The sequence below is a fragment of the Rattus norvegicus genome, chromosome 9 (assembly GCF_021556685.1).
Source record: "Rattus norvegicus strain SHRSP/BbbUtx chromosome 9, alternate assembly SHRSP_T2T, whole genome shotgun sequence".
In the NCBI taxonomy this organism is placed as follows: domain Eukaryota; kingdom Metazoa; phylum Chordata; class Mammalia; order Rodentia; family Muridae; genus Rattus; species Rattus norvegicus.
The window spans coordinates 65170595-65242683 of NC_141542.1; the positions used below are offsets into that span (position 1 = coordinate 65170595).

Consider the following 72089-nt stretch of genomic DNA (forward strand, 5'->3'; position numbering starts at 1 on the left):
TGTCACCCAGATTAAAATGCTGACTTATGATATATGTGTTTTATATATTGATTTCTGATCAATACATTAAAACATTTGCAACATGGTCAGCTGTGTGCTGACAGCTGCTAATTCACACACACACACACACACACACACACACACACACACACACACATATTATAGCCACAAGTAGGTCTGAAAAGGACACTGAAGTTTGTTCTAATATTTGGGGGATATATTCATTTTATGTGACCTTGGAGATAGATTTCCTGAAGTTTTCTTCCATTTGCCCAAGTGACTGTCTTACTAGGCTGAGGCTAAATCCATGAAAGCATAGTTCAACCTGTCTTGCATGCAAACTCTCTCCCTGACTGTGACTGAACCACTTTGTGCTGAAAGTGATGACATGAGTTTGGGGAGTACATAATGTTCTCCAGGAATTGGGAGCCAGTAATTAGCAAGCAGAAAAAGCTTAAATATCAGAATCACAAAGTAATGTGATCTATTCTGTTGAAGAGACCTATAGAGGCAAAGTTACATTTGAAGTAAACATTAAAAATAGAGCATTGTTGGGCTAGAGAGAGGGCCTAGTCAGTAAAATGCTTGCCATGCAAGCATGAAGACCTGAGTTCAGATCCCCAACATGCACACTAAAAAGGAGGGGTGGGGGGAGGATAGCAATGATGATGAGGGACCCTAAGGGCTTTTCCAGTCCCAGATCCTCCTTACAGCTCCCCCCTCACACCTGGGGTCAAGGCTAGGCCAAGTTCCATTCTCCACCGACAGGAACATTCTTGAGTAAAAAATTCTCATAATGTACCTGACCCCCTGGAAAGTCCCAGGTAGAGTTCAAATGCATGTCATGCTTGCTAGCCAATAGATTTAAAGGTCCATATACTTAACCAGTAAGTTTGCTGATGTAACCTATGCCCCTAAAAAGTATAAAAACTGCTTGTAATAGCCAATCAGGGCTTCCTTCTTGTCACTCCCCTCAAGGGACTGACTGAGGGTTGACCTCAACGTGATGGAAAATAAAACTCTTGCTTTTGTATCAGACTTTGCCTCAGTGTCTCATTCATGGGCATCTCAAAGTAAGTAACACTGACAGAGGGTCGGGGTTTTACAATGATGACAACCAAGTAATGGCAGGGTGGCCTTGTATCCTCAGCTCTTGGAGAATGAAGACAGATGGGTCCCTGAAGCTCACTGACCAACCAGTCTAACTAGTAGGTAAATACTGGGTTCAGTAAAAGACCTTATCTCTTTGAGGAAGACACCTGGTGATAACCTTTTACCTCAGCATATGTGCACATATACACATAAATGCACATACACAGAAATGTGTTTATGAAGTATGTGACGAGGACAGAAGTAAGTGATCCAGGTCTGTGGTTTGGGAGGAAGCAATGAAGGGAAAGAAATTGAAGTGGTCATGGATTTGGGGATTTTTAGGAAACACTGGGAAACCCTGTGTGGGCAGGAGAATGGCAGACAGTGGTTGGACAAGACCACAAAGCAGTGAACTAGCCTAGATCCTTCGAGGAGGAATGGTTAGGTTGGGTTATAAGCAGGGAAATGATACCATGTATAGAGAAGTGTAGCAGGGGTTGTGGCAATGGTAAACACTGTGAAGGAGAGACTGATGTTAGCAGGATTTTACAGCTTTCTAAGAGAGAGGTGCTAGACCTTCTCTCTTAGATGTGGAAGTGAAAGGCAAAGATAAAACAGACAGGTGATGTGGATTGGGGTTAATGAGAACAAACTCCTCTAGTAATGAGATTGAGAAGGCAAGGTTCCAGCGGCTTATGACAAAGAACCAGATAGAGAGCAGACCTGTTAATCATGTGATTTGTCGAAGAAGTCGATTTCCAGAAAGTGTCTGATAGGTTGTGAATATAACAGAGTGACAAGAGAAAATGCTGATTAAAGTTATCATGTTAATTCTATTCCCACAATCAGCGATAGAGTTGAATGAGTATCCATCACAATGACTCAGGACCTCTGGAGGGACCACCTATTTAACATAATGGAAGCTGATTGTTCATTCCACCCTAATTTCAATTTCTTATGCTTTGCATATCCCAGTAGGACTAAGGATAACCAAGTCTGCATTCCCTGTAAATTCTAATACCATTGCATGTCTTGAAAACCTTTCAGTTATCCCTCAACAAAACAGTTCTAGTATGCATACAGTTTGAATATCTGTCACCCTGTGTTAAAGGATTGGCTTGGTAAGGAAGTATAAGGAGCATGGAGTGTTACAGTTTTTTTCTAACAGAAGAGTCTAGAAATCATTCTGTTTATCTCTTAGTTATGAACATTGGATACTGCTCACTTTTTAAGCTCCTATGAGCACAGACCGCAGGCAACTCTGAGCTTCAGCCTGTTACGAGCACAGCAGTAATCCAATCACAGATCAAATAAGTTTTAAATTTGATTCAGAAGAGCAATTTTAAGCTGGGCATAATAGCACATGCCCTTAACCTCAGCAACTGAGAGGCAGAGGCAGGTAGATCTCAGTGGCTTTCAGGGCAACTTGGTCTCCATACTGAATTCAGGCCAGCCAAGGCTACATAGTAAGACCCTGAGTCCAAAAACAAATAAACAACAAAACGAAAAACAAAAACCCCAAAACAAACACAAGCAAAACACAACAAAAATCTCAAAACAAACTCCATAAAAGAGCATTTTATTTCTCAAAAAATGTTCAAGGAGAATAGCATGTTGCAGGCTGATGCTTTGTTTTTGCTTTCACCCAGCCAGACTTGAGTGAAAGAGATTAACTGGGTAGGTCCTACTGGTAACAGAGCAAGGCAGGAAGCCCAGTGGGGCTCTGGGGAGGAGTAGTGTTTTGCAAAGGGATTTATTTATTTATTTATTTATTTATTTATTTATTTTAATTTTTGTGAGTTGGGATAAAAGAACCCCATATAAACATCATGTTGACTTTGCCACAACCACTGCAGGATCTTCTTTTATTTTAGTTTCTCCATCTGTCAAATGAGGGGGAAAGGCCTCTGGCATCCTCTGAACCCACAGAATCCAGAATCCTAGATCCATCTTGATCCTAGAGAACAGTTTCAGTTGCACTGGTGGGGGGCCTTTTCCTAGATTGTTTCCTTTTCTGGTCTCTGTGTCTAAATCCCTAGGGTTCACATGCAAACTGTTCTAAAGGCTCCTGGGAAAATGAAAGCTTGCCTCTCAGCTATAGGGATTTCTGCTTTCCCATAAAGGCACTTAAGTCATTCCACAACAAGTACAAGAGCTTTGCTCCTTTATCATGACACCAGATAGCATTTAATTTTTTCCCTATTATTTATTTACTTGTTTGGTGTTTGTGTGAAGGGATGTGAGCCTGTCACTGTGTGCATGTTAGTATCAGAAGACACTTTTTGAGAGGATTCTCTTTCCACCATGTGGGGCCCATGGATCAAGCTCAGGTGTTTGAACTTGGTGGCAAGCACTTTTAGAAATTGAACCATCTTGCCTGCCACAGACCCCAGTTTTTGATGACTTTAACCAATGATGCTCATGGTGCTTATTGGACATAGAACCTATTTATAAGTTAGGCAAACTGGTCGACCAATGAGTAGCTCTGGACCAAGTAAACCCTGCTGCCAAGGACCAGCCTCGTATTGGAGAGGGGTTCTGGAAGAAGTGGTGTCTGGGAGCAAAGAAACAACTCAAAGTCAAATTGATCCAAGCTGACAGCTGTGTTCTCGTTCTCTCTCTCTCTTTCTCCCACCCCACCCCGTGTGTGTGTGTGTGTGTGTGCGTGTGTGTCTGTTCTGCTCAAGAGTGCTTTTCAGATTGTTCTGTATTCTGCTCTCATGAGACAGCTTTTTCTTGCTATTCTAAAAGCTCTCTGGATAGCTCAGCTCTTGCAAATCAAAAGCCCAGTCTTTTATTTACATATCAACTCGGTCTTTACCCCAAGTTTCCTTTTGATTATCCCATGAATCACCACCCCTTGACCCCAGCCCCTTCATTCTTGGAAATCAACAGCAAGCACAAGCATGAACAATAAGATAGCTTGATGGGAACTCACTCTGAAATTACCCTTCCCATCAAACCTGAACCTAAATTAGCTCTGACCTTGAACTCAGGAATCCATCTACCTTTGTAAGCATAAACAAAAAAACTTAGCTGGGTGGGATCTTACCTTACGAACACTACTCCCTAAATCTCTTTGTTTCTTAGTATCTTTCTGACAAGCTGTCTCATAATGCAGCTGCCTCTGTTTCTTTAGATCTGTGAAGCTCCTTATACAAGTCACATTACATCCTAGTATGTTCAAACTCATGTTTTCAGTGTTCTTTCCCACAGCCTTAAGGACTGTCCTAAAGGTCACATAGTTCTACCATTTTGCTAAACCTTAAACACATCCGCACCTCCTGCACTTTATTATCATGTCCTTGGCAAATAGGACATTCCTTGAATGAGAAAATATATATACTATCATACAAGCTTTTCACCCACAGCAACTGTAAACTCCAGGGGCAGGAACCATGTCAGGCCATTCCTTATACATGGCCAAGCAGGACTTGGCATGATGACAAGTTACTAAGGAAGGAGATTGTAATTCCAGGGTGGGGTCCCACCCAGATACCTTCTTGTTTGTGCTTATGCTTGCTGTCTCTTTCTAAGAATCAGTGGGGTTGGGGTCATGGGGTGCTGATTCATGGGATAATCAAAAGGGACCTAGGGGTAAAGACTGAGTGAATATGTAAATAAAAGACTGGACTTTTGATCTGCAAGAGCTGAGCTATCCAGAGAGTTTTTAGAATACCGAGAGAAAGCTGTCTTGAGAGAGCAGAACACAGGGAAAAGCCATCTCAAGCAGAATATAGGCCATCAGCTTAGACCTATGATTTGACTTCCAGTTTTTTGTTTTGATGCTCCCAGACACCCCTTCTCTCAGAACCCTTCTCCAAACTGAGGCTGGTTCTTGACACACTGCCACTTTGGAGAAATCTCTGACTAAAGGGATACAAACTACCTCTCTAGGGGATCTAACTTTTACTTCAGTTTACCCTTTCATTTGAAGAGTGGGAGATAGTGATTCATGTAATTAATTTTATAGTGCCAGCCCAGAATTTACAGCCCTCCAAGAATTATAATAATTAGTGCCAGCACCACTACACAAATATTCAGTAGTGCATGTGATTTCTGGCTTTGTTTGTATCTGGACAGTTCTCCTAGCGTCTATTTTCCAAGAACATGGTTCTTGGTTCATTTATTTTATTTACTTTTTACTTACTTTACATCCCAATCACAGTCTCCCCCCTCCTTTCTTCCCAGTCCCACCCTTACAAATCCTTCCCCCCATTGCCCTCTCACCTTCTTCTTAGAGAATAGGAGCACTACTTGGGTACCACCCCACTCTGGGTCATGGCAGAACTACGCGCATCCTCTCCTACTGAGGCCTAACCTAGCAGTCCAAGTAAGAAGAGGAAGGGGATCCAGTGGTAGGGAACAGAGGAGGAGACAGCTCCAGCTCTACTTGTTAGGGGACCAACAAGAAGACTAATCTGTACTTTGCTACAAGAGTGTAGGGGTCTAGGTGTAGTTCCTGCATGCTCCCTAGTTGGTGGCCCAGGCTCCATGAGCCCCCACGGGCCGAGGGTAGTTGACACTGTGGGTCTTCTGTGATGATCATGGCTCTTTAGTACTCTGACCTGACATTTGTATATTGAACAGAACTGAAATGAGTAGCTGAAGATTATTATTATTAATTATTCCCACAAGCATAATTACCAGTGTTGTGGCAAGGGGCAAGGAAAGGAACATCTTGGCATATTCTGCCCTTTCTCTTTCTTTCTTTCTTTCTTTCTTTCTTTCTTTCTTTCTTTCTTTCTTCCTTCCTTCCTTCCTTCCTTCCTTTCTTTCTTTCTTTCTTTCTTTCTTCCTGAATCCTAAGCTCTTTGTTTTAGGCTTACTTAGTGGAAGCTTATCCTAAGGGTTTCTTATTTATTTATTTATTTATTTATTTACTTACTTACTTACTTACTTACTTATTATTGCATAATCTGCCTGGAAAAATTTAGAGTACTTTTATTTCCATGAAGTTTTAAATGTTGGTTTCTGCTCTGTTAGAGTTTTCCCATTCAGATATTAAAGAGATCACAGAGAAAGCAAAATCTTGACATGAGCTCCAGCTTTGAGGGCTTCTGAGTAAGAGCCTCCTGACTGCTAAGGGCCACTGTGTCGAATGCATCACAGTGCTTTGCTTGGCGATGCTGTTAATTGCAGAGGCAAGCAGGGGTGTGTGCACATATGTTCTTGCAAAATTTGTTTTTTTATCAAGTCAATAACAAAATCGAGAAACAAGCTTTTCCCAGCAAATGCTAATTATAACGAAAACCTCCCACACAGGAGCAAAGCAGACACACACTAGATGACTAAGCAGTGATTTACTGGGGATCACGGTTGGCAGCACTGACAGCGAAAGTCAAGGACCTTATAGGCAAGATTATCTAGAAAATCCCTGGCTTCCAAAGCTGCAATCCTTTAAGTCGGCTGTATTTAAATGCAGCTGTACTGCTGATTAGGTGTCAGAACTGGAGCACACGGAAGAACTCTGTTTAGTGATTAGCTCAATGGACCAATTTTGCTTTCAGATACTTATGCGGAGGAAGGTTTTGCATACAGATATGGAAACACATCTGTCATCTTCCTAGGTTACACAGGGACTGGAGAAGTGACACTTGTGTAGGCCACAGAGTCCCTCACCCTGTCATTGACTTATTTCTGGCTTCATCTCTGAGTGAGTGATTTTCTTTACCAAGAGTGTGACAGAGCCACAGGATTTGATAGGAATGATCAATTTTGTTTCTCAATGCTCTGTTCATTAGGCGATGCCTAATTGCTGTGCCAGGAGAGTGCATACTCATTCCAAATGTGGAAGATATACTTCCTACTTCAAAGAGTGAGCATCTTATGGGGAAACGAGAGAATCTCTACGTTTCTCTATATAAAGATGCACAGTAAATCATGATGACCAGCAGGTATTGGAGACACTAGCAGATGGCCAGGGTGGTTTACAAAGACTAGAGCTCTGCTGGCAGGGCCTATCCTACAGTCAGTAAGCTGAGGGCTGCTGGGGGAGACAGACAACAATGGTAAGGGTTTTTCAGGAGCAGGTTGCCATGAACATTTGCAAGGGCCAGGGCAATAGAACAATGGAACTATCATAAAAATCTTTTAATGTTACTAATCATGTTTAGAAATAGATACACAAGATATATTCCATGCCTTCCTTGACAAACTAAACCCATATAAAGGCCTGCAAGGCAAGGTCCCCTTGAAGATCTCATATCCTTGAGTCTATGACCCACCTCTTCCTTTAACCTTGGGTTCTTTCCAATTTGTAGGTCTTCTTCTCCAGATAACACTGACCAGAAAAGAGAGTGTGGATCTGTCACCAATCAGTTTCCCAGTATTTAATCACTTGAATGATACTTTTACCTCCTGTTGACAAGCTGGATTACCTTGGAGTGGCCAACTAGGAGATGGGCCACTTCTATAGGCTGAAGAAGGCAGCTCTGGGTGACTGACTCATTCCCTAAATTCATGGCTCAGAGCCATCACTTCCCAGGAACACATGGTGGATAGCAGGGTGATTCCCGGGGAAGGGAAGTCACTATGCTCCATGGAAATTCTAGCAGCTATCTCTAAGTCATATCTTTCTAAATGGCTTCCAAGAGCTGAAGGTAACAGGTTAGCCGTTGACTGTAGGAGCCATGTGTGGTTTCCCCTGACTATGTTTGTTCTGCAACTGCAAACAACATATTTAAAAAGCAATAATCTCTTTCTAATGTTTTTATTAATATGATTTCAGGGTTTTTTAATGGCCCTTTGCTTCTGCCTGCTTCACTGTAGGCTTGATGCCATTTTTATAGCAATTTAGAGCCCACCACCTGCTTCCAGTCCTTTCTTGGCATATGATCAACAGATAGATTTTAAAAAAATTACTGAGAATAAACCCTAGACTCATTTTGTCGGCCTTACTTAGGAAATTTAGTGTGGCAGGTGTTCTGAAACCGAATATCCATTGCCAAATTTCCTGTTGTTCCTGCATGGATTTCTTGCTGCTTTTAACTGATTCTAGTGGTCAGCATTCCCTCTCCGAGATAACAGGATATCCTTGACCCGGGAGCTCTAGTCTGATCCACGGAGCATCTTTGTCTGACATGTTGTGTTTGGGAAGGGCACCATCCTTGGTACACACTCCTGTGCTTTGCTAGCAAAGTATGCATTGACTTCCTCACAGTTCTTCAGGAGTTTCCCTCGGTTGTCCAGAAGCTAGTGCCCTAGAAGAAACCAGTAGCATTAAGAGGATGATGTCATGATCAAACAATGAACTGTAACATGTTGGCATGCATTTCTAGTTCATTTTCTATTATCAAAAAAGGCACTGAGAGAAGTCAACCTTCTTAGAGTGGTATTTCTCAACCTGTGGGAATCGAACCACCTTTTCACAGGGGTTGTCTAAGACTATCAGAGAAAAAAAACCCACTGAAATTTATATTATAATTCATAACAGTGGCAAAATGACATTTATGAAGTAGCAATGAAAATCATTTTATGGCTGGGAATCACCACAGTATGAGGCACTGCATTAAAGGGGTGTCGGAAGGTTGAGAACCATTGCTGTAGTGTGTGTGTGTGTGTGTGTGTGTGTGTGTGTGTGTGTGTGTGTGTGTAAATGTGTGTGTTCCTCTGTGTGTGTGATTTTGCTCAAACTGATCCACTGATTTAGAGAGGTCATCCAGGTCTCACAGTGACAATGCTTGAGGTAGTTGTAGAGGTTGAAGTCATGCCTTTTCTAAACCTGCGTGTGGCATCAGTGTGACTCTTGGCCAAGCTGTAGCTACCCAGTTCTCTTCTCCCTAAAGTGTTTAGCAGTTTTCCACCTCATGCAGATCCATACCCCAGAGGGACTTTGCTCTCTAGCAAACGTTCCTTACAGTATTGAATTTGGCTTTAGTTCCCACAGAGCAGTTTTTATCAGCTTTACAAACAGATCAAAGCTCCTTAAGCTCATGCTGTAGGCTTTTCCTTTTCCACGAGGCCTGCCTGCCTCTATCAACTGCCACATAGCGGTCAGGCTTGGTCACAGATACCCTGACACTGCTCCAGTTCCTGCCACAAGGGAACAGCAGCCATCTATGCGTCCCGGATCTAGCCCTCAGTATTGAGTGTGAAAACAGCCTTGATACACACACACACACACACACACACACACACACACACACACACACACACACAGTCTCAACTGCTAGGCAGCATGCTCTAGGAGGAATATGGGCCAAAGGGATTTCTAACTCAGAAGGCTAAGCTGAAAGTAGGTCAGTTTAAGGCAGTAAAATGTCCTGACATGATGATAGGGTTGAAGGAATGGCAGGACTTTTGCAGAGGCATCTGCTGGTTTCTTCCCATCTTGTCCTATTTCCTAGGTAGAACTTCCCCCTCTTTGGGGGAAAAACCGAGAGACACTGACAGTCTACATTCCTACTTGCTTTGTAGCCTTGGGCAGGTTGTTCCAGCTGACCACATGCCATATTTTTGTCTGGAAAATAAACGTAGCAATGCAGCTTACAGGAAGGCGACGAGCAGTAAGCAGAGCAGTGGCAGGGAGCACTGAGCACGGTGCTTGGTGCTTGATAAACAGTGGGTGAAGTGCACCTCTTATCACAGACTTGGTGTCAGTGAGGTCAGCTGTTATTACAGGTAATGTCCTCCAGGAAACAGGCCGTGTGCCTCAAGACTTGTCCCTGGGAGGGAGGCAGGCTTAGCTCTGGCCTAGGAATCCTGTTTATATGTGTCTGAGATCTCACTCGAACCCAAAGGAAACAGTGCTTCTCCTATCCCAGGCTTGGTGGGAGTCATCTGCCTCAGGCTGGCTCAGGTTGGCTCAGGTTGTTTCTGGCAGGCTCTACCTGCCCAGCTCTGTCCCCTCCACCAGACATAGCTCGTCCCACTTTATACCTGCAGCATTCCTCGGTGGGTGTCCCATGATCCTGGGACCTCAATATTTTGGGCTCTTCCTTGCGATTTGGGCTTTATCCTCACAGTTTCCTGAAAAGGTCCTGCAGGATCTCCTTGCAAGGATTCTGACACTGTCATATATCACCTGGCCACAAACTAGTTTAACGCGAATATTGCCGCCAAAGTGTGCAGCAGCTTAGGGTAGAGCCTAGCCCCCCTCAGACCTGCTTCTATGTGCTGATACTGGGGAACATCCCCCTAGATAGGGAATCCTTGGGGCAGGGTCTCCTTTCTGTGGCATTCTTAGTTCAGGCTCTCTCCTTTACAAGAATTTGCATTTTCATAAGAAAGAGCCTTCCACAGGTAGGGCCATACCCACAGGATACTTTTTCTGTTGTCCCAGTGAAGAAAGCCAGGTTTCCCTTTAATGGCATTAGCAGTTTAAGAACCACTGTTGAACCTCCCTGTCCTTAACGTCAAACCCACCCAGTCACATTCCTTGTCAGCCAGACACATTTATTTTTCAAACCTTTATGGTTGACTTGTTTCTGTCTCACTCTGGTCCTGAATAAGGGCTGAAACCAGGACCCTGCTTAGAAACTTCCTCTGACAAGCAAATTAGGCCAGTGCTTTTAGATTCTCTGGGCACAGGCGGAATGCAAGCCAAGTTGTTTACTAGGAGATAACGGAAGGTGCCGTTATCCTACTTCTTGATGGCATGCCTGCTCCTCTCAGCATCCTGTGAACTATATCTTCACTAGCCATGCCTCCCCCAGCATTCTGCCCTCCCAGAACGCCATCATAAGGACCCAGTTAGCTCTTTTTGAAGCACTCCTGAGTATTTCTAGTCCAAGAATATAAAGTCTTCCATAGTTCTCTAAAGGCCTAAGACCTAGAGGATCTGTTTTACTGCTGCAATGGCTCCCACCTCTCGTACTGCTTGAGTTTGTGGTAGGGAGAGCACAGAAGCAGGAGCTTGAGGCAGCTAGTCACATTGTTATAGTAATGGATGCAGTGGTTAGTGGGGGCAAGGAGGTACCTGGGAGACCCATGACAAAAATCAGGCCATGCAACAGGCTGGTATAAGTGAGATTTATTTGGAAGGGACGAGGATCTGGAGAAGGGGTAGAGGCAGACAGAGCCATGAGGGCAGAAGAGGAGGATGAAGAAGAACAGAAAGAGGAATCAGCTGAAAACTAGGGGTAGCTGAGCAGTCCTTCTATATGATGCCAGGCCACCTGCATCTGGTGGTAGTGCTGTTGCTAGGTCCCTATTGCTAGGTCTCTAGGAGACTAGTGGAGTTGTCTGTAAGCCAACACACATTGCTAGCTTTCTCCTTATTATTCAGTCCAAGATGTCAGCCCTTGGGATAATGCCATCCTCATTTAAGGGGGTCTTCCCACCTCAGTTAACCCAGTCTAGAAACTGTCTTCGCTACAGTTTTATTGCTATGAAGAGACACCATGACCACAGTGACTTTTATAAAAGAGAACATGTAACTGAGGCTGGCTTATAGTTTCTGAGGTCTAGTTTATTATCGTCACGGTGGGAAGCACTGAGGCGCTTCAGGCAGACCCGGCGCTGAAGCAGGAGCTGAGAGTTCTACGTCTTAATCAACAGGCAGCAGAAGGAGACTGTGTCACTGGACAAAGCTTGAGCATCGAAGACCTCAAGCTCCACCCCCACAGTGACACACTTCCTCCAACATAACCACACCCACTCCAACATGACCACTCCCTATGGGCCAAAGGGCCATTTCTATTCAAACCACCACATAAACATACACGCTGGCTTGTTTCCATGGTGATTCTCTGTTCTACTAGGTTGACCATCACAGTGATTTTGTGTTCCTTTTACACCCAAGCTTTGAGGAGAGCTGTTACCAGTCAGTCCACAACAGTATAGAATTTATTTGAATCTCTCTTGAAGCAGAAAAGAAACTCACCACCTATTCTAATCATTCCAAGTTACAAAAGGGCAGGTTGAGTCTTGGTCTCCCCCTGTATAGCTCTTAGCAGTCAGCTGGGGCTGGGACACTGCCGACTACGTTCTGAGACGTCTGCATTCACGTTCTTTAGTGTTCTGAACTGCAGTGTCTGTGAGGTGAATGTGGAGCTCAGAGGGCAGCTGACGCACTCACACAGATGTCAGAGTGTTACCTTTTTTTCAACTTCTGGCAGGTCCTCTTAGCGACCTGTGAGGCATACTCAAGAAACAGCTAATGCCTGCTTTCAACTTCCTGTTGAAATCCCAGGCCAGCAGCACTTGTAGGTTAAAAGAAGCAGAAGCCCCATTCTTCTGAGCTATGCATGTCGATTTAAAAGGCAGGCGTCTTCCCACTGACCTGTTTCCGGGGCGACACTGCCTTCTGAAGCTGGACTTTGTTTAGGAATTGCAAATTCCTGCATTCGAGAGGAATTTATTTATTTATCAGCAGCTGCCTGGCATACCGGCTGCATTCAGACACAGGCCCTTTGGTGGATCTTGCACTCTTCCTGAATATACATGCCTGAATAGTTCTCAAGTAACCATTCACTGTCTGTCTGCCATCCATGCTTTTAAATCGCAACGCAGTTCATAGGCCTTCGAGTCCTCTCCTGAGAGATTAGCTGGTAACTTCGTCACTGACTAGGAAAGTGTGATTTTGTATTTTTGTGGGACTTGCCAGCAGGTTGCTTTATGCTGTCCAGCGGGGCTATCTCTCTCAGGTTCCTCAGTTCAGATCCCTGCAGATCTGTTGGTTAAAATGGGAAATAGTCCCGGGGTGGACTACACCCATAACCCCATCTGTGCAGCTGTTTCTACATGTCAGGCAACGGGACAGTGTCCGTGCTGAGGATTCTGAAGGGTGTCTCAAAGAGTTCAGATTAGGAAATGACAAACTGTGGACCAAATCCCTGGATCCGTCCACACCTCTACCCCTCACCCCCCACCCCACCCCCAGCTCATTATAAGCACACTTTCCCCCTTTCCCTTTTAAGTGGTTAGAAAGGTAGAGAAAGTATTTCAGAGCACTTAGATGAACTTCAGGCTCCATTGTCCCTAAGTGAACTGTTACTGGGACACACCTTCCCTTCCATGCTGCCTGAGACCATGTTTGCATTATCAAGTTGGGTGACTGCGACAGATGTCCTATGGCTCGAAGAGCCTACCTAACGCAGAGGTCGTTCTCTCATCAAATACCTCCCGTTTACTTTCTATGTTCCAGATACTTTGCTAAGCACTGGAAACAGAAGGGTATGAGAAACAATCCTTCCCGGAGGGCTCCGTTTACCCTCTAGGGTAGGTAAATGGGAAGTACACAGTGAGGTAAATAATGTAGTTGAGATGTATGAAAAGGGCCACAGGCAGAGACGGGTGGGGTCCTGGACAGTCTCCATAGGTGGCAGAGGTGGGGGCCTTAAAAGCTACAGCATCTCGTGTACTACCACACACTTCATGTTAGTCCTCACCAACCCCCCTTCTCAGGCATGTGTACTTGGTTATATAGCGGCAGGTCTCACTGGGGCGAGGGGATACATTCCAACACTCACAGGAAATGCCTGAAACACTGGAATATACAGCCCTGTAGACACAGAGCTGTATGCCTAATAACAGGGAGGCTACTTCCTAGAATGTGTTGCTAAGCAACCTCATTATTGTAAGACCATTGCAGAGTATGCCTACATAGACTAAGACGTGTCCAACACCACTAGGTCATCTTTTAAAAAGAAAGAGTTCTTTTTTCTGTGTGTGAGCATTTGCCTGAATGTCGGTATATGTATCACAGGTGGGCCTGGTACCTATGGGGGTGGAAAAGGGCAATGGATCCCCTTGAACTGGAGCTACAGGCCATTATGAGACACAATGTGGGTGCTGGGAACAGAACCTGGGTGCTCTTCGAGAGCAGCAAGCGTTTCCAGTGCTGAGCCACACTGTCCAGCCTCTAAGCAGTGTGATCTTTGGGAGTTCCTTGTATGTGGATTTCTCTTATGGCACTATCTTATGGCACAGGCCTATACTGTATTGTTCCTATATATACCTAATTGAAGTTTGTGTTAAATTAAATATAATAAGAAATCAATAAAAACAAGGGCAACGAGCTAGAGCAAATAGAAAAAAAAATACATGGAATAAAAGTTATTTAAAACCTGACTGTTTATTTCTCAATTTTTCCACTTAATATTTTCAAATAATAGTAACTGAACCCATTTCAAAGAGAAATGTAGATGGAAGTGTTATGTTGCTCATAGCACAGGTAAATCTTCTAGTCTGTTTCTTCACCTTTACGAGAAGAAGGAGGTATGGTGTTGATGTCAAGTGTCAGTGTTGGAATGGCGGTGTTTGGATTGCCACTTCCCTCTAAGGTGCACTTTCCCCAACTACGCAATAAGCAAAAATCTGCCTGGGAGGTTCAGTGTGTCAAACATTTAATGAAGCACAAAAGGCCACACAGGAAAGACAGACAACGACCACTGATGCCAGGCAGTAGCCCCAGCATTCTCATTGCCACCCATTTCCTGCCTCTGTTCCTTCAAGCCACAATCTACTGGGTATAGGGGCAGCAGGTGCAAAGGCACCGGAAATTGTGGTTAATGCTGCTTGGAGCTACTCCCATGAACGTGTGTAGCAAGTACAGAAGATCGCATGGGTAGATTTAGCAGACTTTATTACATTGTATTCTTTAAGAAGATTCAAGTCTGACTGTGGGGGTGAGTAAGAATAGATGACAATAGTTATGATGATATCAAAGCATGAGGGACAAAGCTAAAATCATGGTTCACAAGGCAGGGTTAGGGATGGCTGACGACAACAACAATGACGATGGTGCCTTCCCCATGGTGACCCTGGAATGACCACAGAGTGTGTACATTAACTGGCCTTTGAATGGACACATGTGAAAATGGTTCAGGTAATGGAGACAGTTTAGTACAAGAGCATTTGGGCAAAGGTGCTAAAATACCACATTTGAGCCCTGTTGTCAGGGAACTTGTGAATGATCCCCAAGGTTGTATTCTACAGGCAATAATGGTGCAAAGGAAACAATCTGAACACACAGCTGATTATCAAGTGGTGTTATGATGACAAATGTATTCTGTGTGTGTGTGCGTGTGTGTGCATGTGCACACACAACACCACACTGTGCATATGGAGGTCAGACGAGAGCTTGTAGGAGTTGCTTCCTGCTCTCCTCCTTGCTGAGGTAGGCTTTTCTTGTTTCTGTTGCAGAGTACTTCCGGGCGGCTAGCTGCCTGGGAGCTTCCAGCTAGCTCTCCTGCCTCGCCTTCCAGCTTTAGGAGTGCTGGGAGGACGGATGCTTGCTGCTGCATCAGCCATTTCGAAGTGGGCTCTGCGATTCAAACTCAGATCGTCAAGTGTTTGTGAAAAACATTCCACCCACGGAGCTATCTCTTTATCCCAAATGAGATTTTAAAAGCTCACAGGACACAAACAGTAAGCGGACCCCCTACTACCACCACACAGAATCATAGAACTAGCTCAAACGAGAAATAGCAAGCCACAGAAAAGTGGAAAAAGACAGAAGGACTAGCTCTGAGGGTCATTTTTACTATTAAAGGAACTGGCAAACTGACATAAATTTGGTTGGGTTTTCAAGGCTATAGATTTACTTCTGTCTCCCAGGTGCTGGGATTATAGGTGGGCACCACCAGACTGGACAAGAATGTGGTGAGATGGATTTTGGGGCTCTCAGGTACAGGAAAGACGTATACTCATTATAGACAGGCAAAATACACAGAGTGGATGGGTGAGAACAAGAGAGGCAAAGGGCAGAATCTATGAACGTGCATGTGACAGTGCACACCAGGGGCCATGAACAATAAAGAAGAAAGAATATTATCAGTGAGGGTTGAGGATGTTCAAAAAGCTAAGGTTGGTTGAGGTGGGTGCCAACATGTGTTGCCAGCACATGGGAAGTAGAGACAAGAGGGAGAAGAGTTCATAGGTTACATGAGGCCGGTCTCCATGACAAACACACAAAAGCCAATCCCAAACCGAAGATTTCCAGGGCATCGCTGCGTCAGCAGGACTACGGGAAGCATGAAGGATACAGATGGAAAGAGAGTATTTATCTTCAGGTCATTGAACACCTTCATACAGGGTTGTCCCATGAGAATAGTAACATTTTGGTGCTTTAGTGGCTCAGATCGTAAGAAGGAAGGTAGCACCCCTTCAACATTGGTTATGATTCCATGGAGACACACTAGTTTGCCATGAACTTGGGTTTAATAAGCACCAGCCTAGGGAATGAAAAAGGCTTCTCCCGGCTTTTTAGCCTGCCCTGGCTCCTTCTGGTCTGTTTATCCAGGGCCCTGGCTTCTTGTCTATGCCTCAGAGGGAAAGCCAGCTATTATCCCCAAAACAAAAACCCAGGCTAAGCAACTGTAGCTGTGAACTTCTAGTAAATCATGATCCAAACCAGCAGAGGTTGTACCACCGAACCAAAACGAAAAGGTAGCAAATACTGTCACTGTATCACGTAGAGTTCAATGTCTTTCTGGCTGCACATAAGGCACCAGGAGCTAGAGAGAATACCCCAGAGGCATTTTTTTTATTGGTTAGAACAGCAAGAAATAAAGACTAAGATAAATTTAATATTTAACTCTAAATCTTTAGTCTCCCTCATTAGCTGACTTGCCTGCAGCTACATTGCTGTAAATTAAACGGCCTGTGCTGGTGTGTTGCCAAACGCGCACACTCGGTGAATGTTAACAGTGCTCATTCTAACGCCCGATCAAGTTAAAAACAAAAAGTAATCTGTTTGCCATCAGGAGAGGTCATTAGAAAGGGTGGTTAACAAAAACAAGCTGTTAACTTCTTCTGGAAGTCTGAGTTAGAGGCTCGTACCCTTGCTAGCCCCCACGCTGGGGTTTGTGGGATGCCATCGACAGAGCTAAAAGCAGAGTGTTCTTTGTACTGGGATTTCCTCACAGGAAGTCTCAGTGAAGCTGGTTTATGGTTCTCTGGTCAAATCACTACCACAGTATCATTGTCCAGAGGGATGAAGAAGATGCCTTCGGCCAGAGAAGCCGATGAAGGTACAGTCATGACTTTGTGTGGATTCCACAGAGAAGGGCCCAGGGGCTGAATTGTACAGACAGGGGAGCCACTGAGCCAGGTCAGAGAAACCCCTTCATGTGAGCGGCTGGTGGAAATCAGGTTTGTTCCTCTCCCACCGTTAATGCATTTGTCATTGTCTTTGTTTGTACGTGTGACAGAGAACAAGGGCTCTTATTCTAGAAATGCTTACTGGGCAGCGCGGACTGCTTATTATGCAAGTAGAAAAATCTTTAAGCAGAACAAAGGGTTCGTTGCACGTTCCCTTGTGGGGAATGTTTGTGCTTTGTATCGTGTGCACAGAATTCCTCTATTCAAAAAGAAAAACAAAGCAATCGAAAAATGCAAACAGGGAGATAAGTCACATTAAATTATATCTGCTAAAGGGTAAGCTAGGACACATTAAAATATTAGAGAGTTTATTTGCACAGATAGGAGCTCACAAAGGACAAGATGCCTTTTTTACTTCAGCTTTTCCACCTCTGTCAGAAACAAGACACCAGCAATAAATACATCCCTCCACCTGTCAGCCTCATTGGACTCCATTTGGAGGGTGTCAGTAGGCCTGTTCTTAGCTCAGATTTTCTTAACCTTGGCTGCACACTAGGATTGCCTGGGTAGCACTAATGTCTCTCAGTGTCCTATCAGACCCCCAGACCAAGTACAACATTGTCTGTAGGGCTGTGGCGCAGGCCTGGGTATCTTTTAATGCTTCCAACAAGGAGCCAAGTTTGAAATCACTGCATTTTCAATCCTGTTCACTGCAGGATCCCCTGCAGGGTCCTTAAAATGGCCCCCATTCAAAGGAGTTTGGATAGTATTCAAAGTTCCCCCAGGTGATTCTCATATGTAGACTCTCTTGCTTTAAACAGGTCCTTCCAATATGGTCATACAGCCTCCATTATGAACAGAGCCTTATTAAAGCAGCCATTCTCAGGCCTTCTCCAGACCTACTCAATCAGAAATAGACTCCACCTATTTTTGTAAGCTCTCCAGTTGATTCAGGTCCTCACAGTATTTGAGGCCCACATTTTAAAACTTTACCTCTAATTGTAGATTTCTCACCTCCCACAGAGAGAGACCAATGTCCTATACACTAAGGAAGGCGGAATTTACGGTCCTAGGCACGTACAAACACAGCCAGGTACACTGGGCACAAAGATTTTGAATAGCTGCTGTAGCATTTGCTTCCTTAACAGTACAAAGGGCTTGTGTGTACCCCGTGGGAGTGCTTGTGGTTTGTTTCATGGGCACAGAGTTCCTCTATTAAAAAGAGAAAAACAAATCAACTGAAATGCAAACCGTTGGGATGGAAATTGAGGCTCAGTCCAGACATACCAAACCAGGCCAACACGTGGAGAGGTTTATTGGGATGGCGGAGACAAAGGTGGTAAGGGGCGGAGACAAGGGGAGTGGGGGGAGAGAGGGAGAAGAGAGAGAAAGAAAAGAGAGAAAAGAGAGAGAAAGAAAAGAGGAAGTGGGCAGGAAAGGTCTGCCTTTTATCTGAAATGGGACATAACTGCTCCCCGGTAAAGGTGGGAGCTGAACCAAAGGTATGCTGGGAATGTATGGCAGTTGCCATGGCAACAGATGCTTGGGTGACCAGGTCTGCTGGAGGCCAAAGCAGGTCCTGATACCAACACAGTGAGAAAAATTACCTTAAACTTGATTTGTGCCAAAGGGTAAAGGGAGGCAACCTAAAATATTAGAGAGTTTGTTTGGGCAAGTAGAAGTTTACAAGTTGGGCAGCACCAGACTGCAGATGGTCTGATGCCCCTGCCCAAGGGCAGGGGAGAAGGTTTTTACAGTGGATTGCAGATTGGATCGCTACTGTAGGGCCATATTTGAGTCCTGCCAGTGTTCATCGGCAGCTATTGTTCTGTAAGTCTTTTGCTCCTGGGATACGATGGTTTTGTGTTGGGGTGGGTTTTATTTGCTTATGTAGGAACCCAGGGCACTGGTGCCACCTTAGTCTAATGCCAATGAATTAACAGATATCATCTCCTAGGCTGAATTACTTCATCAGAAGTCCCGTCAGGAAGGATAGAATATGTATCATGAACACCAGGGCAAGCAAGATCATGTGGAGAAAAAAAGGAACGAGTCGCAGGAGTTTGGAGTCAGACTTGCCCAGTTTATATTTTCCTTCATGTCCAGTGTTGGCCTTCATCTGCAATGTAATGGTGGCTGCAAATCAGCAGGTTTGCCTCTCTCCAGATTGCAATGGTCAGAAAAGAAATAGAGGCTCACCAGGCTCTCTGCAGTGATTCTTATTAAGGCACACAGCAAGCTCCTGGGAAATGCTGCCTTATATCCTGTGTGGCCACCAGGTGGCAGCAGCAATCCAGTTTGTGATCTAGCCCAGGGGATGGTGAGCTGAAGATGGTTTTCTTTTGGTCATTGTACTGGTCACAGAAAAGGGGGCTACGTTAGGCAGGAATCGGCATATCGAAAATTCTGACAACCACAGAGGTTTATATGGAGGGAAATGCAAATGTTAATACTTCCCAGTAAATGCAATAAATTTAATCTACAGACGGAAAAGAAATTGTAACATCTCCAGACCTACTGTGTGCTAAGAAGCTTCAGTGTTCTCTCTCGTGGGATTATTGACAAGGCTGTGGATGACGAATACCAGTGCCTTTGTTTTATAGGAGGGAAGCCATAATTGTGATAGATTTAAGAACCCGCCTGAAGTCCCAGGCAAGCAAGTAGCAGGAGTAGGTACAGTAAGCCAAGGAACACAGGGACAGGATTCGGCCACCAACATGTATAATCATTATATCATGTCAGCCTGCTTTTGGTGTCAGACACCAGTTGAAGTGTACTTTGAAGGATGGATGAGGGTTGGATCACAGACTAGTTCAGTGTGTGTGTGTGTGTGTGTGTGTGTGTGTGTGTGTGTGTATGTGTGTGTGAGAGAGAGAGAGAGAGAGAGAGAGAGAGAGAGAGAGAGAGAGAGAGAGCATTAGCCAAATAGCAGAATTTTGATGAGAAAATGCATTGTTATTTTGGGCCTGTTTTGTGTTCTAGGGCTGATGGTTATGAGATACAAGTATTGTGCTCTCTAAACCCAAACCATGTTGTGGTGGTTTGAATATGCTTTGTACATGGGAAATGGCACTATTAGGAGGTGTGGCCTTATTGGAGGAGGTGTGGCCTTGTTGGAGGAAGTGTGTCACTGTGGTTTGGGCTTGGAGGCTCCTATACTCAAGCTCTGCCCAGTGGGGAAGAGAGATTCAATCTTCTGGTTCCCTTCAGAACAATATATAGAACTCTTCGGCTCCTTCTCCAGTGCCATGTCTGCCTGGATGCTACCATGCTCCCACCTTGATGATAATGGACCTCTGAACCTGGAAGCCAGCCTCAACTAAATGCTGTCCTTTGTAAGAGTTGCCTTAGTTATGGTTCACAACAAGGGAAGCCCTAACAAGACACACGTGGATTCCTGAGGGCAGCTTCTTGGAATCACAGCGGTTAAGTTTTGGCTCCATCACCTCATGCTCTCTGTGGATTGCACTCTTGCACCCTCCCAGGTGCTATCTTTGAATCTGTGAATGAAAGACATACACATTAGCTTATTTTTAATAAGCCTTGGTTACCTCAGAGGCTCCTAACCTTCCCCTGCTACTCCAGGCCCTATTGGGGAAGTGCCCAGTGGCCATTTACCTGACATCTCACATGGTTGGGTGGCTTTATTTCTTGCATGCCATCCTCCTATCATGGTGATTGCTCAGTTCCTCTCTGCATCCTCACCCTTGCAACTCTAAGGGTCCTGCCCCATGATCTATCAAAAACCAATTGGGGACAAGGACCTTGAGCGTTTGGACATGAAGATTCCTGATTGAATCAAGGCATTAGAACCAATCTCCAAAGGGAATCAGAGGAGTCTTAAGCTAGGAAGCAAATAGTGTTTCTCCTTATCCGATATGAGTCTGAGGCGGCAGGTTTTAAGTTACATGAAGTGTAAGTGGGAATATTTATTGATAGAAACTTCCCCCATACTTCATCCTTTATATCTAAACTATACACATGCACCTCCACTTCACAGCGCCAGTTCACTCTCACTGGGTAAATGAAATTATCATTTAATAGTTCCCCGTCCCTTGCTTTTCCACACATTTCAAGTTTTTGGTCGACTAGTCTTTCATTCTGTGTTACCAAGGGCTATTACTTGCATTATGTTCCTCAACTTTGAAAAGGGTGGTTGTAATATGATTAAAGAGGGTTTGTTATGAACTGAGAGGTGTGATTCATCCTCCCTAGTGAAAGATCTTCCTATAGGACTAGCTCTTTGGCTTTGTAAAGGCAAAGGCATGCCAAGGTCAAATGGATGCTTATCCCTAACATGATCAAAGTCAAAGACTGCTTGGTGTATTTGAAGTTATATAAGGAGAGGGAGAGGAAGGAGGAGGGGAAGAGAGATCTGTTCTTATACTTTATTATTAGAAAAATATGGCTGCTGTTATGGCTAATACTCATCAAATTTGGAATCCCTTGTAGCCACACCACTTGTAACAACATGTTCGTTAGAGTGTTTCTAGAGAGGTTTTAAATTAGGATGAATAAATTAGGACCAAATAAATGGTGGGGTTGTAGGGAAGAGAGAAAAACCAATTAAAGAGTAGCATTCATCTCTAGCTGCTTCCTTACTCTTCTACGCAGGGTAACCGTGCGTTTCACATACTTCCTGCCATAACTTCCTTGCCATTCTGTACTGCGTTCTGTCCCTTAACTTGCTTCTTGGTAGGTGATTGGTCCCAACTCTCACGGTGTGCCCTTGTTCTGTACTTACCACCACATGCTTTCTTTGTTTGGTATTGCTTAGCTGGTTTTCTTGTTTGTTAAATCTCACGTTTCTTTTTGAATTAGATTTGCTTTGGATTTTAATAAAATACCTCCTTAATAACTTCAGGAAGTACTGAATAGGGAGAGTAATTTCCAAATACAAAGGTTTGTGTGTCTCAATGTTATACTATCTCAACTGAAATTTCTTGAGGAATTTGTTCTCTTAATTCTCTCTTAACAGTCTTAGTAACAAGTCATTGTGTGTAAGTTATATTTCTTAGGTGGTATTTTGCACAGATTCTCTTTCTCTAGTCCAGGTTGGAACTCATTAAGTAGATTAGGCTGGCCTTGAACTCACGGTAATCCTCCTGTCTACTGAGTGCTGGGGTTAAAGGCTAAGTCACTATTCTCAAATAGCCGGCTTTCTTTCTTTCTGGGGTGGTTGGATTGAGGCAGGGCCCCAGCTGGCCTAGAAGTTGCCGTGTAGATCAGACAAGCCTTGAACTTACAGAGCTCTTCCTGCATCTGCCCTCAGTGGTGGTTTTGTAGGTTGATATGGAGATGCCAGTTTGCTTTAGAGCACTCATCTCTAAATAAAAAGATGATGGTTAAGGCTTTGAAGCTATGACCTAATCTCTCTCTCTCTCTCTCTCTCTCTCTCTCTCTCTCTCTCTCTCTCTCACACACACACACACACACACACACACACACACACACACACACAGAGGCAGGCAGAATAGTTCTGCTGTTAGAATATGGCATCAGCATGGAGGATACAGCTCAGTGGTAGAATTCTTACCCAGCATATCTAAGACACCAGATTTCATTCCTAGTCCTTATAGCCTTTCCCAGTGCTCCCTACCTTCAAGGATTTGGCTCCTAAGACTAGACTCCCTGTGTTTAAATTCTGCCCCATTTCAACTTCCTGAGTAACATTGGTCCACACAGCCTAAATTCCTTGAGTTTAGAAACAAATTCCCTTGCCGAAGATGTCCACCTTTTGAAATGAAGGTAACAGTGTATCAACACTCTAGGACTATTGTAAAACGAAGTGATTTATTCTCTGCAAAGAACTAAGAACACTGAGGGATTCCTGACAAGCCTCCTGTGCTGCAGACACCATTATCTGTTATAAATGACCTGTATGTATTGTACCCTCTAGGCATGTTCATGTCCAAAGAAAGATGTAGTCATTTAGGGTTTATGGAGAAGAATCTCAGGGAGTATATGTCCCTTTCCAAAGCCTTGTTATGGGATAGAGAAAATGAAAACAAGTGCTTTTGACATGGTCTAAGCAGTCACAAGAAGTGAATCTACTCAGGTGTATGATAGGAAAAGACAGGAGTACCTCAGAGAGAGAGAGAGAGAGAGAGAGAGAGAGAGAGAGAGAGAGAGAGAGAGAGAGAGAGAGAGAATTTACGAAGCATTCATTAAAAGGATACAAAAAGGAAACCGTAATAGTCAAAGAACACTTCAGAAAAGGAAATTTGACTTTACATTGACACTAATGCTTTAAATGGACCAGTGTAGTAGTGAATTGAAAGAAAGTATTCACATCAGCATTATATCTTTAAATTAAGGCACTGCTATGCAGCAGTTTCCTTCACATTAAAATATTCTCTCCTTGATGGAGCAAGAAGGCTCACCAACCCCAGAAAGCTGGGAAAACATACAAGGCCTGGGAAGTAAATGAAACTTACAAGATTCAGGACATTCCTGAAAATTACAAGATTCACATGCGTTTACACCCTCAAAGCCATAAAAGCAATAAATACTTGCTATAGGGAGGAGAGTACCTTTGAATCATGCAGGGAGCTCCAGGAATGGAGCTTTTGTGAGTCATTGCCCATGCTGGGCTGGGTTTTTTGATAATGCAACTTCCTTTGGGTCACCCATGTTCCTATAAGAAATCCTTTACCCAAAAGTAACACCAGTAAGCTCACTGGTTCACTGAGACTTGGAAAGAGTTGTTCTTGTGATTTCCTGTTAGTGCCCTATCAGGAGTGAAAACACATTTGTTCAGAGCTTCTTAGGAAAATTCACACAATAGGCAGTGAAGAGATTGCTAAGGGACTTCTGAAACTTGAGTAGATTGATGCTGACTTGAATGGTAGGTGATTGAGATTGAAGGGGCATCCCTGGCTGGTACTAGTCCTTCACACCAGGCCGCAGTATATATAGGCTGTTTAACGGGTGTGTGTGCTTTGCCATCATGAACCTCTCAGGTTCCAACAGCAACAACGCTTTCTCCTTTGCTTGTCAATGTGTGAAAATTGAACCAAGACTGGTATTTGAGGGAAACACAGGGCAATGTCACTCAGAGGATTTGCTCCTCTATTTCCAGGTGTTAAAGGACAGATGAAGAAGGGAGAAAAGTTTAAGTACAGAGGAAATCTAGCACCTAAAAATGGGACTTTGATACTACAGAGATGACTTAGTGGCTAACAGAGTATAGTGCTCTTACAGAAGACCAGAGTTCAGTTCCCATTACTCAGGTCAAGAGCCTCCATCTCCAGGGGATCTGATACGACTGGCCTTGGTGGGCACCTGTACACACACACATACATGCACGCACATGCACATGAATGGGCACAGGCATGCCTGTGCGCGCGCGCGCGCACACACACACACGCGCACACACACACACACAATTAAAATTAAACAAACTTTAAAGGCTTACTATGAAGGGCATATTATATTCTATGGTAAAGTTCAAGGACATTTTTGAATGTTGGTGTGATTATATTCAGAATTTTTCCAGACTTCAAAATGGAGTTTTTTGTTACTTCATTTCTCTTTGAATAGATACATTAAAATTTTGTAGCACATGGCCTTCGAACTTCTCCTAAGAACCTAGAATTTAGACATGTTATTACTTTGTGTTTAAACAATTACTTTGGGGATTATCACAAATTCATCAACTATATGTTTTTTTTTTGGATTTGGTTTGTGAGAATTTTATTGAGTATTTTTGCATCAATATTCATAAGGAAAACTTGTCTGAAGTTCTTTCTTTGTTGGGTCTTTGTCTTGTTTAGGTATGAGTGTAATTGTGGCTTCATAGAAGGAATTGGGTAGTGTTCCCTCTGTTTCTATTTTGTGGAACAGTTGAACATTGGTATTAGGTCTTCTTTGAAGGTCTGATAGAATTCTGCAATAAACCCATCTTGTCTTGAGCTTTTTTTGGTTGGGAGACTTTTTTTTTCTTTTCTTTTCTTTTTTTCGGAGCTGGGGACCGAACCCAGGGCCTTGCGCTTGCTAGGCAAGCGCTCTACCGCTGAGCTAAATCCCCAACCCTAACTATATGTTTTTATTTCTTAAAATGGCAAACAACTCATGAACTGTGTATAGGAGATAGGCTTGGGGGTAATTCTCTTAAAAAGAATTGTTCAAAAAGATCTCTTTTTTTAAAACGATTTATTTATTATTATGTTTTTATGAGTACACTGTAGCTGTTTTCAGACACACCAGAAGGGAGCATCAGATCCCATTACAAATGATTGTGAGCCATCATCTGGTTGCTGGGAATTAAACTCAGGACCTCTGGAAGAACAGCCTCTTAACCATAGAGCCACCTCTCCAAAAAGATCTCTTATTCACACCAAATTTTCTTTCTTGGGCTGAAATGAACTCAGTGATCCTAGAATGAAAAACATTATCGAGAGGCCTTATCTCCAGTGATATTCTAGCTGCAATCAGTGGGCCTCTGAACTCCACCATGCCCCCAACAAAGTTGTCCAAAATTCTAGTAGTCAGCTCTGCCTAACATCTTCCTGTAATGACTGGACAGAAATTAGTAGAGGGAAAACTAGTCTTCTTGAGATGGCCTTATGCCAACAAAGGCTTCAGCCAAGCAAAGAGGCATGATTTGGTACAGCAAATCATGTTTCTCTACAATCAACCCAACAGGAAACTAAGGTTAAACCTTCTCTAGACTCTATCTTTAGAAGAAAGTAATAACTAAGGTTGCCCATGGTCAGTCTGTAGGAAGTCACAGTAGGATCACCCCAAGTTAAGTCCATTCTTAAAATGCTGTTCCTTTGGTCGTTACTAGCAATACCTCCAGCACCACAGCATCAGCAGAACAGTTGTGCATCCTCAGAGATTAAGCTGTATGTGGTGTCACCTCCCTAGCGTATCATGCCACTGTCTGCACTCACACTCTATTGCATTGAAGGAATCATAATGAGTTCCAGCATTCAAAATGGTCTAACACAGCATGCAAAACTTCTCCTTGAGAAAAATACATCTTTGCTTCCTCCTGTTTTCCACGAAGAACTTACCTTATAAAAAAAAAAATAGGCACCTAACTGGTTAGGCATTGATAAGGCAAAAATATAAGAAAGAGACTGAGTATTGAGAGTTTTACAGTTTCATTTTTTTTTTTTTGCCACGAGGTGTGTTTTATTTTCATCAATCCTACAAATAATTTTCTATACTATCCCAGGGCAAACCGGCGAAATTTGGCAGTCCTATTATTGGGGGGGGGGGGCCCTTCAGAGATCCACGGGCCGGTGGCATCCGCGCGGAGTGCCCGGGTTCACAGTGCAGCTTGCGGCTCTGGTCCATCTTGTCGGTGGCTCTTCCTCCACATCACGAGGGTGTCTTGGAGATGAAGGGGTGGGCTGGGGAAATCTTCCTAGGCTTTTAGGAGATTTCACTCCTCTTTTCCTGTTCAATGGTCTCTTTGGTCGGCAGGGTGTTCTCCTGCGTTTCGGTTTTCTTCAGCTTGGCCTTATTGAAGCTGGCGATTTCCCCCACGTCCGGCTTGTTTGCCATTTTCTTACAACTCATGGATTCTCGTTCCGAGCTCGCACTCCAGGTACTCCCACTCGCGTTGCTGCAGCAAGAGACCCAGTTAATCATTCTTACTTGACATTTCTAAATTTCATTCAGAAATCACCTGATTTTTAAGAGCTGCCTGCCTTTGTAAAGGCAGCAGGAAATGTAGTCAGTGTAGAGTGCCTGCTAGGATTCAGTTGTGTGAGAATGAATGATCGTTTATAGTTGGCATTATGCAAATATTAATTTTCTTAAATTCTAGCATTGTAATTAGCCATTAGATCCCTTTAAAATTCTTATTTAAATATATTTGTCTCATTCTTTTTAACTGTGCCGTCTTTCCTCAAATATGTATTAGATGGTTCGTCAGGTACCAAATCAATGTTGGACCTGGGGCACAATGCTGAGTGACAGTTCCAGATTCCACAGAACAGTCTGGTAACAGGCAGTGACACGACAGAAACATTTTCTCTGTCAGAGGGATCAAATAAAAAAAATCTGTATGAAATGGAGGGAAACTGAGTCAGAAAATGGCTTAGAGTAAATGAAAGTTGTTAGCACTGGGAGGTCCAGAGCTGGCTTCAGGGCCACCCTTGACTCAGGGTCTGGTGACCAAGGCTGGGTACCAAACCTTCCTTGCCTGGGGCTAAGTCCAGAAATGTCTTAAGGATTGCCGCCGCCTGCAAACAAGGGAAAAGAACAAAACAATAACCATAAAAAGCCTCAAAGCTAAAGCAAAACAAAATGTTATGATTTGTGCATTTTTCTACAAAAGCGATTTGTTCTGTGGTAGCAGAGAGAGCCTGCATTTGATTTCTACAAGATATGCAGTAATGGGTTATGTACTCCAGGGAAAAACCATTCTTAAGGGAGAGAGAATGTGATGGATTCACTTCCTTGGTGAGGTTTATAACATGTGGCAGTTTTAGTGCGAGCAGGTATTTGCTCTATAAACTTGGAGAGCTTGGCATTAGTGGTAGCTCATTTCCAAACGAAGAAGAACGCAGCTCCCCACTCCCTCTGGTTATTAATCCTTCTGGGGATAAGCAGGAAGATAAAATGTTTTCCTGGTGTTGTGTTTGCCTGTCATGGTAATGTGCACATGCCCCGTCACCAGCACCTGTGTGCTGCACGCAGTCCTGATGCTTCTGTTCGTAACGGAACTGTTCACTGCCAGGCTGCTGGGGCCGCATTCTCAGCTGAATGGAGTCAGGGTTATTTCTGCTCCTTGTTCAAATGCTCCCTCTCAATTAGATGCTCTACGATTAGCTGCCTTGCAATTAGATGCTGGGTTTCTTATTCTGTGAACAGCCAGTTTCTCAGTCCCTTGAGGCCATTTCCCGTCCTCCCTCCTCAAAACCTGCTGTTTCGCTTGTTTCAGTTTAAACGGGGGCTAAAGAGAGGCAGAGCTGGCAGCCAGCTGGCCTCCCAGAGGGCCTTGGAGGCCAGCCCAGCACTGTGGGTCTCTGGAGACACTATCCGGCTTTGGCTGGTCATGGTACCACATGGCATCATCTCCATGAGAAGTGGTTCTGTTCGGGTCAGGCTAACTCAGGTTCATGAGTCTCTGAATCTCACTGTCAGATAAAGCAAAATGCCAAATTACTTATTCGCTATTAAAGAATACTTGCCTAGCAATATTGGTGTCAGCCACTCGATTCTCTTCTTTTTTTTTTTTTTTTTTTTTTTTTTCGGAGCTGGGGACCGAACCCAGGGCCTTGCGCTCGCTAGGCAAGCGCTCTACCGCTGAGCTAAATCCCCAACCCCCCGATTCTCTTAACACAACTAAAGTCTGTTTGGGCAACCAAATTACAGAGCATGATGTTTCTTGGTGACAGACAAAACGACTTAGGCATACTGTTCATTACAGATTCAATTGATATATGCTTTCTAGAAGACAATTTAGTTTTTAAAGATTATTTTTATTTATGTGTGAGTGTGTGAGTGTGTGTGTGTGTGTGTGTGTGTGTGTGTGTGTGTGTGTGTGTGAGATGCCTGTGGAAGCTAGAAGATGGTGTTAGGTCCCTTGGAATGACAGTTACAAGTGTCTGTGAGCTGCCATACATGTGTGTTGGGAACCAAACTCTTGTCTTCTGAAAGAGCAACAAAGGCCCTTAACTGCTAACTCGTGTCTCCAGAGCCTTGGAAGGCAATAATTCATAATGAGGGAATTTTATACTGAATAAGCCTGATAGTATTCCCCTCCCCCTCCCTCTGTCTTCACCTTTGCCACCGGCTTTGAGTCTCATGACCCTTCCCGCCCTCATCTCTCAAGAACTTTGATTACAACCTGTGACAAGGTCTTGAGCCGAGTCTCCCATTCACCTAATGTATGCGGTAGAAGCTCCCCCATCACTGGCTGAGGACTTAGCAGCTCTGATTTTCTACCTCCTCTTTGGGAAGCTTACACAGTTCAAGGTATCGATGCCCTGTCATCCATTTCCAAGGAATGATTTCCTCCATTTCCTTCCTCAAGCCTGCAGTAGATGGGCCACCATGACTCACAAAGAGGTTTTGCTTCCTTCCCTGATTCTTCTCTTTCTCTATTACTGCCTGATAATTGCATTTTCTGGCCCTTTAGAGTATGTTGCACAGCAAATGAGGATTGCTAAGTTCATAGTGATGGTTCCTATGGTTTTACCTCCCAAGGATGGAATCTTAGAGCAGATTACCTAAAGTCACTTCTGTCCAAGCTTTAGACCTGCTATAGTCTGCCTGCTTGGTTCGAGGTGGGGAACTAATTTTAACTTTTATCCTTTGACATTTGTGGTCAGGTGCCAAACTTCAGTGTAGAAAATTTATTGCAACTAATAAACATGAACATTAATTTTTTTGTGTGTTGGTTTATTTCCTCAGATTAAATTTCTGCAACAAGAACTGTTGTTTTTCATGAGTGTTAGAATATGGTGAGATTGGGTTCTGAAGTTTTTTGTTTTTTTTTTTTTTCTTTTTCGAGATGGGGTCTCCTGTAATCTGGCCTGGCTCAAATTTGCTTTATAGTCAAGGCTGGACTTGAGTCCTGATCTTTCTGCTTCTCTCCTGAGTCTTGGGACTGGAGGCATGGGCTACATGGCTTTAGAGGTTTTTGTTTCTATGCTTCAGGGTTGAAATTATGTTTTATATACCCTACTATGTATGCATTGAGACTCTTAAAGATGTTCATAGTATCAATAAAATGTGTGCTCAGCACTTTATCCCTGAAGCTGTTTCCAGAGCATTCTCTGTATTGCTTAATTTCTCAGCAATCTTATGAATTATGTATTATTACTATCTTCATTTTGTATAGAGATACCAAGTCAAAGAAAGAGTAAAGAATTTGGGGTTGGGAGGGAGATGGCTTGGTTGGTAAAGTGCCTGCTATACAAACATGATGACCCAAGTTAGGACATGAAAATTCATGGAAAAGTTGGGGACATGGAATGACCTGTAATCTAAGGCACGGAGGAAGAAATAAAACAATCTTTGAAGTTCAGTGACCAGCTAGTCTTGGTGAATCAGTAAGCTGATTCTATGTGAGTGACTACTTCAGACATAAGGTGGGGTCATAGAGGAAGACATCCACCATTGACTTCTAGCTTCTACACATTCTGTCATGTATGTGTGTATGCATCCTCACACAAATATACATATAAAACATATACATGAATATATCACACATATAAAAAATAAAACCTAATTTATTTAGTCACATCACTAAAAAGCTGAAAGTCATGCTGGGTGGTGGTAGCACGCGCCTTCAATCCCAGCACCCAGGAGGCAGAAGCAGGTGGATCTTTCTGAGTTCAAGGTGAAACTGGTCTACAGAACAACCAGGATAGCCAAGGCCACACAAAGGAACCCTGTCTCAAACAAACAAGCAAGCAAACAAACAAACAGCTATAGGTCTAGCATTTAATCCAGATAGTCTGATGACTCTGGTACCCACTATGGTTGTCAGTGCTCATAAATACAGCAATTTCACTCCTATGAAATGAGTCTGAGGAAATATAAATATACAAAATAAGGCACCTGGGCAGTAGTTGCTGTGGTTTCTAATAATTTGAAAAACCTGGGTATAAATAATAATCTTGATACCAGGAAGTTAACTAAGGCTTGGCATAGTCATATGCTAAGACCAACAGACTTTAAATACATTATTCATTCTTTAATTTGTTTTTGATACAGGCTCTTGCTCTGTGTCCTACCCTGATCTCAAACATACCCTCATCTTCCATTAGCCTCAAGACTCTAGGTAGAGAGTATGGGAGTAGGTGGGAGGGATGGATTTCCCTAGGAAGCAGAAATAGAATGAATACATAGCTATTGATGGCTGAGGTGGGAGTTGGAAAGAGGGGGGATCAAATGAAGAGGAAATGGGGACGGAGGTCGAGGGAAGAAATGTGGGCAGGGACAGCTAAAACTAAGGGCCATTTGAGGGGTTGGATGGAAACCCAATACAGTAGAAGCTTTCTAAAATATTTATGTATATGGAGCCAATCAAGATGAAATCTCCAAATAATGGGGGAGACAGAGCCCCACTGCACATCTCTTGTCACCAAATCACCAAATACTGGGAATGAGATACATTTAATCAAGTTGTTGGCCAAAGGAGCAACATGGGAACCCCAAACAACTTAAGCCATTGCCAAGGCTATTGGTTACTTTCCACAGACTGTCGGTAAGGCCCTATTGCTGAGGAAAACATCTACATGGCTCATCGAACATAGAAAAGTCGAGCTAGTGCCTGCTTAGAGCTAATGCCTGCCTATTAACCTGTGTGCATGGTACTGGAAGGTACTCTTTATGCTACCAAAGGAGGAAGGTAAATGTCAACCCAGTAACAAACACTGTATCTATAATGATGGCCTGCCCGCAAGATGTGCTAGTTCAATAATACACAAAGCTTGTGGGAGTAATTGACAACTATCTGGTTGGATTTAAGGCCCGGCACTCGAGTTATCCCAACACTACTTGGGTGGCCAAGAATCTGAGATTAGGCAGGGACCTAGGGGAAAGCTAAATATTGCTACCAAGTTCTGCTAAAAGAATAAAATGACTCCTAAAGACATTCTACTAGACTCAAAGTTCAATGTCCTTCTCTGCCATCATTAGAGAAGCTTCCTCCTGCAGTAGATGGAAAGAAATACAGAGACCCACAGCTGTACAAAGTGGAGGGAGGGAGGGAAGGAGAGAGGGAGGGAAGGAGGGAGGAGAGAGAGAGAGAGAGAGAGAGAGAGAGAGAGAGAGAGAGAGAGAGAGCGAGCGAGCCCCCTTGGAACATTCAGTTTTAAATGGCAAGTCTCCATCAAATCCCTTCCCTGAGGACTCAGATAAACTGCTGGAAGAGATGAAAAGACATTGTAGGATCCAGAGAATATGAAGGAAACAGGGCCTTCTAAACACAGCAGAATGGAAACATGAATGAACTCGGAGAGACTGAGGCAGCATGCACAGGGCCTGCATGGGTATAAGCCAGATAGAATCCCAGTGCTGAGAGAAGACTGGACACAAGCCCTGATCCCTAACACAGAAACAGTCCACAGTTAATAACCACTTGCAAATAAAAAGATAGTTTTCTCCAGTGGAGTCTGACTGACTGTACAAACCACTCTTAAGGGCAGTCCCAATGCCCAGCAGTAGGTGGCCAACACAAACCGAAGTCAGTGTTATCTTTACACGTTCTTTATCTCATAATGTTTTGTTAGACTTCTGATTCTGCCCCTGACTCTCTTCTTCTTCCTCTTCCTCTTCCTCTTCATCTTCTTCCTCCTCCTCCTCCTCCTCCTCTTCTCCTCTTCTTTCCCCTCTTCCTCCTCCATAGGTCCTTTACATATATATTATGTTTTTCCGTTTTGTTTTTATAAGTGTCCTGCATATACAAATGTGTGTGTCTGAGTCATGTTTTTTCTTTAACTCTGTTTCTTCTATTTATTTGTTTTGTACTATCCCAGTTTCTACATTTATTTTATTTTATTATTATTTCCTAGATGCCTGGAATGGGTATGGATTCAGACAGCAGGGGGAGTAGGGAGGATATTGGAGAAGTTAGGGAAGGGGAAACCATAATCAGAACATATTGTATGAAAAAATTGAAAATAAAATAGAAATAAAAGCAATCTAAAATTATATGTATGTGTGTACGTTCATTTATGTGACTGCAGAGAAGGCTCACAGTGTCTACATGTTACTAGGGATGTAGTTCAGTCATAGAGTCATAGGATTTAAATGTTACTGGGGATGCAGCTCAGTGGGAGAGTGCTTGTCTAGCATTCATGGAGTTCTAAATTTGACCCTTAGTAGAACATTAAAAAACAATAGGTTAAGACTATTTTGAGTTGGAAGATTTTATTGTTCTCATCTCTATATATTTTCTGAATACCAACTTAATAACAATGAACATAATTTATTAAAAAAATTCCTTGAGGAAACAAAGAAGTCAAACTGAGTAACTTGTTCTCAAGGGAAAATATAGAGTCAGAATTTGGTTTGAGAAGAAAAAAATGAGCAAGTGTGATTGATGAAGTGCTGTCAGCATAAACAGCGGACTGACCCCAGAATGGCACAGCTGAGCAGTTAAGTGCCTGAAAATGTGTTCTCCATTAGAGGGCGATGTCTCCCGTGTTGCTATCAAACAATCTTCTTGTCACAATATGCAACCATGAGAGCATGGGAAGAGACGCAATTGAGAGATTTTCTTTTTGTTTCAAAAGGGCTATACTTTTTGTCTAAAACGTTCTGGTTTCTTCTAAATGTTGATCTTCAAAGGGAAAGATAAAGAATTCGAAATAGAAGAGGAAAGAAAGAACGAAAAGAGGCCATAAGTTAGATGGATAGCCATGGCACAGGGAGGAAGGCAGAGCATGATGACCACCGAGTCTGGCTGCAGGATGCTGTATCCACAGAGATTCTGCAGCCAGACAGCCCCGTGAATGTCTCTGTTGGGACCTCTGGTGCTTTGACTTCTGCAGCTGTGACAAATACCCTGATTAAATTCAACTTGGGCGGGGGGGAGATCTTTCAGTTACAGTGTCAGGTTCCTGTCCAGCATTGAGGGAAATCAAGTCAACCACTTGAAGATAGGCAGGACGAAGCACTTGACATAAACATCATCAGCTCCAACCAAGGAGTTTTCTCTACAGGCAAAGAGGTGTGGTGGGAACGGGGGAGGTTGCTGCTTGCTGGCTGCCAGCTTTCTTACACAGAGCATAGACAATTGCTTAGGAATGGCAATGCCTACTCTGGGCTGTTAACAACACTTAACCCCAAAGGACATGCCCTCAAGATCTAGACAATTTCTCAAATGAGATTCTCTTACCAGATAACTGTAGCTGGCCATGTTGACAGCTAAAGGTAGGCAGGACAATTGGGTACTGAACTATGTATGTTTGGTGTGAAGACAGGACTTAGCTCTTTCAAAGCTAAAGACACCTGGCACTTGTCACACCTGTCACTTGCCATTTGTAAAACTGTATAGAGTAGGTACATTGGAAAGGAGTTTAAGGTGGAGAATGTGTGTGGCATTTGTCAAGCGTTCGTGAAAGTGGATGGCTTAGGCAGAAAAATCTTTTCATTTTTCTTCACCTTGATAAGACTCAAACTAAAGCTTCACTCACACAGACACCCAGATCTAGTGTTTCCTTAAGATAAAGGTAACATATAAAGATAAGGAAGTAGTCACTAGAATATCAGAGAAATAATTCTTATCCACTACTCTGTATCATAACAGCTGAGTGCAGAAGACCCAAGAATAGGCTTGCTATTTTTTCCCAGGCTCTTGCTTAGGAGGAGGACTCTAAGGTGAAGTGAGGAATAGGTAGCAATTTATTTTTTACCGTCTGGGATGTCAATTGCACATGGTTGAACTCTGTTGTTGCGGGGGACGTCGGTGGTCCCTCATTGGTCCAGCAGAACCAGGAGGTAAAGAGTTGAGGTGGAGGCTATTGGAGGCTTATTGTGGCTGTTAGTGATCCTATTTCCTGGAAGGCCAAGCTAATGATGAAATGGAATGCCCTTTCCTTTCATGTCCCTTCGTGTCTGATGTTTTCAGTTGTTAACTCAAGGTTGAAAGAGAGCAAAATAAAACCCTGAAAATAAAAGCAAGTAAAACTCTCTTTGGTCTGTGCTGAATAGTGTAGAAAAGACTCTGACTTTTCAACCCCCAGTTAATATGGATGTCTTGGGAGAGGGCTCTGCCTGTGTGAGTGCTCAAGAAACACTGTTATCCTGAGCTAAGATGCTGCTTTTGAAGGAGCACTTTCTGTTTTGGGTTTCTTTCTTTCCTTGTGTTTTAGAGGACTAAATGTAAGCAGTCCCTGAAGGAAATCATGCCACACCTTCTCTCCAGTCTAACTTCACCTGATCCTAGCCTCTCTTTGCCCATAAGAACCACCTTTAGTTTTGCATATACACAATTTAAAGTCCTCCAGAATATGAAACACCCCTGCCCATGCCTACCCTCCAGTAGGCTTTCCCTCATCCTGCAGTTCCTCTGTCTTCTTGTCCTTAAGTCTAAATTCATCTGAATGTTTTCTGTCTTGTTCCCTGTCCCTGACTTCCCATATCTTCACCTTTTCCCTTGACAGAATTCTTTGCCTGTGGACATATTTTCTTTTTTCTTTTCTCATCTTCTGGCTCAGAGGTCTTCTGCTGTCCTTTGAATCTGGGGTTTTTCAGGTCCTGCTTTTCTTTACCCTCTCTGCCTTTTGCATATCAGAGTGACACTTTTCTTTTCTATTTCTGGTACTAGGCTAAGACCAGGCATAAGCATGCCTAAAACCTCTATTAGGTACCTGAATAGAGACAATATCCAACATTTCTAAGCTTCATTTTTTACATACAAAAATGGATCGTGAAGCCTAGCTCTGCATTTCCAGCTCCCTCTGATTTATGTCTAGCTGCAAACTCAGTGTGACCCAAAGCAAAAGCCTCAGCATCCACGTCTCTCAACCTCTCCCTGTCTCAACAGTGCCATGAGGATCTCTCTAATGTAGACATAGCTGGAAGCTTGGCTAAAACCCATTTCCCCCAGTCTCTATATCTAATAGATTTTAAGTCCATCACATCACATACCTATTGGAAATAGACCTTAAGAGTCTGCCATCACAGCCAAATGGTGACACACGCAGAGGCAGGCAGATCTCTGTGAGTTTGAGGTCAGCCTGGTCTACAGAGTTCTGGGATATCAAAAGCTACACAGAGAAACCCTGTCTCAAACAAACAAACAAACAAACAAAAATCTGCCACACTCAGGCTGCCTCTCTTATCTGACAATACTATTTAGCCTCTGCTCTCTCTTTTCTTCCTCTAGGTTCTGCACTACACTCCTTGTCTAGCCATGTTGCCTGCAAAATTCTCTGAAATCACCAACATGATCACATCTTACCTGTTCTAGAAGACAGCAGTGGCTCCCCACTGTCTCCAACGGCAAAGTTGAACCACTTGGAAGACACATGGGATTTTGTCTTGTTACCCTGCCCAAACTGACTCCTCTTACACAGACCACTCTTATTTTTATCACACGCTCTCCCCAGACTTCCTTGAGACTTCTCCGTGCCATGGGTTAGGTTGTGTCCTCTGTTTTCAGAACTTTCTTCCTTCTCCTCCACATGGCAATATCCTCCCGGGTTGTAAAACACACCCTCAAAGCTTCTTTACAAGGCCTTCTTTGATCTGTTTCAGGAAGGATAAATCTTCCACCTCCTCTCATCTACTCTCAGAACGTCCTTCCCCTCTGTTTGAAGCCTTATCTAGACGTTGGAGAACTATCTGATGATTGATTTTTTTTTTTTTTTTTTGGTTCTTTTTTTCGGAGCTGGGGACCGAACCCAGGGCCTTGCGCTTCCTAGGTAAGCGCTCTACCACTGAGCTAAGCAAGGACTGCTACTCAGGCATGAAACCATACCTGTAGCTTATCACACCACTGAGACCAGAGTTCAAGAAATACGTGTGGCTTGGAGGTGAGGGTCACCGGAAGCATACTACCAGGACCAGAGTTACTGCAGAACTATCCCTGTGTTGGGATGAATGCAAAAAGAGTATTTGTTGGGAACTCAAAAGATCTCAAGGGATTGCTGTAACCAATCCTAAACCAGTGGCATTGGCCTAGTGTAGCAGGTGAACAAATCCGCTAGGGGGCAGCCGAGTCACTCCGCACCTCTGCCTCGCCAGGCTCTGTCTGTCCGGATTTCTCTTTAGCCTTCCCTCTGTATTACCAAGCTACAGACAGAACCAGCTTCTCTCTGTCCAAGACTCAAACTGGGGGTCCCTCTTCTTCTGCTATGTAGAAGGATTTAGTGTTAAGCTGATTAAAACAAGTAAAAACATATGAAGAAAGTTAATCAGAAATTGTTTGCTACTGAACACTGGAGTAGGTTTAAATCAACAGACTACTGAAAACAAAGAGACTTCCCTCAGCAACAAACAATATTACACAAAGCTGGGCAGTACCTTTTCCGACATTCCCTAGTAGTGTGAGAGTCTTGAGAGTCAGACCTGCACTCCCATGGATTCTAGGCTAGTTTAGGACGGGGGGGGGGGGGGGGGGTAGTAATTCCTCTCTCTGAGCACTAGTAGGGATCCTTACTTTTCTGTACCTATATTCCCTCTATCACATTCCTACTTCAAGAGCAGACGGCCTCAACTCTGACTGTAAGGTTCATGGTTAGTAGGGCCTCTTTAGTTAGTTTGTAAGAGCGACTCAACTGAGAATCTTTTTTCTTGCTTTCTGTCTTCGAATGTATGCGTTACTAATCAGCTCAACGTTTAGATTCTCTAAAGAAAATTCTTTCCTAGGAAAGGTGAGAGGCTGAAGGAAATGTAGCTAAAATTAGTTTCATTTTGGTTCTGCAGACACAGTGGCAGCCACAGCGACGGATGCAGGCAGCATGGCTTCAGAAATGAGCTCTTCCCCAAGATCTGAAAGAGCTCTCCACGAACCTTAGTTTATAGTTATGGCCCAGTTCTTAGGGGGCACTTCAGAGCTGAGCATCTCCCGGTTTCCTTCCTCGGGTGAGCCTCCTGCTTCACTCTGTTCCACCTGAGGTACGCCCTGAACCTGAACCCTACGGTTTATTTGCTGATGTCTATTTAATTACACCTGCCAGGCTTGAGAAATCGCAATGATTAAGAATTATAATACTTTGTTCTATTAATCTTCCTGGATTCTTTTTCATTTAAGGAAATAAAAATGTTTCTTTTTAATTCTCAGTATACCTGCCAGAGCTTGAAACTGAGGGTTAGAAGGAAATAGTTATAATGATAGCAACTGAGTGCCTCAGTAAGCAGCCACTGGGCTGTGCATTGGGAGGTTTGGGTGGCTTGTCATGCTTAGTTAAGGTTAACTTAGACCATAGTCTAGACTCTGTGGTCTATTATAACAGGGGCTCACATGATCATTCTGTGTATCCCGCTACATATATATAAAGGAAGAATTAAACCACCCCTAACAATTAATGTATAAGGAGCTAGCACAAAGCTTGCCCATCTTTTCTGAGATTTACTTTATGCTTTTTAACTATGTATTTGCATCTCCATTGGGTATGAATATGTGAATGCTGGCCAAGAGTTCAGCCATGGTGTCAGAACTCCTTCAATTGGAGCTACAAGTGTTTATGAACTGCTTGACTTGGGTGGTGGAGACTGAACTCGGCTCCTCTAAAAGACCAGTGTGTGCTCTTAACCACTGAGCTCTCTCCAACTCCTGCATATTTCTAATTAATCTTTGAAATTATTGTTCTTTCCACCAAACTATAGCATTCACCAGGATACCTGGGAGAGTGGGTAGCCCTGGCTGTTGGGATTTCAATTCTACTCTTGTCTTTTCCTAAGAAAGTCTTTCCTGTGATCAAGGCTGCATGTTCTATTGGCAAAGGAAGAATCAGAGGAGAACCAAGAGCCACAGTGATGGTCTAGAGTCTAATTAATACTGCCGCCAGCTTCTATGTCATTAGCAGTGGAGTTCTTCTTTAATAAGTAGCAGGAACAGGATTTTTATTGAACAGATGATCTTTTATGGAGTTGGAAAGTGGGAAGGCAACAATGGGTGGGGAAGTGGGGGTGGATGATATGCAAATGCATGCCTTCCCAGGACAAGTCAGATGAAATAGACACCCACAGCAGCGAGGACTAGATGGAAGTAAGTGCAACTAAAGACAGCAAGATCAAACGGGTGGCCACGGGCACCATCTATTCATATTTGTTCTGTGATATTCCGTGGTAACTGGGTCCACACAGGAAGATGGCACCAATCTGATGAGAGATAGTCTGAGGAGAGTTTGTACTTAGAGGAGACTACGTTCTAATTTCAGGGCCCTGGAGGATCTTCAGAGCTGCTCGGCTAAATTTAGGTTGTGTCTTTTTAATTATTACGTTACCATCAGGACCCCATTACTGCCTCTGAACGATGAGTTTGCTCATTTTTCACTTAAGGGTAATGAACTGCTTGCTTAATCTACTTCTGTCATTCAACTTTGTCCCAAGGAGGTTCTTTATAGACAATTTCCATTTTAATCAGAAGTGAATGGGACTGTCGCCTTTAAAGTGGACCGACTGTGGGCTTACTAGGGATTTTATCAACTTTGATCTTTATCCAATTTAACTTTCTGCCAATGCTTCTATTAAAGTCCATTAGCCTGAAGAAAGCAGAGCTCACAGTGCGGCTGTCCCCTACAAATCCCAAAGTTGTAGAAGAAGAGTGGGGGGAGACAATTGAGAGGACAGAAAAAAAGAAAAAGACAGAGACTACAATACTGGTCTTTGTCTATGCGGCATTGGAGAGCTGAGAAAACCTTTCAGAAGAATCTGGAACGAATCCTCCACCTGACTCCATGTTGAGACTCCTTTTGGCCAGCCAAGGTAATATCGGGCAAACACGGTCTTCCCTGAGTGGTAAAAGTCTAAAAGCTTGATGACAGCCTGGGCTGAATATGATTGGCGTGGAGAAGGTCCAGTCATTGCTCAGCTCTGGAACGGGCCTAACAGCATCTCTGGTGATATTGGCAGCCGAAGTTGATGTCTGGGCAGTCAGCAAAGCCTTCTGTTGTTCAGCTTGTGCCGACCACAGCATGGGCTTTGCTTTTATAGCTTCCAGATTGCTTCTCTGGCCTTTGAAGGGGAGCAGTTAGGATGCTGGCAGACCCTTCTGTGTTTATGCACCATCCTCTGCTCTGTCCAGGAGCTCCCCTTCCTGTCCTCTGAGTCATCTTCTGTAGTTAGATTTTCCATCCAGCTATCTTTGCAGATCTCCAGACTCCCCCCAGCTCCTTGTCTGTTTCTTTCCTTTCCTTTCAATAGCTTTGTTGAGACTGAGTTGCATAGTAAATGTCACATACTTAAAGTGTAGAATGTCATAAGGTTTGACGTATGCATTTACTCAGGGAAATTATCAGCTCAATCATGATAATGAACACATCTCTTACCCTGAAAGTTTCACAATGCCCCAGGGAAAAGATATCTTTATCTTTGCTAGGGTCCTCCTCCTAGAGTTTTATGTAAATGAAAGCTTTTTTTTTCTTGCCTGGTTTATTTCACCCAGCACAAATATTTATAGATTCATCCACACTGTTGTGTGTATCTTAAGTTCATTTTTCTTCTTTTTATTGCTGAGAGGTAATTAATCCATTTCTATGGGTGTACCATAATTTCTTATGCTTACATATTGAGCAATCATTTCTTTTACTCTATAAATGCATAGTTTTAACCAGGAAGGCTCCTTGGGACCTTCATAGTAATGTGAAACTGCTCTTCCCCTCACCTGATTTCAGGTGAATGGTCGGCAGGCACCCTCACTTTTGAAGTCTCTGAACCTTTGCTTCTCAAAGGGAGCAGCACAAAGCTAAGGCACCAGCACATTTCAGTAGCAGTATATATTCATCTTACGTGTTTTAATGAAAGGCTCAGTCTGTAGTCATATGCATCTACATGTTCACTTGCCTCAAGATTGAGGAAGATGACAGAAAATTTGTAACACGTAAAAGCATTCAATTTTTTAAACTAAAACTGGTTTTGATAGTTATCTTTTATGATTTGTTTTAAAACTTAGAAAAATCTTATTTCTTCTATAAGAAGAGACTCTTAGCCTGGCAGGATTGGCACATTGCCTGTAGTCCTAGCACTCAGGAGGCAGAGGCGGGCATATCTCTGAGTTCAAGGTCAGCCTGGTATACAGAGAGAGTTCCAGGGCAGCCAGGGTTACACGGAGAAACCCTGTCTCCAAAACAAAACCAAAAACAAACAAACAAATGAAGATATTTTAACATTTTAAGATTTAGTCCATGTGCTCATTTGATTTCTGGTAATTTCTGTACAGTTGCTTTCTGAAAACTGTAGTGGAAATCTTTGCCTTTAACCTACCTACCTCTTTTATTTTTTAAACCAAAGAGAAAGATGGCCTTGTGTTTATGAAACTTATTCTAAAACATAGCTTGATTTGTAGTACGGATGCCTACTAGTGTCTTGGTATTTTTGTACTATATAAGGAAAGGAAGGGACTCTATTGTACTTTGGAGTAGTACATAGAATGACAGATTTAGGTACATGATTCACTCCTTTTTTACTTGTAACAATTATGGAAATGCACAATTCTGTTAATGTCTTTGGAATTTTAAGCTGGTAAAAACTATGAAAATAGCCATACTTCATTATGAAATTAAATGTTCCCCCTCCCCCCAGCAGACATGTGTAAGGTATGACTGATTCATCTGTACATCTTGTATCTTTTGGGGAAAAAAACTGTCCTATTGATCACAGCTTATTCTGATATCGCTACATAGTTACTGCTCATTTGTATTAAAGATATTTGTCTGTTTTTTTTAAAAAAAAGTCTGGAAGAGTGTTGCAGATCACTTATGCAAGAGCATCATTGTACAGATTGGTTAACTGAGGCCAGGACCCTCTTCAAGACTTGATGGCAATGTATTGAGTTCCGATGATCCCTAAGGATGCACACATGTCAAATGGCTTCTGATATCCTAATTCAGGTAGATGTGTCCTACATGAATAAGACAAACCAAGTAATTTCCCTTTTAGACACTTTGTGTTATGTAGCCCACACGGTTCCAGCCTCCTCAACGCTGAGATGACAGGGATGTGACACCACACCTCTCCCTTAATTAGCTGAAATTATTTGGTCAAATGAATAAAGGACAGGAACAAAGTCAGATGTATATACTATTTTTGAATTTTAAATGTGGATTGCCTTTCCTTACATTGTGTTAAGACCTATAACATCAGACACAGGAAGCCTGATGCCATCTGCCACATGAATCACTTTGCCATCTGAGGAAAAGTCCATATTCCAGCTCCGGGATTCTGAGCAACACGAACAGCAAGCCCCTCCCCCTCCTTATTTCTTTGTTGTTGACATTGTTGTTGTTGTTGTTGCTGTTGTTGTTTCTGAAGAATCAGTATAAAAGAAGCAAAGTAAGAAAGTCCCTTGTGATTAGAACCATTTTATTTTCACGAATAGCCACTCCCCTCACCAGAAGGCTCTTAATATAACTTTGTCTAACAATGTTGTCAGCACTGGTTCCTCTTTCTTAATTTTAGGAATCATGACTTCATAGACGTGAGGTCTCAGTGACTTTAAACTTTAGATAAACCCGAGCTAAGCAGGATACACAGAGGCAAGGACACCCAGAGACAAGGGCACTGACCAGAGCTGACAGTGACCATAGATGATGTTTTTCTAGTAATCTTCCCTTCTCTTCTCTTCTCTTCTCTTCTCTTCTCTTCTCTTCTCTTCTCTTCTCTTCTCTTCTCTTCTCTTCTCTTCTCTCTCTCTCTCTCTCTCTCTCTCTCTCTCTCTCTCTCTCTCTCTGTCTGTCTTCATTTTTGGTATTTGGGGAGGAAGTTATGAAGGCTAACTTGGTATGTTTCCTGAAAGCTTATCTGGGCATGTTTCCTCAGCATTTATAACTTCAGAGACCTTGGGGTTCCACTCCTCCAAAACTGAACTCAACCAAGCTGAGCCCAGTTGATATCTACCAGCTGAGGAGGCTGCTTCCACTGAGCAGAACTAGCTATGACAGGGAACCAAGGTTGGGAGAGACCAAGAGCCAAGAGAGCCTTTTCAAGAACAAGGGAATATGGCCCCAATGCACCCTGTCAGCACAAACCAAAATTTTAATTCCCTTTGATAATTTAGGTATTTTCTTAACAATACTTCCTATATCTCAACTGGGCAGTTTAAAAGTGTTTGCTACCTTTGAAGACCAAGAATGAAAGCAAGTTTTGTCTCAATGGATGAAATGAAATCAGACTTTTTCGGGCATCCTTGGGCAGAGTTGTAGGAGGCTGTGCTCCACACTCAGGCCTTCTGGGCTCCTGGTTACTGGCTCTGGCGTTCCTTGTCTTTATTATTAGATCTTCATTGTCAGCTACAGATTCTTAAGCATCCTCCGCCATTCCTGTTTACATTTCCAGCATTAATTGTGTCATGAAGGGCTTTGTCTTTGAGTCACGGGCTTGGTAATGAGACAGAGATTAGTAATTAGACAGAAGTTCTAATCTGTGCTCACTTAGTGCTTGTGGGCCCCGAGGCGAGTCGTTTAACCTTTCCGAGTCTATTCCTCATCTGTAATGCAGTAATGATGGCAGTAATGGACACACTTGTGAGTGGCTGTAGGGATTAGAGATAACATCAATAAACTGCCTGGTGAGGAATGTCAGATTTGCAGGTGTCAGAGGCACGGGGGACAGAATCTTTCTGAGTTCTCAGTTCAACTGTCCAGGGGCCAACAGAGCTTGAGGTTTGGGAGCATTTATGAGAATCCTAAAGCTAACCTGATTGGGTGTTGAATTGAGAAAGGGCTCTGGTATATTTGTGAGGCTAGCTATTTAAATGTTGCTGTATTTAAGGCACGATTACAGAAAGTTTCCATGCACAGAATGACAAGTGGTTTCCACACATGTGACAAGAAAATTAATCTTGTTACTTTATGGTCACACTTCTATGACAATACAATTTTACTTTGCGAAACTGTATATCTGTGTTTATGCACAATATACATGCTCCTTGATGGCTTATTTCTGTGCCCAACCAAAAACAAGTACAATAATAACTGTCTCTTTACAATCCGGCTTGTTATTTCTCGCCTGCGTTATGACAGAAGCGCTCACTGTGAGTTCTGTTCTCTGGTAATGAGAGACTGTGACAGACATTAACAGAAGAGGCTTCGAGTGGAAGGCTCCCCAGATTTTCTCACGCCTCCCTCCAAATTTGATCTGCTGTAATGTTTGTAGTCTTATTATTATAGTGTTGGAGTGGGGAAGTGTCATAATGAAAAAGAAGAGAGGAATCTAACGATGAGAAAACAGCCGTCAAGACAAATTCAGAAGAAGTGCTCTAATGCTCGGGGAACGTTTAGAGAGTTTGCTCTTGGCATTGTTGCCTATAATCAGTAATTAGCAACACATCGATATGGCATTTGTTAAATTCCTCCATTATAGGTAAGGACTATTGAAACTACATTAAGCCTGTGAGAAACATGCTATCACATTCACAGTGGAATAAATTTCAGGCCCAAGGAGGAGGTGCTTCGCCTGAAGCCAACTGGTTCTTGGGAATCAATAATCTCATTAGACCCAGGAGAAAAGATCCCCCGGCTTAACAGAGTGGTAGAGGTGCTGCAGCTCTCCCCGTAGGGTAAGCACCCTCCTTAGTGAAGAGATAAAGGTTTTCATTTTAGTTTTTACTTTTTCAGTGCTTAAATCCGAAAGAATTTAGAAGTTGTCTTCCAAATGCTGGGCTTACAGTTAAAGTCGCAACTGTTCCTGTCCTGCAGCTTTCACTGAAGTCCCCTCTCTGTCCATCTGGTTTATCTGGTTGGTTTTAGAAGAGAGAGGTGGGGGAAACTCTTTAGATTCACCAGGAGCCTCTGTTTTCTAGCCCACAGCTGCAATATTGGAAACAGAAACAAAACAGAAGCAGTTTGCTTTCTTTCTTCAGTGCATGAAGGACAGTGTCTGTGGTGTTTCAAACTTTCGTCAAGTCAATCTGTGCAGGTGCCAGCTGCCAGGTATGCTGCAGACTTCAGCCGATGGGGACAGTGCAAACACTTCACTTCCTGTTCAGAAGCGTTCAGCTGTAGCAACAGCATGTGGACACAAAGCCTGGAAACAGAGTGACCCAGCACCAGCAAAACGCTGAAGGCATCCTTTACCTCAGCCTATGACTTCTTTCTTATTAACCAAAATATTTCTGTAGATTGGTAGTATTCTAAATAATGTCAGTAGCATATAGGATGGAGTAAAAAATATTAACACCGCTTAGCAGGACTTGGAAAACAGACTTACTTTTGAAGGGCTAAGAGAACCAACTACCGTGACCTTGGTGACTTAAAAGAATAGACGTTGTTCTTTCACGATCCTGGAACCTAAAAACCAAAATCAAGGTGTTTTCCAGGCTGTTTCCTGGACTCGAGTGAGATGCCCCATGACTCTTCGAGTTTTCAGTGACTAATTTTGCAGCTAAGTAACTCCTCTCTTGCTCCTGTCTTCACATAGCTCCTCTTCTTTCTTTTTCCTCTATCGATGGAGTCAAATCTTTTTCTGCTTTAAAGAACATTATTGATAAAGTTTATGCATTGTTCAGTCAATCAAGGACGATCACAGCTGAAGACCCCCCAATTACATTTACAAAGCCCCTTTTCCCAAATAAGATTGCATTAACAGTGTGACGGTGGGACTTGGGGACAGTTGCTCAGAGGCTACTGTTTAGCTCACTGTAGTGATCTAGCAATCGTGCATGGTAAAGCGGACCCATCAAGGATGCATCCAATTCCCCAGCAGTGGAGCTGCTGACACGTGGTGGGCAACGCCCGCAGAGGGAACAGCAAAAGTGATGCTGCTTCTGTTACTTAGTTTGGGACACTGAGTTCCAGCTGCAGCTCAGAGGAAACAGGGCTGAACCTTGCAGTTTTATGGCACATTGCTAGGCCCTGAGATCTCCAATAGTGCCATCATTGTCATTCAATTAGGAGTTGCCGAAATGAACAAAAGTCTGCCCTGGGCTTTATTGTATCATCTTTACAAAAAAAAATTTACCTTAAAATGCTTCAGGATAAAGAGTTTTCTGAGCAAAATTAATTTTTCATTTGCGTCCTAGCACCGAGTAGCATTTGAAGCATCACGATCTGAGAGGTGCACTCCAGGCACGATTACTGAGCACTTCAAATTTTTCTGTGAAATCTGCACTTGAGGATTTGTTAATTAGTATGAGAGATGCAAAAATAACTTTTCATTAATGAATGAGTGTCAAGTCCCACCAGCTTTGCATGGAAACAACTTGTGAGAATCTGACAAGGTCAACCACATTCCTTAGAGGAAACCCTTGGGCAAGAAGTCCTGTTGTCCAGAGTCCCACAGATCACAGAACACTCTGTACCTATTTCCAACATTAAATATAATGATGAGCACTGCCTTGGATCATACTTTTCAGTCACAGGACTTATGGAATATCTCTATATGTTAAAGGGATTTATTGTGATGATTTACAGTCTGCAGTCCAACTAACCCAACAATGGGCAGCTGTGAATGGGAAGTCCAAGAATCTAGTAGTGGCTTGGTCCATGAGGCCAGGTGTTTCAGCTGGTCTTCTGTATAAGCAGGCTCCAACAAATGTGCTAGCAAGTAAGTGCAAGCAGATGAAGAAGAAGAAAGCCTTCCTTCTTCCATTGTCTTTAGTAGGCCACCAGCAGAAGGTATGGCCCAGATTGAAGGTGTGTACCACCACTCCTGGACCTTAACCGTTCTTTACTTGGAACTTGGTCTGTTCCAAGTTGCCCTTGAATTCATATCTGTTTGTTTCTGTCTCCTGGGATTAAAGTCATGTACTACCTTGCCCAGGCCTAAACTTTTCATGACCACTATGCCTCAAGATCTGGATTCAAACCTGTGTCTTTTAGCATCAAGATTTGGATCATAGGTGTGCCTTCCATTTCTGGATTGTAGTTCATTCAGATATAGTCAAGTTGACACCTGGGAACATTCATCACTCACTCCAGACATGCAGTTGCTATTCTGAGGACAGAGCTTGGGGCTTTCCAAAATTTCCCAAATGAGATGGTCCAAAGTTGTGTCTGTTTCCTGATGAGACATGTGACTATTTGCCAAATCTGGCCCACGACCCAGGAAATTATAGGCAAACTGAGGTAAGACTCATCTACCATCAGCCCCGCTGATATTTCCCTAAAGTTTTGAGTGCTTGTGGAAAGAACACATTGGCTTCCATACATTTGCAATAGAAGCCTTCAGTTTTGAACTCAGATTTCTGCAAGAATTGGTAATACAGCATTAGGTGTCCAAAAAAAGGAGACAGATCTAAGGACTTCCATAAATCCACCTTTCTATCACCTATCTGAAGTCAATGATCTGCTGGAAACAAGGTTGTGTATGGAAGTGGATGAAGGGATCGGCTCTTTTGAGAGACATACTTGAAATTAAGAATGCACATATTACTTCCAATCTCCATCTGTGCTCAGAACTAAGGTGTTCCCACAGTCCTCTGGACCCAAAACATGCACGGAGAGAGTTGGCCTCCCAGGAGTGCTCTCATCCCTAGGATCACAGGCTTACAGGCCCACAGAAGGGACAAGCTCCAGTCAGAGACAGCAAGACCAGCTAACATCAGAGATAACCAGATAGTGACAGGCAAGCACAAGAACCTAAGCAACAGAAACCAAGACTACTTGGCATCATCAGAACTCAGTTCTCCCACCACAGCAAATACTAGATACTGCAGCACAACAGAAAAACAAAATTTGAATTTAAAATCACATCTCATGATGATGATAGAAGACTTTACAAAGGACATAAATAACTCCATTAAAGAAATATAGGAGAACACAGGTAAATAAGTAGAAGCCCTTAAAGAGGAAACACAAAGACCCCTTAAAGAATTACAGGAAAACACAACCAAACAGGTGAAGGAATTGAACAAATCCATCCAAGATCTAAAATTGGATATAGAAACAATAAAGAAATCACAAAGAGAAACAACCCTGGATATAGAAAACCTAGAAAAGAGAGCAGGAGTCATAGATGTAAGCATCACCAACAGAATACAAGAGATTAAAGAAAAAAATCTTAGGGGCAGAAGATACCATAAAAAACATTGACACAATGGTCAAAGAAGATGAAAAATGAAAAAATCTCCTAACCCCAAACATCTAGGAAATCCAGGACACAATGAGAAGACCAAACCTAAGGATAATAGGTATAGAAGAGAGCAAAGATTCCCAACTTAAAGGGCCAGTAAATATCTTCAACAAAATTATAGAAGAAAACTTCCCTAACCTAAAGAGATGTCCATGAACATACAAGGAGCCTATGAAACTCCAAATAGATTGACCAAAAAGGAAATTCCTCTTGTCACTTTGGTCATCACGAATCCGGATTCGTCTGACACCAGCAACCTCCACCATGCTGCCCAAGTTTAAGCCCAGTGAGATCAAAGTTATGTATGTACTTGAGGTGCACAGGAGGCGAGGTTGGGGTCATATCCACCTTGGCTCTTAAGATTGGTCCAATCTTAAGAAAGTTGGTGATGACTTTGCCAAGGCTACAGCTGACTGGAAAGGTCTCAGGGTTACAGTGAAACTGGCCATCCAGACAGACAGGTCCAGATTGAAGTGGTGCCCTCTGCCTCTGCCCTGATCGTCAAAGCCCTCAAGGAGCCACCAAGAGACAGAAAGAAGAAGAAAAACATTAAATACAGTGGAAACATCACTTTTGATGAGATTATCAACATTGCCCAGAAGACCAGACACTGGTCTTTGGCCAGAGAACTTTCTGGAACTAGCAAGGAGATCTTGGGTACTGCACAGTCTGTGGGCTGCAATGTGGATGGCCGGCACCCTCATGATATCATAGATGACATCAAAAGCTGTGTGTGGAATGCCCAGCTTAAGAAGCAACAAGAAAAATTTTCAATAAAAGGCTACCTGATAAAAAAAATGAAAAAAGGAATTCTTCCTGTTACATAATAGTCAAAATAACAAGTGCACAAAACAAAGAAGGAATATTAAAAGCAGTAAGGGAAAAAGGCCAAGTAACATATAAAGTCAGAACTATCAGAATTACACCAGACTTCTCAACAGAGACTATGAAAGCCAGAAGATCCTGGGCAGATGTCATACAGACCCTAAGAGAACAAAAATGCCAGCCCAGGCTACTATATCCAGCAAAAATCTCAATTACCATAGATGGAGAAACCAGGATATTCCATGACAAAACCAAATTTACGTAATATCTTTCCACAAATCTAGCCCTTCAAAGGATAATTGATGGAAAACTTCAACACAAGGAGGGAAACTACACCCTAGAAAAAGCAAGAAAGACATCTTTCGACAAACCCAAACATAATTCCATCTCTAACAACAAAAATAACAGGAAACAACAATCACTGTCCCTTAATATCTCTTAACATGAGTGGACTCAATTCCCCAATAAAGAAACGGACTAACAGACTGGATACCTAAACAGGACCCAGTATTTTGCTGCATAAAGGAAACACACTTCAGTGACAAAGACAGACACTACCTCAGAGTAAAAGGCAAGAAAAAATTTTCCAAGCAAGTGGTCTGAAGAAACAAGCTCGAGTAGCAATTCTAATATTGAATAAAATCAAATTTCAACTAAAAGTTATCAAAAAAAGACAAGGAAGGATACTTTATATTCATCAAAGGAAAAATGTACCAAGTTGAATTTTCAATTCTAAACATCTATGCTCCAAATGCAAGGGCACCCACATTCATAAAAGAAACTTTACTAAAGCTCAAATCACACATTGCACCTCACACAATAATAGTGGGAGACTTCAACACCCCACTCTCAGCAATGGACAGATCATGGAAACAGAAATTAAACAGAGACACAGTGAAACTAACAGAAGTTACAAACTAAATGGATTTAACAGACAACTATAGAACATTTCATCCTAAAGCAAAGAATATACCTTCTTCTCAGCACCTCATGGTGCCTTCTCCAAAACTGACCATATAATTAGTCACAAAACAGGCCCTAGTAGACATAAGAAGATTGAAATAATCCCATGCATCCTCTCAGATCACCATGCACGAAGGCTAGTCTTTAATAACAACAAAAATTATAGAAAGCCCACATATACATGGGAGCTGAACAATGCTCTCTCTACTCAATGATAACTTGGTTAAGGAAGAAATAAAAAAAAGAAATTAAAGACTTTTTAGAATTTAATGAAAATGAAGGCACAGCAAACCCAAACTTATGGGACACAACAAAAGCAGTGCTAAGAGGAAAACTCATAGCTCTGAGTGCCTCCAAAAAGAAACAGGAAAGAGCATACACTAGCAGCTTAACAGCACATCTGAAAGCTCTAGAACAAAAAGAAGCAAATACACTCAAGAGAAGTAGCAGGAAATAATCAAACTCAGCTGAAATTAACTGAGTAGAAACAAAAAGAACTATATAAAGAATCAACAAAACCAGGAGCTGGTTCTTTGAGAATCAACAATATAGATAAACTCTTAGCCAGACTAACCAGAGCACACAGAAGCATTATCCAAATTTACAAAATCAGAAATGAAAAGTGAGACATAGCAACAGAAACTGAGGAAATTAAAAAAATATCATATCCTACTATAAAAGCCTATACTCATCAAAACTGGAAAAGTCTGGAGGAAATAGACAATTATCTAGACAGATACCAGGTACCAAAATTAAATCAGGATCAGATAAACTACCCAAACCGTTCTGTATCCCCTAAAGAATTAGAATCAGTAATTAAAAATTTCCCAACCAAAAAAGCCCAGGACCAGATGTGCAGAATTTTATCGGACCGTCAAAGGAGGCCTAGTAAGAATGCTCTCCAAACTGTTCCGTGAAATAGAGACAGAAGGAACAGTATCCAATTCGTTCTTTGAAGCCACAATTACACTTATACCTAAACCACACAAGACCCTACAAAGAAAGACAGCTTCAGGCCAATTTCCCTCATGAATATCGATGCCAAAATCCTCAATAAGGTTCTTACAAACCAAATCCAAGAACACATCAAAACGATCATCCATCATGGTCAAGTAAGTTTCATCCCTGGGATACAGGGATGGTTCAATATATGGAAATGCATCAATGTAATTCACCATATAAACAAACTCAAAGAAAAAAGCCACATGATCTTCTTATTAGATTCTGAGAAAGCATTTGACAAAATCCCACCCTTTATGATAAAGTCTTAGAAAGATCAGGAATTCAACGTCCACACCTAAACATATTAAAAGCAATACACAGTAAACCAGTAATCAATATCAAACTAAATGGAGAGAAATGAAGCAATGCCACTAAGATTGCTTACCCACTCTTTCCCTATCTATTCAATATAGTACTCAAAGTCCTAGCCATAGCAGCAATTAGACAACAAAAGGAGGTCAAAGAGATACAAATTGGAAAGGAAGAAGTCAAAGTATTGCTATTTGCTGATAATATGATAGTATACTTAAGTGACCTCAAAAATTCCACCAGAGAACTCCTAAACCTGATAAACAACTTCAGCAAAGTAGTTAGATATAAAATTAACTTAAACAAACTGGTAGCCTTCCTCTACTCAAAGGATAAAACCACATGATCTGAGAAAGAAATTAGGGAAATGACACCCTTTTCAACAGTCACAAAAAATATAAAATACCTTGGTGTGACTCTAACCAAGCAAGTCAAAGATCTGTACGACAAGAACTTCAAGTCTCTGAAGAAAGAAATCAAACAAGATCTCAGAAGGTGGAAGGATCTCCCATGCTCATGGATTGGCAGGATTAATATAGTAAAAATGGCCATCTTACCAAAAGCAATCTACAGATTCAATGCAATCCCCATCAAAATTCCAACTCAATTCTTCAAAGAGTTAGAGCAATTTGAAAATTCACTTGGAATTACAAAAAACCCAGGATAGCAAAAAACTATTCTCAACAATAAAAGAACTTCTGGGGGAATCACTATCCCTAGCCTCAAGCTGTATTACGGAGCAATAGTGATAAAAAACTATGGTATTGGTACAGAGACAGACAGAAAGCTCAATGCAATAGAACTGAAGACCGAGAAATGAAAGCACACACTTATGATCACTTGATTTTGACAAAGGAGCTAAAACAAGAGACGACAGCATTTTCAACAAATGGTGCTGGTTCAACTGGAGGTCAGCCTGTAGGAGAATGCAAATCAAACCATTCTTATCTCCTTATACAAAGCTCAAGTCCAAGTGGATCAAAGACCTCCACATAAAACCAGATAGACTGAAACTAATAGAAGAGAATGTGGGGAAGAGCCTTGAACACATAGGCACAGAGGAAATTTTCCTGATCAGAACACCAATGGCTTATGCTCTAAGATCAACAATCGACAAATGGGAGCTCATAAAATTGTAAATTTTCTGTAAGGCAAAGGACACTGTCAATAGGTCAAACGGCAACCAACATGCTGGGAAAATGTCTTTACCAATCCTACATCTGATAGGGAGTAATATCTAATATATACAAATAACTCAAGAAGTTAGACCACAGGGAGACAAATAATCCTATTTATAATGGGGTACAGAGCTAAACAAAGAATTCTCAACTGAGGAATATCAAATGGCCAAGAAGCACCTAAAGGAATGCTCAACATCCTTAATCATCAGGGAAATGCAAATCAAAACAACCCTGAGATTCCACCTCACACAAGTGAGAATGGCTAAGATCAAAAACTCAGGTGACAGCAGATGCTGGCCAGGATGTGGAGAAAAAGGAACACTCCTCCATTGTTGGTGGGGTTGCAGACTGGTACAACCATTCTGGAAATCAGTCTGGTGGTTCCTCAGAAAATTGGACATTGAACTGCCTGAGGATGCAGCTATATCACTCCTGGGCATACACCCAAAAGATGCTTCAACATATAACAAGGGCACGTGCTCCACTATGTTCATTGCAGCCTTATTTATAATAGCCAGAAGCTGGAAAGAACCCAGATGCCCTTCAACAGAGGAATGGATACAGAAAATGTGGTACATCTACACAATGGAGTACTACTCAGCTATCAAAAACAATGACTTCATGAAATTCTTAGGTAAATGGATGGAACTAGAAAATATCATCCTGAGTGAGGTAACCCAGTCACAAAAGAACACACATGGTATGCACTCACTGATAAGTGGATATTGGCCCAAAAGCTCAGAATACTCAAGAAACAATTTGTAGATCATATGAAGCTCAAGAAGAAGGAAGACCAAGGTGTGGATGCTTTAGTCCTTCTTAAAACGGGGAATAAAATACTCATGGGAGGAAATACAAGGAGAAAGAGTGGAGCAGGGACTGAAGGAAAGGTCATCCAGAGACTGCCCCACCTGGGGATCCACACCATATGCAGCCACCAAACCCTGTCACTATTGTTGATGCCAAGAAGTGCTTGCTGACAGGAGCCCGATATGGGTGTCTCCTGAGAGGCTGTGCCAGAGCCTTACTGATACAGATGAGGATGCTTGCAGCTCACCATTGGACTGAGTATGGGGACCCCAATGGAGGAGTTAGAGAAAGGACTGAAGGAGCTGAAGGGGTTTGTAACCCTGTAGGAAGAACAACAATATCAACCAACCAGACCGCCCAGAGCTCCTGGGGACTAAACCACCAACCTATGAGTACACATGGAGAGACCCATGGCTCCAACAGAAAAAAAAAGTATAATTATTTGACATTTGCTTGTGCTAATGCTGATGACCTGCTTGATAGTCCTGTTGTTACCCGATAAAGAATGGTTTTATTACTTCTCTGTGTTAAAAAGTTTCAATAATATTTTGCAAATTTAGAAACTATAAAAGGAGGGGTTCTAATAATCTAATCGTGAAGCTTCTTCTGCATATTACAAAAATCATGTGCATCCATATTTTATTGCAACAAATGGAAAAATTATAGCAGAGCACCCAATGGTATGACATGTATATTAAGAGTGCAATTCTCTTACTAGAATATTTTATGCTTCTAAGATTAAAACCTAACTGTAGAAGAGAAAATGGCTTTCATGAATGAGACAAATAGGTCAGGTTTAAGGAAGAATTTAAAATACTGGCTGCCTACTTTCTAGCAGTGAAGTCTAGTTTTTCACTCTGTCTAGTGAAAGAATGAAAGAGAAGGTAGAGGGCTGGAGAGATGGCTCAGTGGTTAAGAGCGCTGACTGCTCTTCCAGAGGTCCTGAGTTCAAATCCCAGCAGCCACATGGTGGCTTACAACCACCTGTAATGAGATCTGATGCCCTCTTCTGGTGTGCATGAAGATAGCAACAGTGTACTTATATATAATAAATAAATCTTTAAAAAAAGAGAGAGAAGGTAGAAGCAGAAAACAAAGTAGACGTTTTTACTGGACTCATTCATCTACAGAGGTTTGTATAAAGACACAAGCTCACCTGAAAATAGAGCCAGGGACCACTGGAAATGGACTCCCAGGAGTACTAGACAGTCTTGGGTGTTTAACAGAAGGGAAGGCTCCCAGATACCTTGAGAAGAGAGGGGATGAATAAGAGAAAAGGGAAACGGCAAACACAGAATAAGCCGGTGAGAAGACCCAGTGTTTGTTTTTGTTTTAAATGCTCTAAGGCAGAGTCTCACTGGGCAGCCCTGGCTGGGCTAGTACTTGTTATGTAGGCCAACCTGGCCTTGAACTCACAGATATAAGCCTGCCTTTGCCTCCCTAGCACTATAATTAAAGGAATACACTACCACATCTGGCCTGAGTTGTTTTCATAAGAAAACCAGTAGTGCCTGGTCAGCCGAGGCTCTGTAGAAGTCCCACACTGTCCCCAAGACTGCAAGGTTAGCAGTCACCATGAAGCTGGCCCCAGTGTGCTCAAGACAGCACTCTCAACTCACACTGCTCTGGCCGTGTCCTGTGTGGCTTCACACAGAGCAGAACTCTTTTCTTTTGGTGTTTGATGAGTCTTAGATCCTACCAAAGATGAAAATACCTCGTCTCCCTCTTAGTCCTGACAAGTTTTTAAAAGCCTAGAGACTGCTTCTATCTAGTTTTCCTGTCTTAAAATAAAGGGTTAATGAGGGACAGTCCTAAGAGTCTGAAGTTTTGGCTGGCAGGAACCTTCTGGGCTGTGACAGGAGCTCTGTCCAGACAGTTGAGCTTGACCAACCACACAGCCTGAAGGAGAACCCGATATGGATTTATTTTCCCTGTCTCATTTTGTTTGATCAAACACTTAACAATGAAAATTCGGATGCTGTTTTCTAATGCTTTGTTCTCAAAGGAAAGTTGAATAAAAACTGACAGTTTGTGACTTGTTCCAAACTTTTCCGTGGTGATTTTAGTTCCTCATTAGCTCCATGTACAACCTTAGTTTTGTGATGCAACAGAGAACAAGAGGCCCACAGAAGTCTTCATATTGCTTAGATTAGACAACCAGTGCCTACTGAATATTGGACACTCTATGTTTGGAATTGTAGACACACTTTAACAGAAACTTGCCATCCGTGGCAGGAGTAGAGATGACACAGAAAGCATCGTCTGGGGCATCAACTTATAGTGGTCTTTTAAAGTTAGAATGAACACCTAGGCCCAATTCTTGTGTCATCTAGGAATGCCTGGTGGGAGTAGGTGGCTGACAGAGAGATCAGACCCAGATCCTAAGAGAGCTGCTTCTATGTGTCAGCATACCAGTAATTTTGCCAAATGATATGTTCTTGAAAGTCCATTTATGAATATTAAAGATGCTTTCGTGAACCCATTGCTAAAATTGATAATGGTAACTGTGGGTTTGTGGCATGTTTGTTCAGGCATGGCTGCTTTTGCAGGCACAGGGTTCAAGGGTCTCGATGGTTTAGATTTGGAAAAATGTTAGCCGTTTGTACCCAAAATGCTCGTAAGTCTGTCTCGATAGTCTTTGATGCAGAGTCGTCAGAGACCCCTAAGTGGGTGGAGATCTGACATTATCAGGCTCACAGGACAACTTTACAGAAGCTTTCTGTGCCTTCCCCCTATGTGGATGACAGAACTCCACCCGCACCACAGCTTTGTCACTGTGATAAAACATGTGACACACAACATAAAGGAGGACAGGCTTCTTTGGGTCCATGGTTTCAGGTCGAGGTCAGCTGGGCCACTAGTTCTCAGCTTGAGGTGAAGCAAAATACCACAGTGTTGAAAGCGTGTGACACAGGAGGCCCTTTACGTTAGGGTTGTCAGGAAACAGAAAGACAGGAAGTGGTTGGAGCTCCTGTATGCTTCAAAGGCCCAACCCCAATGACCTATTTTACTCCAACCAGACCCTGCTTCCTAACATTTCTGTCATTTCCTGTTAGCTGCCACAGCTAGAGACCAAGCTTTCACACATAAACCTCTGGGAGGCATTCCATATCCAAACCATAGCACCCTCTGTGACTTGCTTACATTTACCATTATAATGCTGGGAGCAAGAATTGAGAGGAGAAGAAAAAGCCATCCCCCAGTGTCAGCGCCAGCACCGACACAGTACCGAGAAAGGGGCGAAAACCTACAGGATGAAAGAAACACACACACACACACACACACACAGGTTATCATGTCAAGCCAGGAGAGGAAGAGAGGAAGAGAGAGAGAGAGAGAGAGAGAGAGAGAGAGAGAGAGAGAGGGAGGAAGAGCAGAAGGAAGAGTGAGAGTGAGGAAGAGCAGGAGAGTCTCCTGTAGCTTTATTCACCACTTATATACCCAAGTCTCCAGGTAGAAAATAACTGGGAAGCACAGTGGGAAACCCTGGCTCATGACTACCTGGCTCTGACTTCGGTAACAAAAGACCGACTAGGAGACCTGAATTAATTAGGGAGACCAGCCTAAATCTCCAGGATAAAGGCTGAGGAAGCAAAAGGCAGAAGTAAATTGACCACCACCCAGGTGTGGTCCAGGTGTGTCAGTTCCACATGCATCAGCCGGGCTCAGCAGAGGTCATGCAGTGGAGACACCGGGTGTTTACTACTTGGTCTTTTCTTCCTGTGCCGTAAATACATGGGAGAGGCCTCTGTCCAACAATCCCATGACTTTAACTGTGGCCATACAGTTACAAAGCGGCCAGGCCCAAATCCAATATGGCTCACTACACCCCAGGTTCTGACCTACCTCTGGTTGCTTAGGCTGTGTGACTTAAGTTTTGCTCCGAAGCACCGGGCTCAGTACTTTGCCCATACCTTGGTGTTGACGACAGGACATGTTTCTGCCTCTGTGATGCGTTCATGACACACAGGGTGCTCGGGCTGCACTCATTTAGTGAGGCTTCTCCCTTCAGTCTCCTGCTAAGACCATGACAGAAACAGACTCTAAGTGGCCCTTAGAGAGATACGGAACCAATCAGCATCAGCCTCCTGCTAAGAGTCACCCAGCCGAAATCAGTTATGTGGGTTTTGTTGTTGTTGCTGTTGTCTTTTGTTCTTTGTTTCTGTTAGGTAGTAATGAATGACAGGCACATAGATTGCCAACATTCAATACCCCTAACACCTGATAACAAAGAGCCTTCTTATCACGTTACGCTTCTGGCACTTTGTAAATAAGATCTTTTAAACTCTTACGGCTAATCTGGGAGCAAAGTCCCCACATGCCTACTGTATAGATCAATCAATCAGTGCTTTGAGATAACAGGCCTAAATCACAGAATGGGGAGGCACAGAACCTGAGTAAGTGTTGCCCAGTTTGTAGAGCCCGTCCTCTTTCATTTCTCCAAAAGGCTCACTCTGTCTGACTTGCTCAATTGAACTCAACTGAACGATCCATGGACTCGGCAAGAGGGTCAAAAACTGAAGCACAATCCAGTATATTTGCCCGTTCAACACAGATGAAAAGAGGCAGTGCATCAGTGCATTGTGGGAATATCCTAGGGATGTAGGCTCAGTATGCTCCTCACTATCAGACAGATACGCCACATGTTCCAGTTTGATTATGGATGTGTCGGTTCTGGATGTGTCGGTTCTGGATGTGTTTCACATCCTGTTTGCTTTCATTCGTCTTGCCCCCTGTATGTAGTCAACTCTAGACAAAGGAAACCTCTTTAGAGAAATGCACACCTTTTAGAGTGTGACCAAAACCTTTGAATATATATCTCTAAGACTGACTATCATTGAAATGTCAGTAACGACGACTTTCAGAAATGCATTCAGCTAGGGCTGGAGAGATGGCTCAGCAGTTAAGAGCACTCATGCTCCTCCTGAGGACAAGGAAGAGTTCAGCTCCCAGGACCCATGGTGACCCACAATTGCCTGCATCTCCAGCTTCATGAGACTCTAATGCGCTTTTCTGGCCTCATCAGGCACCTACACACATGTGGCCTACAGATATACACACATATATGGACACATACTTTTAAAAACTTTATAAATTTCAATTACTCAATAAATCTGCGTTCTCCAACAGTGTGTGTCACCAGGTCAAAAAGTTTGAAAAGAACAAAATTACTTCTACTCTTCTAGAGGAGAAAAGCAATAGGAAATAATAATTCATATTAATAAATATCATTAAATGCAGACCATTTCTGAATTTTAGAATAAAAGTAATTAATCTACTGAAAGAATGGAAAACCAGGAAAGATTAAAAATTATAATTAAAGAATGGGAATGACATTTACTATCAGAGGCATCTTGCCGACTATCTGAGTAGTACACTAAATAAAGCGAATTACTTCTACCATAATAACAGTATTTGCTATAATACAATGGCAAGCAAGAAATCTAATTGCAACCTGTCAAGGATTATAAAAAAAACCCCACCATGGTTATAATGTGGAAAATGCAGAAAGAATAGATATGATCTGTATTTTTAAAAGAACAGGGTAATGCTGCTATATAGTTTCATTTCCAGATATCAGGATTTAATATAATAAGAAAAGACAGAGAAATGAAAATTGGGGAGACTTTGAATAGGAACTTTAAGAGGGGATTTGCAACCGAATGGAAACAGGCTGATTTTGATTATATTTCGGTGTGAGATAAAGGAAAGATGGGTAAACCCAAAGTAAAACATAATTATAAGTTTCTTTATAATCCCCGGAAAATATTAAAGATTAGATCCCAGAATTGCATTACCAGCTGTACACGTTTTGCCATTCATGGGGACTCACTGTATGTTAATGATGGTCAGAAGTCAGATAAAAATGTGCTCCTATGTGGAAATAATCATAAAGGTGTTTAATAAGAAATCTAAAATTTTTCCTTTCTCTTTTGGAAGTGGAGAAATCATAAACTCATAACAAAAAATAATCTTAGAACTTCAGAGTAGGAGCGAGGAGACAGACTGTGACTCCACTCCTGCCCAGAGAACCAGACCCAAAACACAAGCACCTGTCACAACCAACAGCATCACTGTTCCAGGCCATGCACAACACCTTGATTCCTCTTCACAGCATCCACAGTGAGTACCAGCTAATTCCTGTGAAACACATTCTGAGGAGAATACAGATGTCATCATAGAATCCCAGGGACTAATCGACCAAAACCGCAGGCCAACAGACCTGCCTTCACAGTAGTTGGGAAAGACAGTTATTGCTCGTTCTAATTTAAAATTGACTGTCCATTGTGAACAGAGAGGTCAACAGCCCCTCACACAAACACTACAGCCCAGAGTTCGGCAGTACTGATGATAGGTGAGATTAACAGCTCTTTTTAGGTGAGTATTGAGATTTGGGAGGACTTGATTAGTCATGAAAGATCTGAGGTTCATCCTATGGAGGGATCACAGAAGCTGCTCTAAACCTGAGACGCTGTGTTCTGAGTCTCAGAAAGCAGCAGTGTGGTTTATAAATCTGCTCATTCCTGTGCTGTTTGTTTGTTTGTTTGTTTGTTTTACTGTGTGCTCTAACACAAAAGTACATGAACAGACACAAGAAGCTGCTTTTAGGAACCAGATGCTAGGTGAAATGTATTTTTGTAGGTTACATATAGGAGATTTGTAGGAAATCACAAGAGTTTCTTTTTTTTTTTTTGCTAATGAAATTAAAACAATAAAAATACACAGAAAGCTTTGGTAGGAAAATTAAGCAAAACTCCAATAGTGTCATCTTTGAAGAAGTCACATTGGCCTTTTCCATCTCAGAGCACTTTTCTGGAATACATAATTAAAAAATGATTATTACTTATTCCACTTTATTAAGTAGAAATGTACATTACTTGATTTTGCTATTTCCTGATAATATTCAATAAATACTTATTATTATAGATATTGACATGAAGTAGCTAGATTAGAGGCAGCGTCTACATAGAAGATATAGATATGACTATGCATTTATTTTCTTTAAAAGAATATTCATTTTATTTATAGTTACAGTAGTAGATTGGAAGTAGTTTGGTTAATAATAAGGAGAAAATTTCACAAATCTACACTCCTCTCATACAGATTATACCTATCATCATTTTGTATATTTCTTTCCAAAATTTTACTCCTTTAAATATTTTATTTATTTATTATATATATGAGTACGCTGTAGCTGTCTTCAGACACACCAGAAGAGGGCATCAGATCTCATTGCAGATGGTTGTGAGCCACCATGTGGTTGCTGGGATTTGAACTCAGGACCTTGGGAAGAACAGTCGGTGCTCTTAACCACTGAGCCATCTCTCCAGCCCTTTACTCCTTTAAATATATATATATATATTTAAATATATATATACAGATTTATCTTCTAATTTTTTCTTGATAGTAATCAACATGTGTTTATTTGGACAATAATTTCTAAGAGTATTTTATTTGCTGTACAATATTCTATATCAATAAATGGACTCTATCTTTAGCATTTATCTATTTGTCTTTGATTTTCAATTCCTTTAGAACATTGTTCAATAGTAGACGCTGGTTCTCTTCCAATCCCCTTTGATTTTCCTTCGGGGATGGTGACGAGGTTTATCCCTCAGCTTCCTTTACACGTTTCTATGGGTTCAGGAGTGATCTTTTCCCAAAGAACTGTGTGAAGTAGCAGACGATGTTTCCCCAGGACTGACTCGCAACATCTTTCACAAGACCGTCAAATATCTCCCCTTCTCCGCTGTTGGTGGGGCTGCGCCTAGAAGACACTTGCGGAAGACATTGCTGAAGGACTGAGCAGAATCTCCTGATTGCTCCTGCCTCCAGTCAGTCGTTCTGTGAATGAGGGCCAGTGCTCTAGTCCGTGGAGCTACTGAGATTTGAAGGCTTTTCTTTCATTACTGACATAATCCTAACTACTGGAGACAGTGGGGTTTGAAAGGAGGCACTAACTGCTCATAAGATATAATACCCAGGCTGACACGTGGTAGTGAGGAAAGCCGTAGCTGGATGGGAAGACCCATGTGACACTGCAACAGGATGCGCTGGATCCCATCATCAGAGCTGCCTAAAAACAGAGCAGGCACTTAACAGAGTCCTGGGCTCTAGGCAAAGACTAGGAAAATAAAATTTTTGAAATGCATAGGATGTTATCAGGAAAGCATTAGAATTAAAACAGATTCAGAAATAGCTGGATGGTTTTTATTTATTTATTTTTTTAAAGCATAAGGATAAAGAAATACACAAAGAGAAGAAATGTGGGCTATCCAAGTGTTTGTAAAGCTGTGTGTATTTCTCGAGCCTATGAAATGGAAGCAGAGCAGCAGATGCCTGCCGGGGATGCCCCAGTGCTGAAATGCATCTCAGAACGTTGTCTTTTTTTCTTATGAGTGCAATGACAATGACATCAACAGGCACGTGTGGGTGAGAGTTAAAGATTCGAAACTGAGGCGGGAAAGCAGGGTTAATAATTGTGGTTATGGAGGAAATCTGGGTGGGACTCCTGATACATAAATAGGAGTGGATATGACTGAATGAGGAACTAATTGCAGAGAGACTGAAAACCTTTGACCACCAGAGACTTAGAATCATTCTTGAGTAGCAACGGAGAAGCTTCTTCCTGAAGGCAGGATCCAGGCTGGGAGAGCGTAATCATCGCGTTCTCATCGCCCCTAGTCTGGCCTCAGAGTCCCTACTTCTTAGCTCCACCTCTGCTGGCCAGGCTCACTAGGTTCATAATTTCTCCTCACCTTAATAAGAAGGTTTTTCTTTTCTTTAGTTTCTCCTTTTGAGTTTACAAAAACAGCTGGGTATGGTGGCATATGCCTGTAAGCCTAGCACTCAGGAGGCTGAAGCAGGAGAATAGAGAATTCCAGGCCAGCCTGTTCGCAAACCAAAACAAAATGCTGAACCCCATCACCAGCGTCTAGCAATCAAAAGGAGCAAAGCTTTAACGCATGCCTCAGTGTGAATGAACTTTGAAAACACATTCTGGCAAAGAAGCAGATACGGAGGACACACAGTTTGAAAGCCCAATGGTATGAATGCCACAACAGCCGTAACCATGGAGACTGAAAGCTGACTGGTGGGTGCCTGGCACTGAGCTGGGGTGGGAGATGATTGCGCATGGGCTCTGTAAACTGACTTAAAATCATTGAAACAAATGTCTGTCAAGATAGGATTAGCATATTAGAATATTTCCAAACATTGAACTAACCTATAAAGTTGTCTTTCCATGGAGCTTTAGAGAAAAATGTTTTGAAACCCTGCATGGGGGAACATGCCTTTAATCCTAGCACTTGGGGAGACAAAAGCAGGCCTTCTGAGTTTGAGGCCAGCCTGTTCTACATAGTGATAGTTGTAGGGCAGCCAGAACTACACTGTGACACTCTGTCTCAAAACAAAAACAAAGTCAAATATAAATAAACAAACAAAAAAGAGAAGAGAGAAAATTTTTTGAAATGAAAATATTATTACATCATTTTCCTCTCACCTTTCTTCCTTCTGGCCCTTCCCACGCACCCCTCCCCACCTTGCTTTCTCTTCAATTTCTTTGTTTGTACTCTCTCCCCCCCCCCACCTTCTCTCTCTTAAATAAATAAATACAAGCTGCTCAGTCTGTACGATGTTACTAGTGTACACACATTTTCAGAAATGACCACTTGGTTTTGGACAGCCAGCTATGTGGCTCCTCTCTAGGGAAGACTATTTTTCCCCGCTCTCAGCATCCCTTAGTTGCCTATAGTCCTTGTGTAATGTTGAGGCCTCATGAGCTTTCTCCCTATTCTGTTAGGATGTCTATTGGTCTTGTTCAGAGAGCCATGCTGATGAGATTTGGTAATGTGTGTAGCTGTCTCTGACTTTTCTAGGAGAAACCTCTCACTGCAAACTTCTTGTTCCTTTGGATCTTACAATCTTTTCATCCTCTTTTCCACAATGATACGGGAACCTTAGGACCAGGAACTGTGTTGAGATGTATCATGTGGGCCTGGGTACCACACGAAATGTTCTCTGCATTTTCATCCATTGGTTGTTGTTTGTTGTAATGGCCTCTGTCTGTTGCACAGAGATGTTTCTTTGATGAAGGGTGAGACCTATACTTATGTGTAGGAATAAGGAAAAATATTTAGGATGTTGTTAGAAATTATACTGGTTCAGTAAAATTGTGGTTATAGTTTCTCCTCAAGGACCATGACTTCACTAACCTGGGTTAGTTGGTTAGGTTTCTACTACAGGCATGAGTTCCCCCTCTTTGGGTGAGCCTTAAGTATAATTAGAAAGCTGTTGTTTACCACCAAAGTGTGCATGCCACCATTGCGCCATAACGGTTATATTGGCATGTTGGTCAGTTGCTGTTAGTTCACAGACATCATATCTGAGTAGGAGTATTGGTTATGTCTCTCCCTTGGAAGCATGCATGGTGACTTTTGGTACCATAAAAGCTCGTCTTCAGGGAGAAGGCTTTTATGTCAGAACCACCTGTGTTGGAAATATTTAGTAACTTCATCAATCGGGACATATCTTTAACCTGTGGGAGGCAACCTAGGGCAACAGCAATAGTCTATAATGTCTCAGAAGTCTCTTGAATGACCCTGACAAAGAACTCACAAGGGGGCTTCTCCTGACAGGTATTGGAGTTTTTGATAGTCTATGACATTGGTGGGATACTGTCTATCTACCATGGACATCTCAATGTATTTCTACAGAAAACTAACAGTGTAGTTAAAGTGTGGTGCTTTTAGTAGGGACTCATGTGTCTACAAAAACGTGAGGGTATGTTGTAGTCTGAATGTTGGCAGTTCCTCTCTACCAAAATGATGTGCTCAAAGCCACTTGATAATATGTTACTTGTCTGAGGTGTCTTTGAGTGGTGATAAGGAAGGGTAGGGCTGTCACAGGTTGGATTAATGCCCTTTGAAAAGGAACTTTCTCCAAATGAGGATATGGTAAGAAGGCCTGTATCCTGTGCACCAGGAAGCAGTCTCACTAGAACATACACCTTCCAGCATCTCGACTGTGGTCTTTCCTGAATGGAGAGAATGACTGCTTCTTTTCTAGAGCTCACCCATCCTGTTGTATTTTTCTAAGTATATGGTAACTTGAGTGGCAAAGATACAATAGAGTTACCAACTTCTGCTTTTCCTAAAATATGAAAACTTTTTGGCCCTCACATATTATAAAGCCAAAAACAACACACACACACACACACACACACTTTTTTAAAATAAGCTTATTTTAGGGTTTAATAAAAAACTTCATGCCTTAAATTTACATATTTGTACATTAGTCAGACTAAATACAGGAATTCCCCCACTCTAGTTTGAAAACAGTTAAGTGTGTGTGGTTGTAACTCATTTGATGTCAAGTGTCCTATTTTCATAGTTTGATTTAACATGAATGAACAAAAGCTTATATAGTTCACCATTAACTAATTTGTCCAATAGACTAATTTTAGTTATAGGCATTGCCCGAACAAAAGTCCAACTTATCTTCTTGAGGAGAGACAACTCTAATATATATAACACGGGATTGCATAAGGCCACAGGACCTTCAAACAAAATGGCCTAACGTAGGTTGATGTGACTTGAAGTAGGGTCAGTCCTGCAGGTCTTACTCTTCATGATCACCTAAAGAAAACATAAAGACTTTTTAAAGCTTGATTTACACCAGGAAGCAAAGGCAGAAAGAAAATAAATGTTGAAGCAATTGTGCATTGGGCAGCCTGGGGTTGACAAATGTGACTCTAACAGCTATTTCTTCTGGTATGTTACAAATGTGTTTTCTTAAGAGATTTATGCTAATTGTTGGTAGAAGCAGAATCTAAAGTCTGTCTTTGTATATTATCAATCAAACTAAGGATAAAAATGAGTAACCTTATCAGACTTTGTATCAGAGTTGTCTGAATATATTAGTGTCTCTACAACTAAATGCAACAAAAAGGATCACACAGAGCAATGTTTTCATGGCTTCTCTCATTAAATTCAGGAGAGCTGTGTGTTAATACTGCCTTGCAGTCATTCTCCAAAAGGAACAACCTTAGTCTACCTGTAGAATTCTAAATTCCAAGTCATGTAGACAGCCACTGAAAACCATGAATTTAAAATAATACAACTTGAACCAGGTGGCAGCTGACAAGTGGATTATTAAAAATATTTGGAAGTGTTGAATATTCAAGTCAGTAAGAACACGGTGTATATTTATGAGGAATTTGAATGTGAAACCTATAAGCTCAACTGCCTGAAAACCAGAAGTTTTCAACTAGAGCCATTTGAGAAGTAAAGTTCTAGACATTGACTTGATGGGAGAGACTGTGAGTCCTTTGAGCCTTCTGATAAGGGGAAAATTGAGGGATTGCTTTACAATTTAACACAAAAATGCTCTAAGTTTCATGCATGTGATACCTTTAGAGGTTGCACCGTCCCACTCTTATTGTCATATTAAAAAAAAAAATGCTTGCCTGAGAGAGGATGCCAGAGTCTCACAGCCAGTACCACAATGCTCCCTTCTTCTCTGACATTTTGGCCTCTAGGATGGTGGATCACAATTTTAGATGCATGTAGGGATTGCCTGGAGAGTTTGAAAATAATGTTCTCTAGGTCTCACAGCCGTTAAGACTGATTTACTGGCCTGAGGGTGGCAGCTTTCACATGCTGTGGGGGTACAGCTGTCTTGAGAGCCATGGCTCAGACACTTCAGTGGGTAGAGCTGGGGCTCTAGGGGAGTCTCTGTGTCCTTGGATTTTCTGTATTCCCTGGCCCTGTCCTCTTTAAAGCTATGAGTGTAGTATCCTCAAAGCTTTCCTCGACTAGGCTTTCTTACTGTTGGTTGCATCTCCTTGTTTCTAACCAAGATGCTTCCTCTTGTAAGGCTCATTGTTGTGATAGTTATTATTCTGGGTCAACCCCTTTAGACTTCCATAGGGGTTTCTGCCCCACTTCAGATCATTTAATTCCCAAATAAAAGACACAGTGACCTTTAGGTTTATAATAAGCAATAGAGGGCTGGAGAGATGGCTCAGCGGTTAAGAGCACCCGACTGCTCTTCCAGAGGTCATGAGTTCAATTCCCAGCAACCACATGGTGGCTCACAACCATCTGTAAAGAGATCTGATGCCCTCTTCTGGTGTATCTGAAGACAGCTACAGTGTACTTATATATAATGGATGAATAAATCTTTAAAAAAAGAAAAAAAAAGAAAGAAATTAAAAATTAAAAGAATTAAAAAAAATAAGCAATAGAGCACAAGAACTGCACAGATATCAACCATTTATACTATTTTGTCTATTTCCAGGTGGCCATCCTGGAGATATCACTTGCCATGATCAGTCTGGACTGCTCTATTCCACCAGGCCAGCCCTCATGGCCATGTGATCACTATCTAGTGCCCTGGGCGACTTCCTTCTTCCTTCTTCCTTTCCCTTCCAGTGTTCCCTGCCTCAGAACTTAAGCTTGCTCACTTTGTCTCCCTCTCTTGTGCCCAGCTCTGGCTGCAGGCATCTTTATCAACCAATCAGGGATCACTTTAGGGGACAAAGTTTTACGCAACAAAAGCAGAAGTAAGTGAGAATCTCCTGGGGTTGGGGGTGGGGCAGCTAGAGCTTGGAAGCCAGCATTTAGCATTTGAATATATAGCAGCACCAGACCTGTGTCCACACATGTACAGGGACAACCAGCCACCGGGGACCACTACTTATCCTTACAGAAATCAAGAATCAAAAGCAAGCAGCTTTCTATCATTATAATGCAGTGCCTTATACAATCAACTTAGAAAGAGAAAAGACTTATTTGGTTCACAGGTTCCAGTCCATGCTCAGTTCGTGGTGCTGCAGCTTTGGGCCTACAAGGAGGCAGCCTGTGGTAGGGATGTGGGGTAGAGTGAAACCACACAGCTCATGACCTTTGTATCACTTTCCTGTTACTGTTACTGTGGTAAAAGACCATGACCAGAAGTGACTTATAGATGAAAAGTTTAGACGGATTAGAGTCCTCATGGCAGGGTAGTGTGGCCACAGGTAGCTGAAGAAGGAGGCTGAGAGATCGATCACATTTCAACCTTACAAAGAAGGCTGAGAGAACTGGGAGCCGGGAGAGGCTATACACTGTGAAAGCCCGGCCCCATAGTGACATACTTCTTCCAAATAGGCTCCACCCACCAAACGTTTCATAACTTTCCAAAACAGCATCGCTTACAGGGGGCCACATATTTAAACACACAACCACATGGAGACCATGGCCTCTTTCAAAGCTTGCAGCCTCCAAGCGACAAAGATGAGGAAAAGGAAAGGGCACCTGAGTCTGAGCAACTTGTGCCAGCCTCCTTGCTGGTCACGTGATTCAGCTACAGCCAGAGAGAGTCACCTCGTTTTAGGTATGTGACCTCACATTTATTTTGCTTTCTACGGTTTCATTTATTTGAGGTCAAATGCGATAAAAGTTATTAAATGGAAAATTTCAGATAAACTTGATGTAAGTTTGAAATCGTGGTCTGCTTTGAGTAGTGTAATACGATAGCCTGCCATCCTACTCTTCCCACCTAGGATATACATCTCCACACTTTCATTTAGCTTTATTTAAACGCACTGCTTTCTGCAATAACACTATTTACTTAAGTTTCCCGTTTCAGTTATTATTTCTTTTGTCTCACTGTGCTGTTCAGCGAAGGCACAGGTAACCTTTACACTTGTGAACGATTTACTTACTACCTCCTAATGTTTATAGAAGTAGTTAGCACTGTGTAGTTAAGGGTGTGGGTAAATAAATGCTTTGCTAGTTTATTGCAGCATCTCTACATTTGGTGTGATGTCATATGATTGATTTTCTTGGAATCCGTGTGCAGACTACTGGGACTCTTACACAATTAGGTGCTGGTCTCTCCTGTATTTATCACATATTCATCTACTGGGGATTTCGGCTTTATGGCTCAAAGCTTGGAGGGTTAATCCAGTGCAATGTAAATATCTTTGGACCCCACTTTTCCTTTATTGGTAGAGAATAAATAAAAGTTTCCTCTACATTTGGGGTTTAAGAACAACTTAAATTTTTTTTCAAAATATGGTTTAGTCAAGGATAGAAGGTAAAAGAAATATTAATACCTTAGAAAGAAAAGAATATAAAAACATTTTATGTGAGCAAAGGAAAATGATGTTAAGCTTTCATACCACAGTTTGGGAAACTTTAATCGGTGGGTGGCAGATTATGGAGTATAACAGAATTATGAGGACAACACTCATGATTCACTGTGGTTTTAGCTATTCGTGATTAACTTTAGTTGGAAATTATTAAATGCAAAATTTCAGGAGCTGGGGGGTATGTCTCAATTGGTAGTGTTTGCAATCCGTAACACCATAGTAATTTGTGCTTGTAATCCCAGCACAGAGAGAGAGAGCCGGGAGGATCAGAAGTTTAACAATACCATTGGCTATATATCAAGTTTGAGGCTAGCCTGGAATTCATGAGATCCTGTATTAAAATCAACAAACCTTATAAATACCTAAAAAAAAAAATATGTGCCATTCTGAGTACTGTGATGAAAATTTGTGTCATTCTGCCTCATTCACCAGAGACAAGAACTATCCCTTTGTCTGGTGTAGCCACACTGCGCGCTACCTGCCTATTGGTCATTTTGTAGCTCTGCCCCCATTACATCACTGCTCTCCTGACCACTGTGCTTGTGCTCAGGTACTCTTATTTTATTTAATAATGGCAGCAAAGTGCCCTGCAGGGATGCTGACAGCTTGGCTGTGCCAAAGAGAAGCTGCAAAGTGAAAAGTTGAAAGTTCTTAATTTAAGTAGAAAGAAAGAAAGGAAGAAAGAAAGAAAGAAAGAGAGAAAGAAAGAAAGAAAGGAAGGAAGGAAGAAAGAAAGAGAGAAAGGAGGGAGGGAAGGAGGGAGGGAGAGAGAGACAAAGAAAGAGAGAGAGAGAGAGAGAGAGAGAGAGAGAGAGAGAGAGAGAGAGAGTGAGTTACTGAGTTTGCTAGGATCTCTGGTAAGAATGAATTTTTGGAGAAAGTGTAAGGAAGGGAAAAGAAATCTATCCTGGTTTTGCTGTCTCACCTCAAGCTCTAAAAGCTATAGCCACAGTTTGTCAAGTGTTTAGTTAAGAGAAAAAAAAAATCTGACTTGAGGATGGAAAATGTGTCTGAAATGATAGCTGCGTGCTATGCCAGCAAGCACTGAGCTGCTCGGAAGGGCTGGGCAAAGGATGGTGTGAGGCAAGTACTGTCATCAAGCTGTCCTGTAAGCAAGGGATGCTTGCACGGGTTCAAGGAAAGAGGACAGGGGTAAACATTAGTGGAGAGACCATTAGTCAAATCCTTTACTGAATCTAACTTTTAAGTTAAGCATCATAGGCTGTGAGTGTGGGATGAAACCCGGCACACACTGGGTTGTTGGTGATCATAGGGAACTCCAGTCAAAACACCATTCTGCTGGCTCAGGCTGTGTGCGTGTGTGTGGTGACTATGCTGATTGTGTGGGACTGTGTGGAGGCCAGAGGTTGACTTTGACTTTGGGTGCTTCCTTTTCACTTTATGTATTTGCCTGCCTGTCTGCCTATCTATCTATCTATCTATCTATCTATCTATCTATCTATCTATCTATCTATCTATCTATCATCTATCTATCTATCTATCATCTATCTATCTATCTATCTATCTATCTATCTATCATCTATCTATCTATCTATCATCTATCATCTATCTATCTATCTATCTATCTATCATCTATCTATCTATCTATCTATCTATCTATCATCTATCTATCTATTATCTATCTATCTATCTATTATCTATCTATCTATCATCTATCTATCTATCTATCATCTATCTATCATCTATCTATCTATCTATCTATCTATCTATCTATCATCTATCTATCTATCTATCATCTATCATCTATCTATCTATCTATCTATCTATCTATCTATCATCTATCATCTATCTATCTATCTATCTATCTATCATCTATCTATCTATCTATTATCTATCTATCTATCTATATCTATCTATCTATTATCTATCTATCTATCATCTATCTATCTATCATCTATCTATCTATCTATCATCTATCTATCTATCATCTATCTATCATCTATCTATCTATCTATCATCTATCTATCTATCTATCTATCTATCTATCTATCATCTATCTATCTATCTATCATCTATCTATCTATCTATTATCTATCTATCTATCCATCTATCTATCTATCTATCATCTATCTATCTATCTATTATCTATCTATCTATCCATCTATCTATCTATCTATCATCTATCTATCTATCTATCTATCTATCATCTATCTATCTATCATCTATCTATCTATCTATCTATCATCTATCTATCATCTATCTATCTATCTATCTATCTATCTATCATCTATCTATCTATCTATCTATCTATCTATCTATCTATTATCTATCTATCTATCATCTATCTATCTATTATCTATCTATCATCTATCTATCTATCTATCATCTATCTATCTATCATCTATCTATCTATCTATCATCTATCTATCTATCATCTATCTATCTATCTATCTATCTATCTATCTATCATCTATCTATCTATCTATTATCTATCTATCTATCATCTATCTATCTATCATCTATCTATCTATCTATCTATCATCTATCTATTATCTATCTATCTATCTATCATCTATCTATTATCTATCTATCTATCATCTATCTATCTATCATCTATCTATCTATCTATCATCTATCTATCTATCATCTATCTATCTATCTATCTATCTATCATCTATCTATCATCTATCTATCTATCATCTATCTATCTATCTATCTATCTATCTATCTATCTATCATCTATCTACCCATCACCTGTGTATCCATTTACGTCTCTGTCTATGTATCTATTTGGGGCAGGGCATCTCACTGAACCTGGAGCCCTGTTTCAGCTAACTTGGCTGGCTAGTGAGTGCCTGAGATACGCTTGTCTCTGGCATGTGCGGGAACATCTAGATATCAATCTCTGATCCTCGTGGTACTTGCCCAGCAAACACCTTCACTTTCTGAGAAAGCTCCCAGTTAAGCTGTGGATCTATTAAATTCTTACTTTTGTATCTCAGTGCTTAACACACAGTGGATAGTTAATCAATATGTTGGAATGAGTCCGTGGCTCTCAGCCTTTCTCCAGCCTCCAAACCATGGAGGGTTCTTGCTGCACTGGTTGTGGAGCTTGTCCCTAGGGACTCTGACTTGGCTGGTGTGGCAGAGTGGTGGTTGTGATAGATGTGGTGGCAGTGAGGGTGATAGATGCAGTGCTGGTGGTGATGGTGGTGGTGGTGATGGTGGTGGTGGTGATGGTGGTGGTGGTGATGGTAGTGGTGGTGATGGTGGTGGTGGTAGTGGTATTACAAGGATGTGTTTCTAACCCGTTGCCAGGGTTACCCACAAGGCTGAGGACCTACACTTGTGGTCAGTGAGTGGGTAAGGCTGTAGTGCTTTCCTCCCTAAGTGAATGTTTGCATATGATAACAGGGTAAAAACCTTTCCACAGCTTTGAGGTAACCTTACTTTCTTATCACTTCTAGTTTTTTCCCCCCTTTAAAATGCATCTTTTAGAAATTGAAACAGGAAATTATATTTCTTCAGCAATATCTGTCCTATAATGTTTTATTGTTTATTTCATCTATTGTGTGAATTCTCTAGAGACAAAACAATTGGGATGTTTGAGAAGTCCCTGTTGGTAAAAGAATGTTTCACAACTCTGTACCAATATGGATTCCCAATCTAATGGGAATTGTCTCCTTTTAACTTAGAGGTTGCAATTTGGTTTGTGTTTTTCTGCTTGGCTGCTTGATTTCTTGTCATACTCCCAGTGGATAAAAATATTAAAATCAGTCAGACAAGATGGCTCATTGGACAAAAAACACTTTTGTGCAAGCCTGATTGATGCACTGTGTGGGCTCCTTGGAACCCATATAAAAGTGAAGAATACTGACTCCACAAAGCTGTCTTCTGGCCTCTACATGCATGCTATAACATGCACACCTATATACATGCACACACAGATACACACACAACCACACATGCATACACACACAGGTATATACACTCACACACACACACCTATACACACCTACACACAGACACAGATACACACACAGATACACACACACATACACACACACACACACACACACACACACACACACACACACACACACATGCACACAAACCCAGACTATATTTTTTATTAAAGAAAGGTCTTGGGTGGTTACCGGGAGTCCCAAACC

General features: G+C 42.1%; 1 long non-coding RNA gene and 2 pseudogenes across 6 annotated transcripts in view; 2 read left to right on the forward strand and 1 right to left on the reverse strand.

Moving 5' to 3' along the window:
- Positions 1-26383: 26383 nt before the first annotated feature.
- Positions 26384-36050, reverse strand: Tmsb10l3 (thymosin beta 10 like 3; annotated as a pseudogene). The gene is made up of 2 exons (XR_015629503.1): positions 35960-36050; positions 26384-26656 (listed from the first exon to the last, which is right to left on the reverse strand). The product of XR_015629503.1 is annotated as a thymosin beta 10 like 3 (transcript).
- An 11858-nt stretch (positions 36051-47908) lies between these two features.
- Positions 47909-48557, forward strand: LOC148003721 (large ribosomal subunit protein uL11 pseudogene; annotated as a pseudogene).
- Positions 48558-66986: 18429 nt separating this feature from the next.
- Positions 66987-72089, forward strand: part of LOC148003722 (uncharacterized) — a 71773-nt gene continuing 66670 nt past the window's right edge. For 2 of the 5 annotated variants that reach the window (XR_015629507.1, XR_015629508.1), the window contains exon 1: positions 67017-67196. This is a non-coding gene — a long non-coding RNA (uncharacterized LOC148003722). Of the gene's footprint in view, positions 67197-72089 lie in introns of all 5 variants that reach the window. The other 3 variants (XR_015629504.1, XR_015629505.1, XR_015629506.1) reach the window with 3 other exon arrangements.